General features: G+C 36.3%; 4 protein-coding genes across 6 annotated transcripts; 2 read left to right on the forward strand and 2 right to left on the reverse strand.

Annotated features, from left to right (window-relative positions):
- The first annotated feature begins 26,667 nt into the window (after window positions 1-26,667).
- On the forward strand, window positions 26,668-33,201 carry LOC140962822 (phosphatidylinositol 4-phosphate 5-kinase 9-like). Of its 2 annotated transcripts, none has more exons than XM_073421844.1 (9): window positions 26,668-26,913; window positions 27,667-28,986; window positions 29,486-29,653; window positions 30,310-30,475; window positions 30,743-30,853; window positions 31,147-31,334; window positions 31,446-31,603; window positions 32,039-32,201; window positions 32,756-33,201. In XM_073421844.1, exons 2-9 carry the CDS (start codon window positions 27,716-27,718, stop codon window positions 33,030-33,032), a joined length of 2,502 nt encoding a protein of 833 aa, XP_073277945.1. In that variant the 5' UTR covers window positions 26,668-26,913; window positions 27,667-27,715; the 3' UTR covers window positions 33,033-33,201. The 2 variants fall into 2 exon arrangements, with proteins under 2 accessions (XP_073277945.1, XP_073277946.1); XM_073421845.1 differs by lacking the exon at window positions 26,668-26,913 and adding an exon at window positions 26,968-27,210.
- A 728-nt stretch (window positions 33,202-33,929) lies between these two features.
- Window positions 33,930-38,132, reverse strand: LOC140962268 (uncharacterized). 2 transcript variants are annotated; one of them, XM_073421117.1, is made up of 7 exons: window positions 37,931-38,132; window positions 37,686-37,855; window positions 37,030-37,106; window positions 36,318-36,383; window positions 36,116-36,190; window positions 35,966-36,040; window positions 33,930-34,544 (listed from the first exon to the last, which is right to left on the reverse strand). In XM_073421117.1, exons 1-7 carry the CDS (start codon window positions 38,080-38,082, stop codon window positions 34,131-34,133), a joined length of 1,029 nt encoding a protein of 342 aa, XP_073277218.1. In that variant the 5' UTR covers window positions 38,083-38,132; the 3' UTR covers window positions 33,930-34,130. The 2 variants fall into 2 exon arrangements, with proteins under 2 accessions (XP_073277218.1, XP_073277219.1); XM_073421118.1 differs by having other exon boundaries at window positions 33,935-34,529.
- A 4,623-nt stretch (window positions 38,133-42,755) lies between these two features.
- On the forward strand, window positions 42,756-45,925 carry LOC140963017 (uncharacterized). The gene is made up of 13 exons (XM_073422217.1): window positions 42,756-43,192; window positions 43,335-43,472; window positions 43,619-43,700; window positions 43,875-43,951; window positions 44,071-44,186; window positions 44,266-44,374; window positions 44,451-44,567; window positions 44,683-44,774; window positions 44,865-44,931; window positions 45,034-45,115; window positions 45,205-45,296; window positions 45,424-45,567; window positions 45,669-45,925. Exons 1-13 carry the CDS (start codon window positions 42,926-42,928, stop codon window positions 45,813-45,815), a joined length of 1,530 nt encoding a protein of 509 aa, XP_073278318.1. The 5' UTR covers window positions 42,756-42,925; the 3' UTR covers window positions 45,816-45,925.
- A 9,902-nt stretch (window positions 45,926-55,827) lies between these two features.
- Window positions 55,828-60,489, reverse strand: LOC140962648 (uncharacterized). Its single transcript, XM_073421597.1, has 4 exons — window positions 58,395-60,489; window positions 56,576-57,450; window positions 56,208-56,479; window positions 55,828-55,894 (listed from the first exon to the last, which is right to left on the reverse strand). The coding sequence occupies exons 1-4, from the start codon at window positions 60,487-60,489 to the stop codon at window positions 55,828-55,830; spliced, it is 3,309 nt and encodes a 1,102-aa protein (XP_073277698.1).
- Between the last annotated feature and the right edge of the window lie 11,533 nt (window positions 60,490-72,022).

A 72,022-nucleotide genomic window follows, 5' to 3' on the forward strand; every position in this document is an offset into this window, starting at 1 on the left:
AAAGAGTGAACAGCAGATGATCGTCTATCAGGCTGAGCCACTGATCCAGATGATTCAGCTCCCAGGGATCGTTGAGAAATTCGCTGGGGACAGACTCTGGAAAAATGTCACTGCTGTCTGCAGATGTTGCAACTACCAAACACGCCTTGGCATTGCTCTGTGGGATGTCTTCCTCCACAAGTTCTGCAATAGACCCATGTATAACTCTGGCCAGAACCGGTTTGTCGTGAGCCGCTGGAACTAGATGAACTACTTCCAGATTTCTCTTCAACAGTGTTTTCATCGGGGTCGCTGTAACATCCATCTGATTACCTGAGGTAATACCCTGTTCTAGGGCTCTTCGAGGAGGCATATCTGATTATCAAATGGGGTTAGTAATCAAATCTGACAAATCTGTCTCAGTCCTCCTCTGATCATCATATCTCTAATCAAGAATCGGTTCTGATTCATTCTCAACAATACATGGTTCCAATCAAATCAGATAAACAGGAACACATGTATTTTCTAAAGCAATAAAACATGCTTTCATATCAAAGAAGCAAGAAAGGAAACTTAATCTACCCCACTCACTAACTTCTATGTCAATCTACAGTTCTGGTTTTATCTCAGTCTCAAGAAGCTACTGCTCTGATACCACCTGTTGTGGGGACCCGGACGCTAATTCATTTTTTAATCATTCTTTGGGATTAAATGGATCGATCAAATAAGTTGGGTCATAAAAATTTTTTTTAATTGCGCAGCATATAAACCAGTGTACGAATCTATAAAAGAAGTCATGCTCCATTTTATTGAAATACAAGTTCAGGTGCAAAGTCTACAACCTAATCAAAGGTACAAAACCTACTCATGATACAATCATATCCAACTAAGGTTCAACAACTACATATCAAGTATTGAAGGCCAAATCTACATCGAAGTCCAGAATCACCACTCTATCTCGATCTCTCATCCTTTTATCGACCCTTATCATGTCTCACCTGTTGTCATGCACACATACAAACACAACAACAGCCGAATAACTCCGGTGAGAATATAATTCCCAGTATAAACAATGTATACATGAATTTCATATAAAAGCATATACAAAAGCATAGAATAGTTATCCATAACATGTATCAAATCTGACAACATGAAACGATATAAAACTTTAAATCAAACTCTTAGCCTCTTAATATCTGACTCGACTCTTATCTATTCTAGGGATCTTGGTTCTCGGACGTTGGCACATTATATCGAATCTCTGCAATAAGAGTCGATCTACTCGTAAGCACATCGATATAACCAAACATCCAGTGTCTTGGCACCTTTGCCAAAGACTTGGCACCTCTGCAAAAGACTCATTCTCGATGTCTATCTTCTATTCTCTGCTTTTCTATAAATCAATAGAAATAGCATTCATATTCAAGTAATACAAAGGTATAAAAATAATAACAAGCAAGTATGTGGTTTTGGGAAACTTAAATCGAATCTAACTCGAGTCGTATCTCCCGATTTAACATTAATTTATACCTTTCTTTTCTCGGTCTGACGAAGTCGAAGTCTTGAATTCGAAGCTGTCAATATCAAATCTAGAATTGACATTTGAGAAGTACCATATCAATATTCAACTTCAATCACATCTTGATTAATACTCAATCTAGTTAACTTTCAACGGCATAACGACACAATATCGATATCCCCGTCAACTCAAACAACAAGAGATATCAATTACAATTCATAGCCAATAGCCAATACAATCCAACATCTCAATAATATGAATTTTCCAAATCAACATAATCTGAAATTAATAACAATTTCATATGGTGTCTGTTCTTCGATCCGGTTTCAATTCTACGATGTCTAATATCTCGAGAACACATAATAAAATCAAATCACAATTTCTCCAACACCATATTTTCGAATCATGGTAAAACATAATAAAACTTACATCCTTGTGTAGCTCTTGACGAGAGGATTACAGAAATGTGTTCGGATCGAAATTCTGATAACCGAATCTTGAACAGTCAACAATCTAAGCAACGGAGAAAACTTGAAAATTTTGAGGGGACTTCTCAGTTCTTGCTGAAGGAAATGGTGGAAAGATGAACATTATATATCCCAATGCATGGTGAAGACATGTGGCTCAATTCTTCAATCTGCACGTCGCGTGCATATGCGCGCCCAAGGCCCGTGCATATGCGCCTGACTTTCTGTCATGCGTTTCTGAATTCACCAACTCGCGCATATGCGCGCCCTCTCTTCGCGCATAGGCGCGAGACCTACTGTCTCGGCATATAACAAGATCAACTGCTCGTGCATATGCGCGCCCCTCTTCCGCGCACGTGCGCGACATTCTCTGGACTCGACACTTCTGGCATTCACCCTCTCGCGCATATGCGCGAGATGTTCTGTCCACCACAAGTTCTGTCCACCACATGAATTTCCACTCGATTTCATTTCTTGCACTTTAGCTCATGAAATCTTCATTAATCGCAATTCTGTTAATTAATTCATGTTTAATTACAGTGATAAAATCTCAAGCCTTACATTGATGGTCCCTCGAGCAATGCCAGAATAATGAGTGTTGATCACTGGTCGGAAGTGATCTCTGATAGGTATAGCCTCTGGCATGTTATGTCTGTCATTCTCTCTGTGTTCAGCCATTTCTTGGATCTCTTCTCTTCTTGTTTTTCTTAATTTTCTCGCAGTTCTTTCGATCTTTGGATAAAAAATAAGCAAGTCAGGGCTTTGCGATCTTTGCATGTACTGTCAAGCAGAAAAAAATGAACTACTGAATAAATATAAAATAAAATAAAATAAAAATCTCTAAATTAAAATCTAGACTAATTGATAACAATAATGATATAAATTAAAATTTTGACACTTCCCGGCAACGGCGCCAAAAACTTGTTGCTTGTTTTCTTGATTGCTCGCAAGCGCACGACGTCAAGTTTTAGTAAAATGTATTTTTGAGTACAAGTGTCGATCCTACGAGGAATGTGTATATAAACGTATATCAATGCTTGTAATTAGAATAGTCTCGACTTTATCTAAAAAATTCTTTAAAATTTTTCGTTTGCTTAAACGAATTAATTGAAAACAAAGAATTAATCTAATCACCGAGTTGAGAAATAACAATGAGAAAAAATATCTAGATAAATGATTTCACTAAGTTTCCACGATAATTATTCTCAGTTAAATTTTTATTCATGAATTTCAATTATTTAATGGCCAAGAACACTTCATTATTTTATTCATCTTTTCCCAAGTGACGAATAAACTGTATCATTCAAACCTCGATTCAAACATTCCTAATAAGAATCTAAATTTAAATGATAAATACAAACGGTGTTCTTGCCTAAGCCTCGCTAAAGTTATACGTCTTCCGAACGATATAAACATTCAACGATGTGCCTCTAATGATCTATAATCCTAGTCTCTCTCCCGAGTTGTAGAATTAATCAGACAACACACAATTTATGCCCAGTAAATTGCAGTAAAATAAACATAGAGAACACAATTAAACAAAAGCGGAATTCAATCAAATAAACCACTGCGTCAAATCATCGTATTCACAAAGCTATGTCATTCTCTAGACTAGAAAATTTGTTTATGACAAATTCTAAATAAAAACAACACATGTTTAAAATTTTAGACATCGCAACACAATAAAAGATAGAAGTGGAAGAATAGATGACAAATTTGTTTATGACAAATTCTAAATAAAAACATCGCAACACAATAAAAGATAGAAGTGGAAGAATAGATGACAAATTTGTTTATGAAAATTTGTTTATGACAAATTCTAAATAAAAACAACACATGTTTAAAATTTTAGACATCTGTCTTTTTCTCAAAAACGGCGTCTTCCCTATTCTGAACCCTTGGTTTCCTTTTATTTCCACGTCCGGGCCGTAAATTGAAAGCCCAAATTGTTTGTGGCGCCTAGACGCCCCGTGCTTCGCTGGTGTAGGCGCCGTGGTGCTGAGAGTCAGTGCCGTGGTGCTTGTTCTTAGGCAATGAGGCGTCGCGGCGCTACTTGGGCAGTGCCTAGGCGCTTGGCGTTCGCATTATCTAGCGTGGCCGCCACGGCGCTGGGAGTCAGCGCCTAGGCGCTTGTTCCTCGGTGCTTTTGCTCCAGTTCATCAATGGTTCGACATCAAAAATTACTCCTAATCGCCATCATTCGTCCAATAGTTGTTCATCTCCTGCACATCGCAAAAACAACAAATAACAAGCGTAATTCTATTCGAAACCAACATAGATCAAATGGATTAACATATAAATTATGTGCAATTCTTGCACTTATCAATATACAATTACATGCATTAAAATTCATACTTTTATTTAAAATTATTTTAAACATAAATAAATCATAAATCGTAAAATCATATAATCGTAAAACTTTGCATCCTTTATCATTTTGGGTGAAGTTTGATCCTTGAAAGTGACTTGCTTTTATCCTCGATTCGACAGATCAGTCTTCTGCTCCACATGGCCCATGGGGATGGGCAATAGGCACCGCCATGGAAATATGATCGTCAGGCTCCCTCTGGGGCCTTCTCCCTCCCTTATATAGGCTCTCTCTAGGGCCTTCTCACATAAATGGACTCCCTCTAGGGCTTTTTCCCTCACGACATCTCCACAAAATTTTAAATTCACCGTTCTTTCTTAAAACGGATCCCCCACATATCATATATAATTTGTCACAGTCAATTCACATCTCTCAAAATATTTCTTCTTTTCTTTTAAAAGCAAAAAATATCATAACTTTCCAAAAATAGCATTTTAACAGTAAAAATTGCACAGGTTTACCATAAATCATAAAATATCATATTTTCATCAAAATCTTCATTTTAAATCATTTAACATGCATTATGATCCTCCGGGACGCTGCCAAGCTTTTACGTGTAACCTAAGTGTAAAATGACTGTTTTGCTCCTAGACGTAAAATTTCTCAATTTTATCTTTTTCTTACTTTTAATGACATGGGCTTATACCAAATAATTATTTAAGTTTAATTCTATTTTTTCATAATTTTATTCAGCTTAATTCGAGACTTTTCATTTAAATCCCTAATATTTTCTTCCCAAACTTTAAACATAGATTTTTTATTACCTAAACTACCTTTGTGAGCCATGAACCACCTCGTGGACCCATGGTTCCAATTATGTTCATTAATTTTCAATTTTGACCCTTAATCAAGACCACCAAGCCATCTCCTGATTTAGTCGAGCCACGGTCAAGCCACCTCGAGCCAGACCCTAGCCAACCCACCTAAGGACCCTCCTGACCAACCCTGACCCTTAGAACCAGACCCTACACGTTGCACGAGCCTTGCACCGAAGAAACAAGGGCTGCACACGTTTGCTACCTCACGCCTAGGACTCCTACCCAACTAGGACTCTCCTACTCGAGCCACCACTGAGCCCACCTGACCCTCACCGACCCTGGACCATGCCCAGACCCAACCAAACCCAACCCAAGCCCTAAATCAACGCCGCTATCCACATGCACAAGAAACAGCAGCCGCGCACATCTTGTTGCTCCCTCACGCTGTGCTCGAGTCACAAGCAAACCACCCTGCACCAACCCATGACCCGACCCCTGATCATCCTCCCTAGACCCTATTGGACCAACCCTGAGCCGCCCAGCCCCAGCCGTGAGTTCGAGGAAGTGTCCTAGCCTTACGGGACTCTTCCTTGGTTGCTGCCCAAGAGTCCTAGCCCTGCTATGACTCTTCTTAACCCTGAACCACGTCCAGCACAGGACCCAACCCAAGCCCTGGCCAAGCCGCCAGCCACCATGCACAAAGCCGAGCCACTTTCCCAAGTAAAATTCTAGGAAAACCCTAGGTGTTCATCCCTTACCATGATCGATTCCAGACTTTGTTTATCACTTAAATTATTCATGTTTAATCCATAAATCATCCCTAGTTGGCAGCCTATCCCTTGGAATCATAACGTTTTCAAAACAAGCGTAAAAAGCATCCAAACTTGTAAAAATATTTGATCTAACGATGAACCAATCGTACAAACATATTTTTCATGAAAATATAATCATAACATGCATAATATTGTTTGAATTATGCATCAAAGGGTTTAGAAAACGTGCATTTGCGTTTAAAACGCTCGAATATTCAATAGTTGGCGAGAGTGCGAAGTTGGACGACCGGACGACGAAGAACCGTAGCTATTCCTTCCTTGATGATTCTAATTTGTGTGTGTTATAGGTGCAAAAAATCGGCTGGTATGAGATGTTTTGAAAGGCTAGGATTGCATTTTATAGATTTAATTTTGCATGGAATGGGCTTTGGTTTTGGGCCTCCAAGTGTAGGAGCAATTGGGCCTACTCAATTTAGTTAAATTGGATCCAATAACTCTTATTTAATTAAAAAATAAATGTTTATAAAATTTAGTTTCCAAAAATAATATTTTTGATCTTTTAAAAACTCCTTGTTTGTCAAAAATCGACTTCCCAGGAAAAATCGAGCTCGACTCGTAAAATAATTCGAACTCTACTATTTTTTAAAAAAATAAATCATTTTTTAATCATATTAGGAAGCCTTGAAAATATTTAATGAAAAATAAATATTCTTGTCGTGGTCGTCCCCGGTCTCCTTTCCCCTAGCTATTATCGAATATTCGGGTAAAATACTTCAATTTAATGAAAACATGTCATATAAACATTTAATCATGCAATCATACTTTTAATCATTTACTAAATATCATGCAAGCATTTAAAATCAATTAAATAAAACAATTAAGCAATTCAAGTAATTTGCATGCATGCGGTTTACGTAGGTTGGTTTTTCGGACGTTACATCTAGGGCATGTGGCTATGGGTTGGGACATGTCTTAGGGTCCTAGGAGGAGTCTTGTTATGATGGTTCATGGTCTGGAGTGGCAAATAGGTGGTTGTAACTAGAAAAATACAGCTGCACAAAATTGGTTCTCATGTGAGGATCTTTCATGGTCTTGCTGGCGCGGTTCAGTGCATGGGCTATTTAGGGGCTTGTGGCTATGGTTTGGGACGTGTCTTAGGGTCCTAGGATGAGTCTTGTGGTGATGGTTCATGGGCTGGATGGTCGGGTAGAAGGCTGGAACAAAAAATGTTCAGTTGTTCACAGATTGAGTCATGCGAGGGAACTGTCATGGTTTTGGCTTCTTTGAAGCTTGGGATACGGGTATGGGCTGAACCAGGGTCTCATGGGATGTCTAATGGTTGAGTCTAGGTTCTGGTTTGGGTCCGATTCGCTTTAGTTTAGGCGTGGAGTCGTGAGAAGCGTATATGTGTCATAGTATACCTAAAGGGGTTGTTTCTTGGATAAGCTGTTGTTCACGTTTATTTTCTGTCTTGGTCATAGTTCGAGACTGTTTAAGGGGCTTGGACAGTAGGTTATGATGTTGGCTAAGTATGGTTCGAGTTCCTAGTCGTTTGGTAGGTCGTAAACTATTTTATTTAATTCGGGAATATTACATGTTTGAGTGCATCTTCGGAAAAGTTGAAATTCGGGGTTATATGTAACAGCACTAAGTCATTATGGGTCTTTTTAAGTTGCAATTCACAAATAAGGATTTAGAAGGTAAAATCAATTGGGATCAAGGAGACGTAAGGACATTCTAGAAATTAAGTTTTATCAGAGTAACGCAGCGGAAGCGTGGATTTTGAGGATACTAGAACTGAGACTAAACTTTGGGTTATCAAGGATAAGAGAATTTCGAGGACGAAATTCAATTTAAGGGGGGAAGATTGTAGCGCCACGAAAATTTAAAAAGTCCACGCGAACCACATGCACGAGTTATTAAATTCTTTTGTATTTTAATTAAATGTTTTATTTGCAAGAATTAATTATATGGTGCATATTGACATGTTTAAAAATATATTTTTATACTTGGTTGCATTAAAATGTATTTTTAAGGATTATTCGAGTTGCGATTGAGAAACGGAGACCAAGGGCTGAAAATTGTAAAATGTTTTTATTAAAATAATTGTTTTGATTATTTAAAGTAAAGGTAATGCTTTTTATTATTTTTGAAAATAAAGAGTTTTGAGGTGATTTTATACGCCGGTACGTAATTTTTATCGGTGTTGGATTTTTAACAAAAATATAAATGTTTTGGCAACCCGACTAATAAATTCACAAACTTATTCTAGCAAAATTATTTTAAATATTTTAATTAAACACTAATGGGCCTAATTAACCTCCTAATGGGCCTAAACTTGATTGTAATTAACTATATATTATTCAAAAAACCCACCCTAAACCCCATTCAACCCCACGCCTCAATCCTCTACAACAATCAAACTCTTCTCCCCAATTTTATACACGACACACACACTCAATAATTTGAAAGAAAAAGTTTGAAGGCTTCAAGGAACTTCTAGCCAAGGTTGTCGTCCCCGTTCTTCTCAATCGTCAACGGTTTTTCGTGCGTAAAATACGCAAAGGCATGCCTTAATCTCTTTTTTCTCATCTTTCACACCATATTATATGTTTGATACATGATTGCATGAAAAACATGATGAAAATTTTATATTTTCGTTTTTATGGCTATACATGCACAAAACTAGTGTTTTCATCTTTTAAAACTCCTCATAATGATGCACAAAGGGGCTTCCATGGTAGGGATACTTGAAGGGATGTTTTTCCACATGTTTAAGGGTCTCTAGTGTATGTTTAAAGGCTGAAAAAAATAGGGAAGGAATACAAACAACAATAGACTCCTTAAGGGAAAGGACTCTTCGACTAGGAGTCTTTGAGGGTCATGGCTGCTAGCTGCGGTTAGGGAGGGTCCACTAGACTTAAGTGGGCTGCATAGGAGGGATGGGTAGAGGCTGAACATGGTGGTTAAGGGCCGGAGGCGAAGCTAGCCTAAGTTCGAATCATATTAGGACTAGAACTCTTGTGCAGAAAAATTCAGTAGCTTCCTAGGCATGTTCAAGGGACTTAATGGGCTAGAATTGGGTTGTATATGGGTTAATTAGGTGTTATTAAGCTTTGGTTCAAGTTTTGGTTAAGTTTCGAGTCCATACAAGTCAAAATCGGGGTGTACGTCGAAGTTTAAAAACGAATTAATTGAAACGCCTAGATTTACAATTAATAAAATTATGAAAAATTATATTTAAGCTCAAATAATTATTAGAAGTCTAAGTTTTTTAATTTGGGAATTTTATATTAAGGTTTGGTTTAATTCGGGATTAAAACGCATTAATACGTCACATTTAAATATTAATTTAAAAGTCCTCGATTTAAGCTAAATATAAATATGAGAAAATTCATGTAGGCTTAAATAATTATTTGGGACATGTTAGAGTCAATGGAACTAAGAAAATGTCAAAAACGTGAAATTTTACGTCTAGTGGTAAAACGGTCTTTTCACATCTAGAAATTAGTAAACGTTATGGCAGTGTCCTGAATGCTGTTTTATATGCTAATATGAATATTTTAAATGTTTATGGATGTTTTCATGATTTAATATGCCAAAACGCTTATTTTAAATGTGTATGATTTAAATGTTTACTTTAAAGGTTTATGATGTTAAAATGTTTATTTTAAAACGTTTATGGCTTGTTATGGATTTTTATATGTTAAAATATTTATTTTAAAATGTTTATGGATTTTTATATGTAAAAATGTTGGTTTTAAATGTTTATGAATTTTTATATGTTAAATTATGATGTTTAAATGATTATGGATTTTTATGATTTAATATGGAAATTAAAAGACGTGTTGCATGCTTGGTTTCGAAAAATCAAAATGATACGTATATGCATGATTTTTATTAAGTGATGATAACATGTTGAAGGACGCGAATGGATTGTGACTAATACGATGATATGTTGGAGATACCGTGAGGGTTATGGTCCCAGTGGGAGCCCGATGATCGTATTTCCTTGGTTACGGATATGTATATGTATATGATGGCATGCTTTGGGATAACGTGAGGGGAAAAAGGCCCCAAAGGGAACCCATTTTCAGGAAAAGGCCCCAGAGGGAACCCATTTTCAGGAGAAGGCCCTAGAGGGAGCCCGTCTATGGGAGAAGGCCTCCGAGGGAGCCTCGACGATTGTATTTCCATATTATGAGGATAGACCAAGGCCCAGTTGACCAGTGAGAGTGTCGCTGGTGTCCCTGCCGCCCAGTACTGTGGTTACATGTAGATGGATCCATCGCCCAACACGTATATGAACAGAAAGTCACAATCAACAATCTGAATTCAACAAAACACGTATATGAACATGATTATGAATATGTATATGTTGATGATGATATGGAATGTTTATGATAATATGAAAAGGTTTATGATTCTACATGTTTATAAAAATTTTTATGTTTAAAGTTTATGCATCCTTATGAAAATGTTTTATTTAAAGTCTATGCATCTTCAAGAAAATGATATTTTAAATAAAAGTATTTTTCACTGTTGTATGTGATATGTATACGTATTATGTTGTTATCAAGATTATGGTGTGTTGAGTCTTTAGACTCACTATGTGTGATGGATGCATGTGATTATGATAATATGTTAATGGAGGTCTTGATGGTTGACTTTGCTGGACTGAAGGTGAACATAATCCGAGGACCGACGCTAGTTTTCCGCACTAGTTATGAATTATGATTTTAAGTTGTATTAAAGATATTTTTACGACTTTTTATTTATGTTTATAAGTGGTTTTTGAGAGATTATAGTATGGGCTATACTTTTCAAATAATATTTTTAGGTTGGTAAAACGTTTGACGATTTTATGATTCAAACTATTTTCCTTTGATTTTTAAATGGTAGTTAGTTATTTTATTTTAAAAATGGTGTTAAGGTATTTTAAAGTATATATATGTATATTTTGAATTATATAGATTAAGGAGGGAAAAAGAAAAAAATTTCTAGCACGATTTAAGAAAACGAATAACAGACGTATCATTATCTATGTTGATCACATGAGTATACAGATAAAAAAATAACAAACCATGAAATAATATATTATATTAAATTAAAGATTGTTTATTACAACCGAATCAATAAATTTCCTAGCCAACAGTTGGCTTAAAAGGCATTTACTCTAACAACCCTGTCACAAAATCCATCGTGATGTTCTCTCATTTTCAATCGGGAATAGGGTCTAAGTTTTCCTGAAGATCTCTGATGCTCTTCCTTAACCTGTTGACATGGCAAGCACTCAGACACAAAATGCAAAATATCTCGTTTCATGTCCGGCCATCAATACAAGGGCTGTAAATCCTTATACATCTTCATACTCCCTGAATGAATGGAATACGGGGTACTGTGAGCTTCCTTCATAATGTCATCACTCAGAGTGTCTCCACTAGAAACCCACAGTCGGTCACGATATCGGACTACGCCATCCTCGACAAAATACAATCTCAGACCCTTGGACTCATATCTCAGTCTCCACTTCTGCAACTGGTCATCAGAATACTGACCTGCTCAGCTCCTATATCTCAGTGTCGACTGAACTGTCAAAGTAGAAAGATTAGGAGCATCGCCCCTAACATACATTGCAAGCTTGAATATCTGAATCTCTGCCTGCAATGGCCTTTGGACTGACAGCTGAGCAATCACTGCATTCTTCCTACTCAAAACATCGGCGACAACATTATCTTTTCTCGGTTAGTAGCTTATATCGCAGTCATAATCCTTCACCAGCTCTAACCATCTCCGCTGCCTCATATTTAGCTCTTTCTGGGTGAAGAAGTACTCCAAACTCTTGTGATCTGTGAAAATCTTGCACTTCTCCTCATACAGATAATGTCTCCAAATCTTCAGAGAGAATACTACTGCTGCTAGCTCGAGGCCATGAGTTGGATAATTATTCTCATGAACCTTCTGTTGTCTGGACGCATAGGCTATAACTCTGTCGTGCTATATCAGAACTGCGCCCAAACCAAGCTACGAAGCATCGGTGTATAGCACATACTCTCCTTGCACTGATGACATCGCTAGAACTGACGCTGAAGTCAAAGCTTGCTTCAGCTTTTCAAAGCTCTCCTAGCACTCTGATCCCCACAAAAACTTCGCATTTTTCTTCGTCAAGGCGGTCATGGGTACCGCAATAGTAGAAAAGCCCTGAATAAACTTCCGGTAGTATCCAACTAGACTCAAGAAACTGTAGATGTCTTTCACACTCTTAGGCACTAGCCAATCTCTGACTGCCTCGACCTTGCTGGGATCAATCTCAACTCCATCTATTTAAATAATGTGGCCTAAGAACCATACTTTGTCTAGCCAGAACTCGCACTTGCTGAACATTGCATATAATTTTCTGTCTGTCAATGTCTGCAGTGTTGTTCTCAAGTGTTGACTGTGATCCTCCCTGCTCTTCGAGTAGATCATTATATCATCTATAAAGACTATGATAAACTGATCCAAGTACAGCTGAAATACGTGATTCATGATATCCATGAAAGATCGTTGGCGCATTAGTCAACCCGAAAAAAATTACCATAAACTCGTAGTGCACGTATCGAGTCTTAAAAGCCGTCTTTTGAACATCTTCCTCTCTTACTTTCAGCTGGTGATATCCTGAACGAAGATCTATCTTCGAAAACACTAATGTCCCCTGCAACTGATCAAATAAGTCTTCGATTCTAGGCATGGGATACTTGTTCTTGACGATGACCCTGTTTAGCTCTCTGTAATCAATTCAGAGTCGCATACTGTCGTCTTTCTTCTTCACAAACAATAATGGTGCGCCCCATGGAGAAAAACTCGGGCGAATACTTGTCCAGAAAATCTTAAATTTGATCTTTCAGCTCTTTCATCTACGCGGGTGCTAAATGATAAGGTGCCTTCGAAATCGGCATTGTACCAGACATCAACTCAATAGAGAAATCCACCTCTAGTCTGGTGGAATGCAAGAAACGTCCTCAGGAAAGACGCTAGGAAAGTATCTGACAACCTAGACATCCTATAGTCTCTAACCGACTGCTTCTGATACAGACACAATGCTTGGCATCCTCTCTTCAGAAGTTTCTTTGAACAGATACATGAGATAATGTGCAGCATCTGCTTGTTCCTTGCTGCCAAAAAAACAAAAGACTCTCGCTTGGTGGTCGAACAGTCACTGACCTCTGCCGAAAATCTATCGAAGCTCCATTCGAAGCTAGCCAATCCATACCAAGAATGATGTCAAACTCAGGCATCGGTAGTACAATCAGATCTGCCTGAACAACATTCTTTTGTAAACTTAGCTCCAAACTCTTTACTATCTTTAAAGTAAACATCTAATCACCAGAATGAATCAATACTCTAAAGCCCAAATTCATGCCCTCAGGTATAATTCTCAGTCGCTTTACAAACATCTCGGATATAAATGAATGTGTAGCTCTTGAATCTAGCAGTGTATAGGTAGCTACACATGAAACAAATATCATTCATGTGACAAAAATACCATCAAAACCGTTCAAGCCTAATCAATTCAAGAAATTCTAACAATAATAACCCATAATTCTCGAAAATTATTCCAATAAATCCTTAAAAGTATCGAATTACACAATTTGACCCCATAATTTTGAAAAATTTCAATTCGGTCCCTGAATTTCTCGAATTTATCCAATTCTCACCCCAAAATTTTGAATTATTACATAAAGGCCCTTAATAATTTCGGCTTTCCTCAACTCAGACCCTCAATTTCGAAATTAACAGATTTGACCCTAAAATCACATAAATTCGTGAGACTGTCCCTGCGTTTCTCGAATGGGACAATCTCACGAATTCGCAATTTAGTCCCTGAATTTTTGTAAATTCCAGATTTTACCCTAGAGATTTTGGCCACCTCAGATTCAGCCCCTGGACTAACTAAAATTACAGTTCGACCCCTAACTCTCTCGGCTATATGCAATTCCACCCTAAATAATTCTTAAATTAATTCAATATCATTCCTTAAATCCATCTAATTAGAGCATACAATCTAATTCTGTTCTAAGTTCTTGATTCCCAAAACAACTCTATTAACCAACTTAGAATTTTATGCAAATCAATCAATGTAAAAATGTTAAGTAAATAGGTTACCAATTATCAATGTCGTGTCAGGCTCCGCTGTTGCTTCCTCGGCATGCATAACGTAAGCCTTGTCGGTAGTGGATACTTTGTTCCTCGGACAATCAGCAATCTCGTCACCCTCTTCTTTGCAGATGAAGCATTTAAACGTCCCCCACATGCGTTTATCGTAATGAAAACGGTTGCATTGCTTGCATGGTTGTCTCTCCTCTTGCTTTGGGGCACCTGGGTTCTGAGGAGGATTCTGTTGCCCTTTCTTCTTATACTGACCTTGCGGCTTTTGCTGCCCGGATTTCCAGGAGGCCCTGTGAACTGTTTCTTGTGGGGATGTGAACTCTGTTGTGTGAGAACCTGAAATTTTCGAAGCGAATCATGTAAGAAATAAAACTTTAAACTAAGCTCAAAACTTTAATCTTAACTATAAAACTCAAATATAAAGTTAAATTTTCAGCTAACATGGCTCGAGGAAGGAGCTCAAAAGCTCGGGGATTAGCTCAACGAGAAGCTATGCCATAAGAAACCGCATCAATCGAAGAGTCGTCATCGGAGAGGTAAACCCCCAGCTCAAGGACTCAATATTTTAGCTCAATGAAGCTCAACCATGCTTGTCCTAAAAGGACCAAAAAGAGAGCTAAAGGAAGAGATAAGGGAATGGACAAATTAATTATGCAAGAAATGTCCCTTTAGAAAATCTAGGTGACTCTTAGTGCTTGGAATAGCTTTGACTACATTTACTTCCTTACTTGGGCAACAAGGGGATCGGCCATGGCAAGGGAAAGGCCACATTTTTGTCCTATAAATACCACTTCCATGTGTTGAAGAAACCACACCCAAAAAGCTATAGAAAAATCGGCTCCTTCCACTCCAAATTCAACCTCTCGGCCGACGCAAACAAGAAGAAAGAAGGAAAAGTGTTCCGGCTTTTCAGTATTGTGATTTGCTGTCCACACTGTTGTGAAGATCCTGTCCAGGTTCGGTCATCACTTGGCCGAAATTCAGCAAGTTTCGTTCTACCAAGTTCTGCACATTTCGAACCGTAACTTCGAAAATAGTAAGTGGGTTTTTGGTTACGTATTCATTTGTAATTTTAAACTTAGATATATATATTGTGACATCCATGTGTATGTGTCCACTTCTTTTGAAAAATACAGTCTTTTCTTTTAAAATTTCGATCGATGATATGCTCTTTCTGGTTTTCGATATGTTTTGATTCCGCTGTATTCGTTCGAAATTCTGATAAGTTCTGTTCGATAAATCTGAATTATGTGATACACTGTTACAAATCGATTTGAAATTGAACGATAATTGTAATTATGTCTGGCCCCTATCGGTGGGTATAAAACCGTGTTCTGGCCCCCATCAGTGGGTATAAAACTGTGTTCTGGCCTCACTCCTTAGAGGACTAACTTATTGAGGACAATTTGATAATAGAAATGAGATGAGTAACAATGTTGTGTTTATTGCTTTTGATTTGCTCTGAATTGTCTGATAATCTTTATCTCATAATTCGAATTTGATTGTGTTCCGATAAGTCAAAAGTAATAATTTTTAAAAGTTTTTTAAAGAGATGCTTTAAAGATTAAGTTCTATATGTATCTTTGGAAATCGATCGACCCCCACTTGCTGAGTATTTCCCAAACACTCACCCCTTACAACTTTCAGATAAGAATGAAGAGCAAATGAATAAGGAGGAACAAGAAGCTTTCTGGGGATGGTGATCGAATGATAAGATCAAGAATCAAGATTTTTACCTTTTCTTTTGTTTAGCTTCCGCAAAACTCTAATGTAATTTTTATTCCGCCATCATTGTAAAGACAATATTTTATTTATGAAAAAGACTGGTTTATTTAACTTTTCGATATGAGGCTTAATGTTTTCTAGTAATTGTTAAATAATGCCGGATGTCACCTACGCCTCGGTCTCGGGGCGTGACATGCTGAGCCTGGTGCCTCTTCCTCTACATCTATACGTCAATGTCCCTCAATGTTTGCTCCACATGATAGGTGCAAGCAGTGGCTGCCTCGTAATCCCAGGGCCTCATCAGCATAACATCTCTGCGAATAGTGGGCTTGAGGCCATCCATGAAGTGCCTCAGCTTCTCCGCAGCGTCTCTCGCAATTAGGGGCACAAAGTGACAGTCCTTATTAAACTTTCGGATGAACTCTGCAATAGACGAGTCCTCCTGTCGGAGGCGGATGAACTCTCTAGTCAGACGCCCATGACGTCTGTAGTTAAATACTTTCTATAGAACATGTCCTTGAACTGATTCCAGGTGATGATAGCTAGATTAAACCAATGCTCTGCTCCTTCCCACAATATAGCCGCATCGTCTCGCAACATATAGGTGGCACATCGGACCCTGTCAGCGTCCCTCATGTTCAGATATCGAAAGTGCAGCTATAGGGACCTGATCCAACCCTCAGCCACAAATGGGTCGGTTGTGTCACTGAACTCCTTCGGATTCAGTCTCCTGAACTGCTCATATATGTCCTGCTGAGGCCTAGGAGCCTGTTGGGCTTGCTCCATCAGTCGGGCTATACCCTCCAGAACTCAGGTAGCAAGATCTCATGGTGGTGGTGGTAGAAAGCCTCTGTCATNCAAGCCAATAAATCGACTCTACCCCAAACCAGCTCAGACCAGGCCCAAACCAGAACTTCCTAGCCCACCGCTGGACCTTCTTGGACTGACCTAGCCATGGTCCCCAGCCCCATGCATGCGGATGTGCATGGTTCGCCCGAACAAACCAAAATGAACATTCCCAACCCTAGCTCCTTCGATCTGCCCATAGACCATGACCAGCTGTGCACGAGCCATCCTGGGCCATGTCTCAGGCCCACCAGGGTCCGATCCAAGGCTTGGAACGACCCTTGCACTACTGCACCCCTCCTATCACCCGATCGAACAAAAACCGAGCCAAATCATGAAGATCCAATCGGCCACCTACAATGGCTTGTTCCAGATCTGATATCTCCACCTATACCTTCTCTTAACCTCCTATAGATCATCCCCTAGCCATCAAAATCTTGCAGCCCCTTCATCTATATCAAAAACGTGAGATGCAAAGAAGAAAAATGAAATTTTTTCCATGTAATTTTTGTTCCATACGTATATATGACAGTAGATCGGTCATAATTCATGCACAAACACACAAATGAACATATATTGATGTGAATTATGCGAAAACTAAGGTATAGGACGTGTCTTTGAGTCTAAATGCCCGAAAAATCTAACCAACAAAGCGAGAGACAAACACCGGAGGGACGGGACCATACACTTACCGAATTCTCCTCGAAAACGAGACAGAAACCTGTTGTTGTGTGTGAGGTGCGACCGAGAGGTTGGGAGAGGGAAGCTAGAGTTTAGGGGTGAGTTTTGATAAGAAAAATGAGTGAATATTGGGACTAAGTTTTAAAATAATAAGGTGTAGTGGGCTTGGCCCAAAAATCTACTTAAACAAGACCATTAGTCCCAATAACACGCACGTAAAATATTTCATTTTGGTACGTTTTCAAAAATATTACCCGAACCCTCAAAAAGTCCTCCGATTTGCTAAAAGTTGACTAACGGTTTAAAATATGACCTGACGTGTTAAAATATCCTAAAACTACTTATCTTCGAAAATCACTTAATAAATACATCATATATTAAATAACTAAAAATAATTATTTAATAAAAACATTTTTACTTAAACTTTCTCTGGTCTCCGTTCCTCGTTCGAGCATTGAATACTGCAAAAAGCCCTAATGCATGCACTCAAGTAAATCATGCAGTAGAACATGCGATCATGTCATAAACATGAACTAAATACATTTAAAACATTTAATTAGGCATTTTTAATAATATCCTAGGAGAAGGTGCTTCAAACACAATATTTTCCATGATCTTCAATAGCTCGTGTTCCAAGAATGTAAACACCGATGAATTAGATCGAGTTTGGTTTTAAATCAAGAGAAAAATACTCGAAATAATCCTTCGTTAAAAAAGCTAATTAATTTGAAAGCCTTTTACTTTGTGTGAACTGAATAACTGAAATGAGGGGGATCGGTTCTTGCATGTATCAGTTCAGTTATGGTGAGAACTGAACTGATAAGTGCTCAAACTGATCCCCCTCATTTCAGTTATTCAGTTCACACAAAGTAAAAGGCTTTCAAATTAATTAGCTTTTTTAACGAAGGATTATTTCGAGTATTTTCCGCTTGATTTAAAACCAAACTCGATCTAATTCATCGATGTGAACTGAATAACTGAAATGAGGGAGATCGGTTCTTGCATGTATCAGTTCAGTTATGTTGAGAACTGAACTTATAGGTGCTCAAACTGATCAAATTAGTTTGAAAACAAACATTAAAGAATTAAGTACACAATATATGTTTATGGATGTTTGGAGACTTCAATTGCTCTTACGTCACCCTTTTTGCCACCTCAAGTAAGATCCACTAGAATACTTTGATTTATACAATACCTTGTACAAACCCACTCAGCTTAGGACTTACCCTACTGCCTAACTGAACTCATAGTCTAGACTGAAGGCAACACCTTCCAGCCAACACTTGTTTTACGTCTATGTGTTAAAGACTACATACACAAGTTTATTGTTTTTGTGCAAGACTCACTCAACTAATCAATACGCTCTATTTTTTGTATATGTGAGTGGTGGTGTGTGTGCGTGTGTAGAACCCGAAAATTCGATTACGTATAAGCCATGCATAATTTCTATTATTTAAATTAAAAATGAATTTTTAAGAAAATATGAAGTGTTTTATTTATTTTAAAAGAAGATGTTTAGTTTTATCTTTTCAGGGTAAATACGCGAGGCCGGACCGGAGTTTGGAAATTTGAGATAAGATTAATAATAAGAAAAAATTCCTAAAATTAATTTAAGTCAAGGAATAATTTAATTTAAAGAAATAGAATGTTCTAGAATTTATTTAATTAATTAGAACAAAGTTGTTAAATAAATTATTTTAGGTTCAATATTTAATTAAAGCTTAAATTAAAATGTGTAAACAATTGAGGATGGATTAATCTAGGTATAATATATTCAAGAAATTAAACATAACATTTAAATACTTAAATTGAGGTCAAGCATGCTATACAAAATTCTAAGCAAGATTTTAAACTAAATTAATTTATTAATGCATTAAAATATACATAATGAAGGTTTAAAATCTTAAAAAAGTAAAATGCAAGGTTAAATAAAAATATACCATGCAAAAGAGTAACAATTTCGATCAAAACATTTCTTAGGTGTAGTAAATTTCATTCAAATCACCTCATTAGTCTTTAAAGAAAATATGATTCTCCACCTTTAATTCACTAGTTATTAGTACATTCAAATACTATAATTCACATAATTTTTCCTCAACTAATTAACCAAGCAAACTAACGGGAAGCTACAGCAAAGAATGGAGAATAAACCAAAGGCAGTTAGGAAAAGGAGAAACAATTCAAATGCTATTCAACTCCTTCAATTGTAACCTCCCACCTTAATGTATATTATTACACCTTTATCACCCCTTATAACACTCACCTTTATTGTCCATCAAACCCACGTTTTCACCTTTGAAAATATCAGAAATAGGCTGCTGAAATCGTGAATTAGCAGCAAGAATGGAAGAATAAAAATCAAATACAACAAGGTGGAAGAAACAATTAAAATTCTAACTCTAACTTGTAACTCCTAACTAAATGCATAATATCACCCCTTAACACCTCCTATATCATTCACCTTCATCCTTTACACTTCCTACACTCATATACTCGAAAACACCAGAAAGATAGCAGCTTACAATCAAGAACAGTAGCTAAAAATCGTGAACTGCAGTAGAAGAACAAGAAAGAAATTTCACTCTGATTTCGCCGCTCGTCTTCGTTGTATTGATTTGTTTTTCTCAAAACAAATTTCAGGCATGTATATATGGTTTCTTGACTCTTCAATCAAGTCCTATAGATATTTTTAAACCATTATATAACCATGATTCAAGCTAAATCATGAAATTGACAGCAAGTTTCCCAAGCAAAATCTATGCAGATTTTTCCTAAACTCTTTTGTTTTCAACTTAACGGGTTTGCTAAGTTGTGTTGATTTCAGGATGTTGCTCGGTTCCAGGATTCCATGGCTGCTTCTAGGCATAATTTAGAATGTGTTAGGGTGTTTTTAGTTCAATGGTTCAAGTCCATACACGCATAAACCAAGAGATGACAGCAAAATCCCCACGGGTACAGATGTTGAGTCACGTTTCTGTCATTGGATGGTTTAAAGGGTGTGTTCGAATCTTGGCTGTCCTAGGGACTATAGCCATGATTGGAACCCTTCCTTATCATGTCTAGGACATGACCAACTCAGTTTTTCCAAGCTTGATTCACAGATCCATTTGAATTTCACAACAACAAAACAAGTTCATTTCGTTTCCTTCAAATTCTGTGTGTATGCACTTTTGGTTTTGAGATGTTGGATGGATTTTGGTTGGCTCCTAGCCCGTAGCCATGGTTCATACAACACTCCATCATGCCTAGATCGAGCCATGGTTGATCAAATGACCATTGGAACGACCCAAGACAGTAAAACAAGTCAATACACCACACTACACAACAAGGAGTGCTCTCGGGTGGGAGCTGTGATTGTCTCAGGAAATGGCTTGGTTTGTGGTTGGCTTTTAGCCCTTAGCCATGGTCCAAGCCATGCCTTAGGATGTTTGTAAGAGTCTTTGGTTGGTGGTTCAAGCCCCAATGGACATTAGTTTCATAAATTGATCAAAACAAACACAATAGCCGCGGCTGTAATTTCTGTTCTTGACAGCAACTTTGAGTTCGGTTTTGGTGGTGGGTTGAGTTCTTGGTTGGCTTTTAGCCCGTGGCCTTGGACTGGACACTACCTTAATGAGTTAGGAAAGTCGTGTTTTTGGTCCGTTTGTGATTTGGTCGAGTTTAGAGGTCGTACAAGAATTTACGGTGAAAGGTGTAAAAATGAATCTCGAAAGAGTGTTTTATGTTTTTGGAATTCTTTCACCCATTTTCGTGTTTTACAGTTATTATGCGTATTTTTCAGTATGTTTGGTGTATTTTAATCATGGTTAAACGTCGGTTTAATGTTGGTTCGGTTTGTTACTAAGCCATGATTGAAAAATTAGGTTGTTGGTCCTAATCTTCTCGTTTTTTTTATTCGGTTGTCAAGTTTAAACAAAGATAATATTATTTGCATGTGTCACATATTAGAAGTAAGTCGCAGCAAGCCTGGGAGCGATCCAACTCATCCGGTAAAAAATAAGGTTATAATTATATTACGTGCATAAAAATATAAAATGTTTATTTTTGAGATATATGCGATATGTCTTGTGGCCACCTTATGCTTATGGGTTTGGAAGTCGATAGGCGCAATCGAGGACCTCTCCACCCAGTGACTTACGACCGGTTTATGATTATGTATGGGTACGGACATCCAGTCCAAGGGCTGTGATTGATCTCTACCGCCCAGTATACTGTGGTTTAGTCTGATCAGGCGCTCACGTTATGTTATGGGCCACTTGCTTAGAAACATTATCTCTATCAGAAAATTTTGATATGACATGACAGAGCTCTATTGAGCAAAGTTTTTACGTATGATTTTCAGATATGCACGTAGTTATAATTATTCATGATACGATTTTCACCATACGCTTTAAGATACTTTATTTTTACGTTGCATGCGATTTTATGATATATTTACTTGTTATTCACGATATATACATGTTGAGTCTTTAGACTCACTAGACTTGATTGTTGTAGGTACTGATGAGGTCGAGACGGAGGGCGTAGACCAGTGAGCTATCTTGTGGCAGCAGTAGTAAACCCGAGGACCTCACAATTTAGTTTATGCACCTTTTATCGTTCAAACTAAATTTTATTATGTTGGATTATTTTAAATTGTTGTTGGAAAAAAAATGTTGACTTCCGCTGTTATTTTAAAATTAAAATTATTTACATGTTTATTTTATAAATGAAGAAAGATAATTATTTATTTAGAAAAATTTTAATATTTCCGCTAAAATATAAATACGAAATACGGGCCTTTACAGCGTGTGTGTGAGAACTGATATATGAATACAACACGAAAGTGTTCTCAGACACTGAGGAAAAAATGCTTCTAAACTAAGCTGATAACACTTTAAAGTGTTCCCTCTAATATGGGCCGTTTGCTTCTTACAAGCTGATGTGCATTATGCGTGTCCTTCTTCTCTTCTGATATTCACACACACATTTGTATCTCTCTATTTTGTTGATGGTCTTGATCTTGTATTTATAGAGGCAAAGCGACCTTACACCAAGACTCATCAAATATGTTCGTTGCAATTTGAATTTGTTCCTCGAAATATATTTGTACCTCCCGACAGCCATTCTGGAACGTTTTGGCTTTAAGCTCTGCTGCAACGTCCATTATTGTCCTTTGACTGGACAAAAGCTTTTCCTTAATGCGCAGAGCTGGATTCCATTATAATAAGCTTGTCGAGTTCTACGAACTGATTGACTCCTAACTAATGTTCTGAACTGATCAGTTGAAATGATCTTGAACTGGTTTGGTGAAATCAGTTGTCTCGTCAGCTGAACTGATTTCACTGCTTCAGTTGAACTAGTCAGCTGGGCTCTTCATCAGTTGAGCTCTACATGAGCTGGCCGGGCTTCTGAAGGTCTTCTGTTGAACTACCTATCAGCTTGTCAATCAGTTGAACTGTTCTTTGATATATCAGTTGGGCTGGTTCAGTTTGGGCAGTCAATTGGCGCTTTCAGTTTTCGTCTCGATAGCTTCAGTTTTGGCTCGGTAACCGATCAGTTCGAATTCTGATCAGTTTCAGCTTCTGCGCACTTAGATAAATTTATTAGAAACAAAATAACAATTTTTGTTAACATCAAAATCAAGATTGAGAACATGAAGTATTCCAACATCCTAGATTCGCATGCAGTCAGGTTAAATCGTTTGAATTTCTAGAACTTACAGTAATAAATCTGACAAATAATTAATTTCGAACCTATGTGTAAAGGCCCGTATGTCATATTTGTAAATTTGCGGAATTATTTAAAAATTTTCTCTTTAAATAAATAACATATATCATTCATAAAATATNAATAACATGTATCATTCATAAAATAGACTGATAAAAAGATTTAATTTTTAAGTAACAGTGAAAGTAAACATTGTGTCCAAAATCACATCTTAAAAATAATTCAACATAAAAAGAAAACTGAGTTTGAACATGAAAAGTAAATGATTAAAAGTGAGGTCCTCGGGTTCCTACTACTGTTGACCCAAGCTAGCTCACTGGTCCCCGCCCTCGGTCTCGACCTCATCAGTACCTACAACAATCAAGTCTAGTGAGTCTAAAGACTAAGCATGCATATATCGTGAATAGCAAGTAAATATATCATAAAGTCGCATGCATCGTAAAAATATTGTATCGTAAAGTGTAAGGTAAAAATCATGTCGTGAGTAATTATAAATACGTGCATATCTGAAAAATCGTACGTAGAAGAGTTGCTCGATAGAGCCATGTCATAAATTATCATATCGTAATTTTTTTCTGTAGAGATAATGTTTCTACGCAAGTGACCCGTAACATAACATGAACGTAAGCGCATGATCAGACTAACCACAGTATACTGGGCGGTAGAGATCATCACAGCCCTTGGACTGGATATCCGTACCCATACATAATCATAAACCGGTCGTAAGTCACCGGGTGAAGCAATCCCATAAGCGTAAGATGGCCACAAGACATATCGAATATATCTCAAAAATAAACATTTTATATTTTTTTTGCACGTAATATAATTATAACCATGTTTTTACCGAATGTGTTGGATCGTTCCCAGGCTCGCTGCGACCTAATTCTAACATGAGGCATATGCAAATATTTTTATCTTGAGAACAACTTCGTAACCGAACCAAAAACGAGACAACCGCGACCAACAAACAATTTTCCAACCATGACTCCGTACCAACCTGAACCAACATCGAACCATCGTTTAGTCATGATCAAAATGCACCTAACATACTGAAATAATAGTCATAATAACTGAAATGCACGAAAATGGTGAATGGAGGCAAAAATCGTAGAACGCTCTTTCGAGAGTCACTTTGTCACATTGCACCGTAAATTCTCGTACGACTTCTAAACTTAACCGAATCACAAACAGCCAAAAACATGGCCTTCCTAACTCATTGAGGTACTATTTATTCCAAGGCCATAGGCTTAAAGCCAACCAAGAACTCGCACGATACCTCTGAACTGCAGCAAAGCTGCTGTCCAAAGCCGTGACAGCAGCCGTGCTTCCCTTTGTGTGGTTTGTGAAACCAAGGACATTGGGGCTCAAACATCCGGCCAGAGTCTCTTCCAAATGTCTTAAGGTGTGGCTTGAACCATGGCTAAGGGCCCTAGTCCAACCACAATCCAAGCAAACACCTAAGACAACCGAACGCTCCCACCCGAGAACCATGCTGCGCGCGTGGGGTGTATCGCATTTACTTGCTGTCTTGGTCATTCCAATGGCCATGTGATCGACCATGGCTTGATCTAGACATCATGAGGTATTGAGTGAACCATGGCTAAGGGCTAAAAAGCCAACCAAGATCCACCCAAACACCCAAAATTCGAAACTCACTCACACAAAATCAGAAAAGAGAAACCGAGGGACACTTGCACGTTTTGTTTTAAAAACCAATGGGACCATGACCCAAGCCTTGAAAGGCCATCTTGGTCACATCCTAGACATGCTAAGGAAATGTTCTAACCATGGCTACAGTCCCTAGAACAGCCATGGTTCGAACACACACCTTAGACAACTCAAAACACAGAAATCGAGCCTCGACTTTTAACTATGGGAAAGTTGCTGTCAAGTCTTGATTCCTGAGTGCATGGCCTTGAACCAATGGACTATCACCTTCCTAACACACTCTATAACATGTCTAGATGCAGCCTTGAGCGCCTGGAACCGAGCCAATCCCTGAAATCACAGACATAACACAAAACCGTGAAGCATGAAGGAAGTGGCCGAGACTTTCGAAAATTCTGTGCAGGTTTTTGTAAAAATTGCTATCATGTTTCGGTTTTTGCTCCATGAATCATGAACAAATATGGTTTAAAAGTGTACATATGACTTGATTGAAGAGAAAAAAAATGTATAAACATGCCTGGAATTCGGTTTTTGAAAGAAACAAATCAATACGACGAACACGGCGCGGCGGAGACGGAGTTCCTTTCTTATTTTCTTGTTGCAAGTTCTCGATTTCTTGTTGCTGTTAATACACGGTTTTTCTGCTGATTGTCTACTGATATTTTCGAATGAGGGGGTGGAGGAAAGGCTAGACAATGAAGGGGAAGGTTACGAAGATGAATAATGAATCAAGTCATATAAGGGGTTGCATGACAATAGGAAATGATTCTTTTCCTTCTAGCTGTACGAATTTCATGGGGGAAATGGTGGATGTGATGACCGAAATTGTTGTCTAAATGCAAGGTAAAGATAATGCCTAATCTTGTATTTTAAATTATTAAAGCTTTAAACACTCAATATGTGTTTTAGTAAGTTAATAAACTAAATTAGGATAATAATCTTCTACCATTCTATGTTGCTCGAAATTAATGGATTGGCTAGGCTAATTTTAGTGGTTGATTAGGTGCAAAAGTGCTTAATTATTAATGCTTGATGATTTAGATTGAAGGAATTAATCATACCAAGAAAAGATTAAGGAATGATATCAAAATGGAGAGTGGCTAAACATGATTAAATTGATTCTAAGGAGGCCGAAAATTTGCTTAATAAATGGAGGTAAAATATTGCTTAATTATTGAATTTTAACTCCTTAAAGTTTTAAACATTTATTATGTATTTTAGTGCATTAATAAATTAATTTAAGATAACTATTTTCTTGCATGGCATGGCTTGATCTTAAAATTAATTACTAACATGCTAGGTTATAATTTCTTGAATATATTAGGCCTAGATTAATTTATCCCAATTGGTTACACATTTTAATTTATGTTTTTAATTAATTATTGGATATAAAAGAACTTATTTACTAACTTACTCTCATTAATTAAATAAGTCCTAAAAACATCATTTAACATCAAAATGAATTATTCATTGGCTTAAATTAAATTTAGGAATATTTCTTATTATAAATTTTATCTCAATACTCCAACTCCAATCCGGCCTCGCTTATTTAACCGAAAAGATAAAACTAAACTTCTGCGTAAAATAAGTGATCATGGCTTAACAAAAATTAAAAAAATGAATTTAAACCCTCATGCATAAAAATCGTTTTAATTTAAATAATAGTAATTATGCATGGCTTATACGTAGTCTGATTTATCGGGTTCTACACTATGTTCGGATCCATATTATTTAAAATTCTACTTCTCAAATATTGAATTACTTAGTAATGATAATTTTGTGTGTTTAAAATAATTTTACTTATGTTCTGATATTATTTTTGGCCTAGTTATAAAATCAAAGATATTTTTGATTATTTTGTCAAAATTTAAAAGTTCAAATTAAGATTTTAGATCTTACAAGTTAAAGGGATGTTGAAATTTGAATAGGAGGTTTCCTAATTTACCCGATGATAATCTTACATCGCATTAACTAAAATCCCATGACGGTCAGTAATTTGCACGTAAATTCAAAGTTTGAACATGTTTCCTCGCTCGTCGGACCCCATCTGCCAAGATATTTACGTTACATTAATGGACATCGAGGAATTTGAAGCTCAAAAGTTGCTACCTACCCACAGTTTCTTGGGATTCGATCGTTTTCGTTCCTCCTCCTAGCACTAAGTCCATAAAAAAAGACGTCTTAGAGATCGAGAAAAAAGTTGTTGTCACCTTCTTCCTTCTTCGTCTTCCATCGTTCTGCTGTCTCTTTCCACTTTTACTCTGAATACAAGGTACTCTTTTCTTTAATCATTTGGGACTAAGAATTATTCGTATGAACAGTAGTTTTTGTCCTAATACCTTTTCTCCATTGACATACCTTTGAGGCTTGAATTAAGAATACTGTTAATGGGTTTTTGTTTTCATGTCATGTTTGATAACGTTTGAAATCTTACTGCTTAGTTTCATTTCGAGATAAAATTTGAGGGTTTTTTTTTTAATCTGTGTTGTTTGACAAATGGCGGTCTGACAACCAACTCCAGAATATGATTTCATATTGTTGTGGTTGCTCAAGTTTTGCAGGAAAAAGTGTCAGAATTTTGTGTTTTCTTTCTCTGTTTATTTCATTTACTTGTTCAAATTGTGTGTTCTTCCTTATTATATTTGGTAACTTGATGTGAGAATGTAAATATGATGCGGTTTTTATATGATGAAATTTCTTTGGTATATGTTGGAATCTGTTCATTTGATTGAAAAATATGTTAAATTGAATTATTGCGGCATCCAACAGACGTTGGAAGATTAACATAAAGTAAAATGAAACGGCTTGAGTGTTTGATACTGTTTAGTTTCAATGAAGGTTCGCTTAGTATATCAAGGAGGGCAATAGTAACCATTTTTGAAGAGTCATCCAAAAAACTTGAATTAGTTTTATGGTGTTTGTTTAAGATCTATCTTCCATGTTACCCTTTTTCGGCTACTGATATATATTGATGTCTGTCCTGTGTGATTAGTTAATTTGATGATCGATATATTTCTTTTTTAAGGTGCTTCCCACCAGTCTAATTTGGAGCTGAAAAGTCTTTAGCATTATGCATGTCTGACCCTGTGGCCTTTGTTAATGATGTTGAAAGTGCACTCAGTTTGTCTGATAAGACAAAATCTCTTGATTTGAGAGTTTCGGGTGATAAAAGCTGTGTCGTTGAATTAAATGGAGAGGTTTCACATTCTTCAGAAATCAATGGCTTCCAATGCGGAGAGATCATATTGCCCAATAGGGACTCATATTCCGGATCCCTGCATGGAAATATACCCGAGGGTTCTGGGAACTATGCGTGGTCTGATGGTTGCAAATATGAGGGCGAGTGGAGATGTGGGATGAGGCATGGATATGGAAAGCTTCAGTGGTCATCTGGAGCCATTTACGAGGGCGAGTTTTCAGGTGGTTATATGCACGGTACTGGTACGTATATTAAATCTGACAATACGACCTATAAGGGTCGGTGGCGTTTGAATCTGAAACATGGTTTGGGGCATCAAAGTTTTCCCAATGGAGATATCTTTGAAGGATCATGGATACGAGGAGCCCCCGAAGGAGAGGGAAAGTATGCATGGGCCAACGGCAATATGTATTTGGGAAATATGAAGGGTGGAAAAATGTCGGGGAAGGGGACTCTTACTTGGACCAACGGGGATTCATTTGAAGGAAGCTGGCTAAATGGTATGATGCATGGATTTGGTGTATACAAGTGGAGCAATGGTAGTTGCTATGTTGGAACTTGGACTCAGGGGTTGAAGGATGGTAAAGGTACGTTCTACCCAAAAGTTAACAGGCTTCCAGCCAGTCATCGATTGTACCTTAACACTCTGAGAAAGCAAGGGTTGCTACCTGATTTGAGAAAACAGAACCAAGTTTCGATTATTCATCATGAAACATCATTAGATATGGGAAATTTAAAGTTCGGGGGGAACCAAAGTTCTGGTCAGAATTCATCCAACAAACTATCCAGTGAGAGCTTAATGAATTTGGAACAATCCAACTCAACAAATGTTACGCTGGAACGGCGTTGGAGTCTTGAAGTATCCATTGAGAGACTTTTAGGACACCGTAGGTCATCGAGCATGTCTGATTGTAATATTTTAGAAGCCGGAGATGAGGAGGATGTGAAAGCTCCAATCTTGGAAAGAGAGTACATGCAAGGGGTTCTGATCAGTGAGCTTGTATTGAGCAATCACTTTTCATTATCATCTAAAAGAGAAAAAAGACGACAAAAGAGACTCGCAAGGGATATAAAGAGACCTGGAGAACAAATTATCAAAGGCCATAGGAGCTATGATTTGATGCTAAGCCTTCAGCTTGGAATCAGGTGTGTTTGACATTTTGCCTGCTTCTTTTCCGAGATACATATTCATGTTTATGCACACACCCATTTACACATAAAAGCATTAGAGTCAGGATCATGAAAAATAATGGTTGAGAAGAAATATCTGCTGAAGTAAACGAAGTCAAGTCGAAAAGGAACAGAGCTGAGAAAATTAGTTGGAAAAAGATACCTAGTAAAGCAATTTTGTAAAGTATGCAAGATTTAGGGTGAACGTTTCATCGATACTTTAAGTTTAACATGAATGTGGCACCAACACACGTTTGAGCTTGTGTAAAGTGTCTCTAGCTCTGTGAGTGGCAACTTTTTAAATTTCTGTGTGTATAGATTTCTGAAATTTTGGTAGTTGGGTTGATTGACTTCTACTTTTCTGCTCAATCTAGTTGTTGTATATGTGTTCTAAGTATGAATAATTTTGGCTATTCCTATTTAATCTTGTTTTTGCCTTTTTCATAACTAGAACTAAAAATTAGAATATGACCAGATACACTGTGGGGAAAATCACCCCCATACAAAGGCGAGAAGTTCGGGCAACTGACTTTGGTCCACGTGCCAGTTTTTGGATGACTTTTCCAAAAGAAGGTTCACAACTGACACCACCACATCAATCTGAGGATTTTAAGTGGAAAGATTATTGCCCAATGGTTTTCAGGTAAGTTGTGAAAAAATCATTTTCTCTAGCAAAGGTCTAGTACAGTTTTGTCTGTCATTGTTTGCAAATGGTTTTTTATTACAGAAATTTTGATTTTTGAGAAATGTTTCAATTTTTTTTTCGAGTATAAAATTTTCATGCACAAGCTGTTACCAGTCATCGAGTATCTTATCATGCCTCCGTTTCTTTGAGAAAGCCTCTGTAGGTGGCATTGAATCAGATAGATGCCTTGCTTGAGCTACATGTGAGAGAGGGAGATCGAACCTTCACCCCTCCTTCATTATATGTGGTGTGGCCTGCCACTTCAACCTGATTGGTAGTGGCCTTGAACAATTAATTTTAACCTATCATGGTCGTATCTTTTTATTTAAATGTGTCAAGACATGCCACGCAGGGGTGAGCAGTGATAATTGTGGAGTATAATTTCAAAGTTCATATATAACATTTCTGAGTATATCATCCCAAAATAGTCTAGCTAATGTCCCTCAACCAAATTTTTAATTCTCCACAGTATGCACGATTCCTCCGGGAAGCTAATGCTTCATGATTAGAATGAAGTTTAAGCACTTGAAAAATGCCCTGATACACTGTTGAATTTTAGGTGTGTAAATTGATTATGTTTCCTTCTTAACCTCAAACATTTGTTTTACTTAAAGGAACCTGCGAGAGATGTTTAAAATTGATGCTGCTGACTACATGGTGTCCATATGTGGAAATGATGCCTTGAGAGAACTTTCATCTCCTGGAAAGAGTGGCAGTGTCTTTCTACTGTCTCAAGATGATCGTTTCATGATCAAGACATTACGAAAATCTGAAGTGAAGGTTCATCATCTTTATGTGGACCTTTATTGTCTTGCTTTGAATTTTTGATACTTCATGCTTTAAAGTGTTACGCGAAGTGCCTTGAGTTAAAGTGAAAATCTGAAGTGAAGGTTCATAATCTTCACGTTTACCTTTTTTATTGTGTTGCAGTTGCTTTGAATTCTTCATACTTGATGCTTTTAACCGATTCTTGAAGAAGTTTGCATTAAAGATTTTTTTTGTATTTGACGTACTTATGTTAAAGCGCGTCTCATGTTTAACCTGTAGGTTCTGCTGCAAATGCTCCCAAACTATCATAGTCACGTGCGCAGATATGATAACACTCTTATTGCTAAATTTTTTGGTCTTCACCGAATTATACCTTCTGGTGGTCAAAAGGTAACATAAATGGAAACTATCAATTCATGTAGTTCCAAGAATGCATGAGAAAATCTGCTTGTTAGTCGTTCATGGTTTTAAAAACCATTGGATAGTCATTGGTTGACTGGAATTTTATGGAAAAACTTGTGTTATCAGAAACTAACCTATAAAATTTGAAAAAAAAATTCCATTTTACTTGCTTCTCAATTGTCTACCTCTAACTCAGCCTTGTCTTTAGGAAAATATGCCTTGGATTTTATTTTTGATATCTGAAACCGTATATGTACTAACCTTAGCGCTCTACTTTGCAGTTTCGATTTGTGGTGATGGGGAATATGTTCTGTACAGAGTTAAGAATCCATCGAAGATTTGATCTCAAAGGGTCTACGTTGGGACGCTCTGCTGATAAGGTCGAAATTGATGAGAATACCATACTCAAAGATCTTGATTTAAATTACTGCTTTTACCTGGAACCTTCTTGGCGTGATGACCTCTTACAGTAAGCAGGGATCAAGTTGCAATGTTTTAAGATATTTTGGATGCTCTTTCCGTGTAATATTTTTTTTTTTGTGGCCACACTTATGTAGTGTAATGGTTCCTGCATTTGCAGACAGATTGAAACAGATAGTAAATTCTTGGAATCAGAGCACATAATGGATTACAGCCTCTTGGTAGGCGTTCATTACCGAGCACCTCAACACCTACGTTCTCTTATTTCTCATAGTAAGCATGCTTCGATTGATGGATTGGGGATTGTTGCAGAAGATGGTAAGTTTTTAAGGTTACTAGTTTTCCTATACTAGTCTAAAAAATTAAATTCATGATGCATCAGGCATCAGTAGAAGATGACCTATAGTTTTGGGAGATTCTTATATTTGAAAAAATATATACGCATACACAAACACAGTTTGTACTCAGATCTTTTGGGGGGAAAGAGGGGGGGATCTACGCAACTGAGTAACAACAGAAAAAACTTCACACTTTTCAATCTCCATGTTGCGAAATAGCCTCTGGTTTGTCGATGGTTTTGGACTTAAATGTTAGTTGGCTGTAAACTATATCTGTTTGAAATTAACGGGAAAGTTGATCCTTTTTTCTCTTTTTAATTTCTGATTGTAATATCACTATATCTTGGTGGACTATTGCTGAAATTATGTTGATATTCTTTGGTTTCTTACTTTTAATTGCTGCTTTACCACTCAGAGTCTATGGACGATGACTTATCTCCTCAAGGCCTCGTCTTGGTCCCTCGTGGTTCTGATGATGATAGCATCGTTGTGGGACCTCATATTAGAGGCAACCGGTTGCGAGCATCCTCTTCAACCGGGGATGAGGAAGTTGATCTTCTGCTTCCTGGTACAGCAAGGTATTATCATTTTTTATGCTACTTTGTGGTGTGTTGTTTATCAGCAATCTCATCACCAGAATCCGTCTCCCTCGTATTTGATTCTTATTTTAAAAGAACACTTGAACAATATTGCAAAAGTCTTGAAATCTGCAGACTGAATAAATACCAAGATTACAGCAACAATATTTTAGTCAAAGATATTAAGCTTCTTCGTAAGATCAAGAGCTCAATTTCTGTATTTTGTCAACAATTGACCCCACTATCCTATGACTTTATGTGGCAGGAACTATTGAAATATGATTATTTGATTATTGTATTGTTTTAAAAATGAAAGTTGTATTATGACAACTATAAATTTTGATATGATATCCAGCACTAGGTTCTACATACTTAAAAGTACATACAAATGAAATATCAATCGAGATGGTCAGTCAAGCGAATACCTACACCTTGTTAAGATCCAAAATTTTAATCAAGAAAATGGGTTGTCGTCTGTTTGTCCTTGCTCGCCTTTACATGAGTATTTGACCCTTCATTTCCTGACAGTTGTATACTTTGGTTTTTGTTTACAGACTCCAAATCCAACTTGGAGTAAATATGCCTGCAAGAGCAGAGCTCATACCTGGGAATGGCAACACACAGATGTTTCACGAGGTGTATGATGTCGTCTTGTATCTAGGCATTATCGATATCCTGCAAGCATACAACATGAGTAAGAAGATCGAACATGCATACAAATCTATTCAGTTCGATTCAGATTTGATATCCGCAGTCGACCCTACATTCTACTCCGAGCGCTTTTTAGCCTTCATTCAGAAGGTTTTTCCACCAAATGCGCTGGGAAGTTAGTGAGAGCCTTAATGATTTCTTGTTTTGCCATGTTCTTTTTTTGTCCATGTCAGCCAATTATAGAAACACCCAGTGCAATTATTTGTCTTCATTGATTTTTAAATGGTTATGAAGCATGTGCTACGTTCCATGTATTGAGGTATAGTGGTGATGGATTTATCTGATTCTATTTTCTTGGAGATTTCTTTAGTAAATGAAGTCAAGGCAAATATATGCGGAAAAAGGAAAAGAAAAAAGTCAAGGGTGTATTTGGTTGTGTGTTTTATAAAATATTCTCGCTCAATTAAAGCATATGATTCTTTGATATCTCATTTAAACTGTCCCCCTTTGAAACTTCGTCAACCGTTTAAACTTTAGTTTTTTATGCATCATAGCGCGCTTAAACTCATGTATTTTAGTGTACGAGGTCATGAATAAAAATATATATGCATATATAACGGTTATTAATTAATATATATATAAAGCAAATTACAGTAACTTAATTTGGCGATACTAACATATTTGATAGTTACAGTAAATTATACTTTTCAATATTAATCAAAACAAATGACTGCATCGTTATCTTTGACGTATTTACATTTTCTCAAATAATCTCTGAAAAATTGGAAACAAAACCAAAGCAACCCTGAACCATATTGATTTCATTAGCAACTAAGTTTTGTGATGGTGGATAGTAGGCTGCACTTTAGTGATTGGATGGGTTCAAAATCTGTATGCTTGTAACGTACTCATACATAGCTTGTACTTAGACATGCTTCACACTAAGATCATTGGTAGTCGGGTAGGACAAATTGTATATCGCTTAGACATGGTTCGTTCTAGGGCCATCGATAGTCAGTCATTACAAGTTGTATAACGTCCAGGAGCAAGTATTTTCAACAAGCTAAACTTGAACAAACGAAGTCAATCTGTTTTTACTAATTCAAAATAACCTCTTTATATATAAATATTGCTATTTTTACAGTCCTCCACCAAAACATCCAATGACCTCCATGTCAACAGCATTTTTAAACATTAGGCCATTTGTAATTGAATTTGTATTGTCCAAACACAATACGGATAACAAAAACATATCTCATCATTAAGATACATCGATATTCAACCCATGTTTGGAGGTGGAGGGGGTGGATGTCCTCCCTGGCCTTGCATTTGTTGTCCTGGGAACCCTTGAGAAGGAGGCGGCATGGGAGGCCGTCCCATAGTAAAATCTGACATTGGACCGTTGCCAACTGAAGGAGGTGGTGGTGCAGGAAAGTTTCCGCCTGGAGGCATTGGCCAGGGTCCATTGGTCAGAGGAGGAGGAGGTAATGATCCAGGTACAGCAGATGGAGGCCTTGGGAGGTTTCCACTCAATGCCATTGGTGGGGGAGGAGGTGGAGCTTGGGGTGGAGGAGGCAAAGGCCTAGGTGGGGCACCAGGAGCGGCATTCCCATTAGGTACAGGAGCAGGTTGTGGTTTATTTGCCTCCGGTGGCTTTGTCTTGAAGTATAACTGCAACTGGATATTGAAGCACTTTCACAAAACAGAATCATAAAGGATCTTGAAGGTATTCAGCTCTAGCTAAAGAGAATTGACAAAAAGGATATACCATTATGTGTAGTTTGCTTCAGTGTTTCATAACCGGACCGATGATCGAACCGGTTTATATTGTAAAAACGGTTCAACCGGTCGGACCATTAAACCGGACGATCTGGCCGGAAACTATTATATTATATAAAATAATAATTAATAATATAATATAGTAAATAATATATTTTAAATTCTAAAAATCTTAAACATGTATATAAATAGTAAAAAATAATTATCGAAGTTTAGAATCAAAAATATATATATATATATAATCAAATATAATTATATATGGGTTTCCCTTCCTAGTCGAAAGAGTGAAAACTCATTGTACAGGCATTTTCAATATCTAAAGTAGCTGCGTGGGAACGATCAAGGAAAATTTTGATCCCCGAGGACCAGCCCGCCTTATTGGTTGGAAGGAGAAGATGTAAGAGAAATTACCATTTACCAACTAGACCCTTAGCATCTCCTTGGTCCTACCGCTCAACGCTCACCTGACATTTAATTACCCTGGGGGCCCAAACCTGAGCGATCTATCCATGACTAGGATGAAGCTTGGGTGAAACTAAGTGGAGATACGAACCGACTGGTGTTGAAGAATAAGCGGACAGAGCTAGCTGCTTCTCCCCGAAATGCGTTGAGGCACAACAGTTCTCTAATACTACTAAAATAATGTTTTTAACAATGTTCAAAATCCAAATAGTTATATATATAACTAAAATTAAAATTTAATATATGAGAAATAATTTTTTAAAAAAAGAAATATAAGAAAATAATTAAATTCTAAAACAAATTAAATTTTTTAAAAAAAATTTTAAAATGTGGTGAACCAGTCGAACTGGTTTTTAACTGATTCACGACCGGTCCAACAGGTTCTTGACCGAACCGACCATTAAAATGGTTTATAGAGTAGGCCCGGCCCGGACCGGACCAGTGGGAACCGGCCAGTCTGGTCAGATATTAGAAACAGTAGTTCTGATTATATGTGGAAGTGCAGAGTGAAGATTTATCGGTTAGACCAAATGATTCCTAAGTCAATGCGTAAAAATATAATATTACGATTTCCATCAAATACCAGTTAAATTGCACCTAATTCCACGTTTGATATTTAGACATAATTCAGTGACATGAATAAACCTTTGTTTCCCAGCTATCAAAGTTGAAGAATAATAAAAAGTAGAAGTCACTGTATATATTACTAAAGTCAAAATGAACATAGAAATACTTGCAACTGCTATTTATGGAATACACCATTTAACCAAACCCATACCAAGCCGGAATCATGATACAGGACCACAGTCACGGTTAATATTCAATAAATTATTCCACACAATGAAAAATAAGTGGGGGGCACGGAAACCTACCGTAAACATCTTTGAATCTGGATCCCAGTGCGAGAAGAACTTGGGAGTTGATTTATCAATCTCTGTACTTGGAACCTTAAAGGTAAATGTCGAAGCAGAATTCAATAACCGAATAGAGAAAATGCGATTTGCAAGAGGTTCAAATAATACCTTAAAAGATATAATTTCATACGGGTCAGCAGCAAACAAAAGATACTGGTACCGCTTATCAAATGGTTGAATTTTCTGCAGTAAAAATTGAAATTAACTGTCAGTCAACACTGTTTAACTATACAGTCAAAAAAATAATCAACAGGCCATCCAAACAAAAATTATTCCACATGCAAAAATCCATCTATAATGACTAGAGAACCTGCTCAAAGGATGACATAAATCGATGGCGTGGCTTTGTGTTGTCTTCAATCTCAGGATATTCTATCCGAAAATTTACCGAAGCACAAAAACATAAACAATGAGACAATAAAAGTTCTTCAGCAAGTAATTCAGATATAAATTTGCCAGAGAATTCCTACATTTGGACTAATGTGAAAGAGATTGCTATGAATGATGCAAGGAAATTGGAATATTTATACCAACATTTAAGATACACAAACAGAGCAAGAACATATTTTATTCATACCAAACTTTGCACTATAAAACTAAATAATAATTCTTTATGTGTGTTTCATCAAAAGTATGTTAAAATAAGTAGTCGCACGACTCGCACCTATATTTCACACGGACAATAAAATCAAAGTAATGATACGCGTCAGCTTCATGCAAAGCAACAACTAAAAGACTGAAGGCCTGCTTCACGCAAAGCAAAGTCACATGTCGTCTAACACAAATTCTTCCTCCAACTAGTTGATTCTTGCTATTTTATAGGTTCTTTCTCTTGCTCTCTAAATTTAACTGGCATTATGGTTTTCGAGATTTAAAAAAAACATCCAAAAATAAAGAGTATCAAATAAAAAGAACGCAATCAACTTGGGAACAAATTATTTCAACAAGACAAGTCATAATCAAACTTTAGAATGTTTCAGCATGCATTAAATACAGAGTCACAAGAAAAACTGAACACATGCCTGGAAAAGTAATGATCTTTGCTTGGTCTCTCCATCAAATTGCTTAGTCACCCTGTATCCAGGTCTACCAATTTTAACTGGCACAACAAGCAAAGCGTTTCAAGTGACATTAGGAGGAAAAACTAAAAAATCTTCAAGGCCAGCTACAATATAAGTTCATATATTTAGCAACCCAACAAACTGTCTGTCCGCTTTTTCTTGGTTCCTCATTTCCGTAGCTTTTTTTTTCCGCTGCTGGTTGTGTGAGGATGGTTTGACTATCCACTACCATTTCAAAACACGTAACAAAAGAATTTCATCTCCAGCCTATTATAACAATTTAACAGAGGAATAACAAAAGGCAAAATAAAATTGCAGTTATACAGTCAATCTACAGCGTCATAGATGAATTGAAATATTAGAAAACAAAAATACAGCTCGAGAAATTGGGACAAGTTTTCTAGATACAAAAAACAGAAAAAGGTCCTCTTTAAAGCTACAGCAAGCACACAAAATGCAAATCATCTATTTCAGCTTTCCTATCCAGTAATTGTCCGTGAGGAAGAGACAGGAAAAAAATATTCAACAACCCCGGAGAAAAGAAAAATTCAACCATATCCGCAATGCTGACCGATTTCAACTGAGGGGAAAAAGACAAAGCTGTATTATTAACTTACCAGATTTCGTGAGATTAATTTTCCGCTTATGAGGCTGAGGCTGAGCTGGCGCCTCTTTCGCTTCCCGAGCGGCTCTCTTGGCCAAGTTCGTCTGATGGCGCTTCCCCTGAGTGTGCGCCAAGTAATTCCCCTCATTGTTGTGCAATGTCAGGCAAAGCTTGCACTCATAGCTGCGACGCAGTTCTTATTAGCTCAAATCACGGAGATGAGGCAATCAATTAAGTTTCTCAATACTAGGGTTTTACCTTCCGAGGTGATTGCGCATGAAATATGGATCTTTGGCCAAATCAATTGTTTCGAGAGCAAGCCTGCGGAGGCGCTCACGGCGGTCGATGGCTTCGTTCTGGGCGGAAGCGGCGCCTCCGCTTCCAGGCTTCGAACCCCATTCTCGGTCCATCTCCTGCTGCAGGTTCTCACTCTCGAAATGGCCGCTCGGAAAGCACAAAATCGTTGAGCTAAACAGAATATTTCTATAAATGGGCCACTCTATACTTGGGCCTCAGATGAAAATTATTAGGCCCAATTACATTAAAAGGCCCAATAAAAACATTAAAAAGTACAAAGATTAAAAAATTAATTAATTAACAAAGCCAAAATAATCCAAACATGAAAAGTTAAAAAATTTCAGATTTTTTTCTTTTTGAAACATTAAAATGTTCGATTTGATTTTCCAAATAACGCGTTCAATTTAGGATTAAGTCGAAATCAAAAAGATATTTGTATCATCCAAAAGTCAACCTACGTAAACCACATACATACAAATGAATTAAAATACATAATTGTTTTATTTGATTGATTTTAAATACTAACATAATGCATATTATATGATTACAGGTATGATTGTATGATTAAATGATTGTATAGCATGATTTCTTAAGAAATGTATATTTTACCCGAATATTTGATAATAGGCTGGGGAAATGAGATCGGGGACGACCAAGACAGAATAAATATTTTCAAGGCTTATTAATACGATTAAAAATGATTAAATTTTTCTAAAAATGATAGTTTCATATTATTTTATGAGACGAGCTCGATTTTATCTGGGAAGTCGGTTTTGGGATAAACTTTTATTTTTTAATTAAATAGGTGTTATTGAGCCTAAATTACCTAGGATGAGTAGGCTCAATTGCTCCTAAATTTGAAAGTTCAAAACCCAAGCTCATTATCATGCAAATTAAAATCAATAAAATAGTATCCTAGGCCTTTTTGGAGAGCCATCAGCCGAACATAATGCACACTGAAATTTTCGAAAATTCTAAGGAAAGAAACAATGTCCTCAAATCGGTATACCTGAATGAGATCTTGGTAATAAATTGCTTCTTTAATATCCGAGGTCGGATCGAAGCATTTAATACCTCTTTTTTCATTTTCTGGACAGTTGGTCGAGATATGATATCTTGCTCCACATGTCCAGCAATTACAATCCTTGAAACTTTCATTAGCTCGGGTATGAGCTCTTCTGAAAGTTTTCTTTGTAGGTGTTCTTTTTGTACTTCGAGATGTACTCGATGCTTGGGATGATATCCTACTTCTTGATGGTCCACTTCTTTGTCCAGATTTGTAAGATCTGGTCTTTTGTCTAGACCATAATGTTCTTGGTTTCCAAGAAACTCTTCCACTTCTTGCATAAGGATGAGTTCTAAAACTTCTTCTCTTATGCTTATGTGGTTTAGTTCTAATAATTGTTGGAAGATCATTTCTTTTCAACACAAAGGAGTACATTTATTAATACCCGTTAAACGTTTGTAATTCTTTTGTAATGCTGCCAAATGACACCATTCTGTCAATTTTTCTTTAAGGAAAGAGGCTTTTCGTGCCAATGTATTTGGATTTCCAGGTACATATTCCCTTATGAGCATTTCTCTCTAGGGACTTGGCGAAGAAGAGCTGCATTGCTATATCTTCTTCGACTCCTAAATTCTATCTATATTTAGTTAATAATATAATATATTAATCCACTAAACATATATCATGTAATTCAAGACTATACAGAGCTTGAGTATATTTCTTTCTCTTCTCTGTATCTTGATTGTTAAAATAGTTTACCCCTATAAATTGAGCTTTAAAGAGGATAGCCATTCTTCTGGCTATCTCACTAAGAGATTCTCCGGCTAGGACTGATTCTTTGGTTTCTACCGAAGTCATGTCCCAAGAAATTTTTACTGATCCCATAAGACTCATTTCCAGAAATTTTAATGAATCCTTCTCTATTGAGATTAAGTGTTCCTGCTGCAATTCTCATAGCAGATGTCCAATTATATATGAGATCTTCTCTGTTTTTGAAATCTAATACATCCAGGTTAAGCATAACCCCGTAAGGATGTATAGGTTCTAGAACAGATTTCTCATAAGGAGTTTGGTGCAAAGGAATTTGATTCCTTCTCGACCTTGTTCCTGCTGGGTGTGCTTCTCCACCAGTGTAAAAGTCTGGTTGGGGTTCTCTTACATTCTGAGATCCCACACTTTCTCTTGATGGTTCTTGCGAAGATGACGAGGTTATAGTAGGCTGTTCACCTCCAGCCGTGTTCATCTTTAGATCTACAACTTTGAGATTTGCAAAAGATTCTGCAAGCTCTTGTAGATCCTTAAACCAATTCTTTCTAACGTTGTCATCAGATTAATTTCTTTTCTAAGACAGTTTTGATTAGATTGATCATTTTTTCTTCTTCAGTTAAAGGTTTTGGCATCACCTTGGCCTTCCCTCTTTGATGTAATAAGGGTTCAGTACCAAAGGATTGTGGTAATCTTCCTTCTGAAGTTTTCTTACTAGAACTTGGTTGTTGTTCTAGTTTCTGAATTCTTGTTCGAATATCCTTTAATATTCCAAGAATTTCTTCATGGTTTTCAAGGATTTTCTCCACATTCTGTGGTACATAAAACAACATATTGTCGTAATTTTGTACCGTCTTTTGAATTTCTCTAAGATCTCCCGAGAGTTTAGAGGAATACAGTACTATCTCCATAAACTTATGAGATTGTATCATAAATTTACTTAAGGGTGCTGTGTTGATCTTTGCTGCTCCTGATATCTAACCAAGGTTAGATGCTCTTGTGTATATTCCAAAATATTGGAATAGTTCTTGTAAATAGTTAATCTCGAACTTAGGTTCGAATTCATAATTTTCGAAAAAATTCTCATCATCAAACATTTAATTACATTGTAATAATAAAATTTGTGTTTGAAATAAATTTACCTAAGGCTCTGATACCATTTTGTGAAAAGCGAGGATCAATTAAAATAAAATAGAGAATACGTGTAATTTTGGCATTTATTAAAATTTTTTTCTCTCTCCAGATATTTAAACACACATTCATTCCTTTTATGTATTGATTTCAAATTTACTCTTATTTGTTTAACTGATCCTGTCGAATAAACTATTGATTCTGACACAAAGATTCCTCCATGAAAAAAACAGGCAGAATCAACCATATAGGAAGGACTAAATGCATTCAGTCGTCCGATGTAGACCTTTTGGACATTGATTGATGTTCATATTTGAATACTTTACATCTTATTTCAACATAAGAAAGAAAAACCATTTACCCACTAAGACATGCACATATATGTCAATTAAAATAAATTTGTCTTCATTTAATTTTGACTGCAGAAATTAAGGATCGAAAATAACCTTACAAAACAGCAATCATTTTCACTGCAAGGAGAAAAAGAGTCAAAATTTGGTACTTAAGTCGATTTAAATATTAAAAATACATGAGAAAAATCATGCATAAGTAAGATGAAATTATATCTTTATTGTTACGAGTTCTTTTGGGTAAAATACGAAAACAAATTCATGAGAGTTTAAATTCAAAGTGAACAATATCATACAATTATGAAAATATAAACGTTGCATTGTGTAAGAGTTGTTGATCATCATTATCATGATTTTCTTAATCAAAATGAGTATAGCTAATTTAATGATGGAGAACACAGAAATTCAAAAAATAAAATATTGCAGTATTAGGAGAATCTACATGCACGATCTTCTGGACTTAGCCGGTTGTGCAAATTGAATAAAATGCGTACGTTTTTAATAAAAATATGCAATCGTTTTTATTCATCAAATCGAATAAAAAGTGTATGATTAATTGAATATTATTAATTTAGATTCAACATTGTTGACAACTATATATCTTCTTTAAAAAAAATCCTCGGATTCTAAGTTTCAAATAAACACTTCCAAAACACATTAAAAAAAAAAAATCAAGACAATTCTCCATAAATAATAATGGATTTTTGTAATTATAAGACACTTCCAAAACACTCTCACATAGACGTTCACATCACAATCCCTTTACACTTCACTCTTTATCGTTAACATCAATTAACTTTCCAAAAAATTCATATGACAAGGTTTCAAATGTCAATTTTATGAAATAGTTTTCCGACCTGATCGAACTCATGAAAAAATATTAATTTTTATATAAAAAAATGTTACTTTTGATTATGAAAATAAATTAGGTAGACCCGTCGAGACTGTATTACAAAAATCTACCCTTAACTTTCAGGAATCGATCAAGTGGTATACTCCAGCAAGCATAAAGGAACTTAAATAGTTCAATGTATTAATGAAAATTAATATTGGACAACGGCAAGGTCTTGTCTTAATTTAATAAAGAAAATGAAGGGTTTATTATTTTATTTTTCTTGATAATGAAAGAAAATTAATTAATTAAATTCCTTTGTGATCAAAGTTTACAGTCACAGCTCACCAGCAAATTGGACTTGCTATTTGTCCTATCTAAAGAATTTACCTTAAATTTGTCCGATCGGAAGTATTTCTTCTCTCTCTCCAATGCCTTGAAAGTTGAAACAAATGCAAAAATTCCGAGGGTGTCTGATTGAGATTATTTTTGCATTACTCATTTTTTTTTGATAGAATAGGTCTTTTGTCAGACGGTCTCACGAATTTTTATTTGTGAGACGAGTCAACCCTACCGATATTCACAATAAAAAGTAATACTCTTAACATAAAAAGTAATATTTTTCATGAACGACCCAAATAAGAGATCCGTCTCACAAAATACGACCCGTGAGACCTTCTCACACAAATTTTTGCGTTTTTGATAATGAGAAATATTTATTTTTCTATTATTATTTTGGAGGGAGGACCAATATTATCGTCCATGTGAGCTCCCAACAACGGCCGGCATCTAATCTTAATCTTGTTCTTTCCTTTTTCAATATAAATACATCCCATTGCAAGAACATAGACTGAGAATACAGAAAGTTCCCCATGGAGGAACCGAGGAAGTTGGAAGAAGGATTCGCTGCCAGAACGGATTTCAAAAATGAGAAGGATGATGATCATAAGCATGTATACGGGGAGAAGAATGATGCAAGAACTGGAGTTTATGATATCAGTAACGAAAATGAGCAGAGAAGCTTTGCAATTGCAACCTCTGACCTGAAAACCGAGGAACAGAAGGAAGAGCAGCCATTGATAAAACAGAAGACGAAAAGGATTGCAACTTTAGATGCATTTAGAGGTCTCACAATTGTGGTATGAGTAGCTTCCTAGTGCTACTACATTATCTCGCCCCTCGAACGTCTTCGGTTCTGACTCTTGAAATATATTAAGTAGTTCATCAAAATCTTATCTAAGTTTTTGAAACTTGAACAAGGAATTTATGGTGTTTTTGCAGCTGATGATACTGGTAGATGATGCCGGAGAGGCATATTCCCGTATCGACCATTCGCCTTGGAATGGATGCACATTAGCTGATTTTGTAATGCCCTTTTTCCTCTTCATTGTTGGTGTTGCCATAGCTCTTGCCCTTAAGGTACGATATGTATTTTACAATCCCTAGTGCAACGCAGGATTCAAGAATTTATAATTTTTTTTCCTGCTGTTGGGGGCGACTATCGTGCATATCCCCTTATTTAGACAGTATTGCTCTCAAATTGGATCAAACCTTAATTTTTGCAGAGAATTCCAGAGATCAGTTATGCAGTAAGAAAGATAACTTTGAGGACGTTAAAGCTTTTGTTCTGGGGACTTCTGCTACAAGGTATTGATTGAGTTTTATACTTGTCTTTCTTTGAGAATATTCCCTCTAGCGAGCACAAAACATGCCTCACATTCGGTAACAAACGTTTAATATATATGAGGTTGAATACAGTTCGGGACATAATTCAAGAAATCGAAAAAAGGGCATGTATAATTGTCATTTTGTGACCTGCAGGAGGATACTCTCATGCACCAAATGATCTTGTTTATGGTGTCGACATGAAACACATTCGATGGTGTGGCATTCTTCAGGTTCGAGCTTTCAGTCGTTTTTCATAAACTCGAGTATTAATTATACAAAACAGCTATGGAAATCTAAAGGAAATAAAAAAAACTCAAGCCTTATGTGTTGTGTGTACAAATGGGAACAGAGAATAGCTTTGGTCTACTTCATTGTGGCTTTAATAGAGACCTTCACCACCAAGGTCAGACCAACGAGCCAAAGCCTCGACCATTTCTCCATTTTCACTGCATACAAATGGCAATGGTAAGCTACGTTTAGAATGCATCATATCTTGTTCTGTACCACAAATGAAACAACAGATTGAGATTTCTTTCGCTTTTAGGATTGGAGGGTTCACTGCATTTGTTATCTACATGGTGACGTTATTCTCTCTGTATGTTCCTGACTGGAGTTTCTCAGCGCAAAACGGTGACAAAATCGAGAGATACACTGTAAAAAACCCACACCTTTTTGTTCACTACATATTTATATATCAGTAAGAATCATAGAACTTTCGACATTTTTTAGGTAAAATGCGGGATGAGAGGACATTTGGGACCGGCGTGCAATGCAGTTGGATATGTTGATAGACAAGTTTGGGGTGTTAATCATCTGTACTCTCAACCTGTTTGGGCACGTTTAAGGGTTAGTTTTTAAAACTAGAAAACAAATTTTGGTTCATTATTTTCCAAGAATGTCAATGATTATGTTGTATTTCATGAGTTCGGTTTTCATGGATATATAATGAGAAAATATGCAGGCTTGTACACTAAGTTCTCCTAGTTCTGGTCCGTTCCGCGAAGATGCTCCCACTTGGTGCCTCGCTCCATTCGAGCCTGAAGGCCTTTTAAGGTTGCGATCCATCATGATCATGATGCTGGTTCATCTTATTAAGTACTCGATTTTGAGATTTTTTTAAATTTGTTTTACGTTTTCTTGCAGCTCGATTTCAGCAATCATGTCCGGTACTATTGGCATTCACTATGGACACGTCTTGATTCATTTCAAGGTAAATTTCTTTGGTAATTCTACCATTAATGAATACTACACATCGAAAATGATTTGAAGATCAATCTCGTAGTATGTAAAAATAGATGGATTCACAATGCAGGGGCATGCTGAGAGACTGAAGCAATGGATTTCAATGGGGGTTGTTTTACTAGCATTAGCCTGTATTCTTCATTTCACAGATGGTAAAAATGTAGCATATTCCGAAATTCTCTGCCAACTCATTGATCAAATTCAAGAATTGACGAAAAGTTTTTCCCTTTTTTGCTTGCAGCTATTCCTATCAACAAACAGCTCTATAGTTTCAGCTACGTTTGTTTCACTGCTGGTGCAGCTGGAATTGTATTCTCTGCCTTCTACATACTGGTAAATTGACTTTTCTCCCAAAAATATCATTAGTCCTTTACTTCTTTCGTTTTTTTGATGATATGGGCATCGTAATCCGGTCATTTCGAATGGAATGAATCCAAACCCTTGTTGAAAATTTAAACAGATTGACGTTTGGGGATTTAGAACGCCGTTCTTGTTCTTGGAATGGATCGGTATGAACGCAATGCTGGTTTACGTGATGGCGGCTCAAGGAATTTTTGCAGCATTTATAAATGGATGGTATTTCAAGAATCCAGATAACAATTTGGTAAGTTTGTCTGTATAATATATGATTATACAACAGCAAATTTTGATATTTTATATTGTTACAAGCTATAAAATAGCAAATTTTATGTTGGCTTTTGTCAGGTGAATTGGATTCAGAAGCATGTTTTCATTGATGTGTGGAAAAGTGAGAGACTGGGGAGACTTTTGTATGTAATATTTGCTGAGATTACCTTTTGGGCTGTGGTGTCTGGGATACTGCATAAATTGGGCATATACTGGAAATTGTAAGACATATTAATTGTTTTTAGACCTCTTGAAAACTTATGTATATTGAAAATTCCTACCAATCTCGAAAATTTAGTTCGTTCATCCCAAAAAATCAATAAGAAACTGTTGGATCTCGGTTTTCTCGTGCCCAAAACGGAGCGGAAGTTTAAAATTTTTAGATCTTGACATTCAAGATATGTTTGAGCACTCGTATTGTTTTAATTAAACATTTATAGGGTGTTAGAATAATACATATAGTGAATTAAATCACTTGGCTCCAACTAATCCAGTATAGGCGGATATAGCTCTTGTTGTAAATCCCTACGAACGTTCTTCGATCTTCTAATCCGGTCCACGACTACAATATTTATTCCTCTTCTAATTTGCACTAGAAAATTAGAAGATGTTTTTGTGTAGAGATAGAACGCGAAGAAATCGACTCAATGCATTGCCGAAAACTTCTTGCAAAAGAAAAAGTTTTGAGAGAAGCACACTGAAACTTTTGAAGAAGCCGAGAATAATGAATTTCTTGCCTCTTGATTTTCGGATGCATCTTACGTCAAATAAGAATAATAATCGTCATTATTATTTCTAATTATTTCTTAACTTAATTAATCAAATTAATTAAATATTCCAAAAAATTGCATCCTATTTATGGTGAATCTCGATTAATGCATCTATATATATTTTGAAAATGTCATGTATTAATATTATATTGTTTTGTGTGCAAGTTTTAAAATTATGGTATCATGAATATCTCCATATTGCATAAATCAATATCATATTTAATAAAAAACTTAATGGACTATATTTTAATTTATTAAAATATAATTTAATTATTAAAGCTCATTTGAACTTTAATAACTTAGCATGATGGGCTTATACTCTTACAAGCCCATGATCCACGCTTCCATTACATTAATATCATCATAATCCCGATCGACGATCCAACATCATCGATGTGACAATTTCAACTTATTTGTTATTATGATGCACACTTTAATTTCGAGATCACCAGTGTCTAAATAAGGCAGGTGTACTCCTTAAGACTGTTTTAGCAGTCATGCTCTCAAAATTTCTATAAGCTATTACAAACTTTATTTATAAGTTTATCGATTGATCATATCAAACTTATTTCTTATAAATTCAACTCATTGAATTTATTATCTCAACGGGAACAAGTAAACTAGTGCTTGTGTGATCCTCAATGGTTCAGGGATACAGCTAGCCGTGAGTTCACAACTCCTTGTGATTCAGGACATAATCCTTTATTCGGGCTTACCCTTATTTGCCCCATTCTATGTATCAACAATTGATCATGAGAATGCCAGAAATCATATTTATGATTAAACCCATCGAATCATGGTAAGAGCGTCTAGTAGCATCGTCCCATGATTCCCTAGATATCACTGATACTGCCTGCAAGAACCAGTCGATTATGATTAGTGTACAGTACAGTCCTTTCATCTCATATATCACGATCGAATCTGCAACCATTTGTTCATCGAGGGTTGCATGATAATTCGATAACTATGTGATAAATATAAATAGTGCCATCGCATGTACTGTTCGAGAATTCCTTCTCTAATGTACATCTCATACTCTGGCTAAAGATTCCACGCACTATAATTTCATCAGATCATATAGGATATCCACACCCGCATGTGAGCTGTGAATCCCCGACTACAATGCACTGACTCCTATATGTATCCCAACTGTACCCAACCTCGCCGCCTGATGACTCTCCTGGAGTCGGTAAACGAGTCAAAGTACAGCCATAGCATATAGAGCCTCAGTGTTGTCCCGGGTCGTAAGGACTAATTGTGTACAATCATAACCACAGACTTATCCTCTCGATGAATGATAACCACTTGGAAAGTTCGAGGGAGGGTTGTTCGGTATAATCGTCATATGGCTATCAATCTGCATGTTTGGACATCTCTATGCCCTTACCAAGAAACGCAGTACACAACATCACAGATGCTAGTCTCGAGCTCAAGCGACCTTTATCTTTGTTTTAGGCAGCTGAATCGACTAGAAACGAATTTAGAATATACAATGTTTACAAATGAGTTTCAACATCGAATTACGATTAATCATTTGTATTAAAGCATAATCAAGGACTTTATCTATGCTGATCGCATGGGTATACAGATAAAGTGAAACGAAATCATTAAAAGTTAAATTATATTAAAATAAAGATTGTTTATTACAACTGAGTCAATAAAATACATAGCCAACAATTGGCTTGCAGGACATCTACTCTAACAAAAACTACCTAACTTGGGTGTTTCGAGCTCGATTTTTAAAATCATCTTGGTTAATAGGGAGTCTTCGGTATGTTTAGGTTTTTATAGGGGTAAAAACGTAGTTATAGAAATTTCACTTTTCTTTTAAGTAGTTTGATTTGATTTGTGAGGTGTAATAGCAGGAATTTGAGGTTCATTGTTAGCATTACGTTTGTTGTTGTATCCTTTGTTGTATATGTACCAAAGTTGTGTGGGAATCCTATTTTTGTCTACTACTTGTAAAAGTTTTATACCATACGAGTGCAACATTAAGATGCTTCTGTGTTGATAATGATAAAATTTGTACAGTTACATACAAAGTAGTCCTACGAAATAGTTTTACGTATATATATATATATGTGAGACGACTCGAATTTGTTCATACTTAAAATGAAAAGTAATGCATTTAACATAAAAAAATAATATTTTTTCATAGATTGGATCGGGTCGAAAATTCGTTTCATAAAATTGATTCATGAGATGGTTTCATAAAAGTTTTTGAGCTACATAAATAATTTAGGTCGTCTTTAATATCGAATAATTTGAATATAAAAAAAAATTGAAAGATGATTTTGATCGGTACTCTGAATAAAAACATATTCAAGTTGCCCTGAAAATGTGTCATAGTTGGTGGAGTAGGTGAGCGGATCATTAATGGTCATTAATTCGATTCTCTTACCAACACTTTCTCGGGTGAGCCTGTCATATATGATTTGTTCAGTATGATTTACCTAATTAACGTGGTTCGCAAACTATTGAGTTAGTTCAAAGATTTACTTATTGCACAACAAAGAATAATAATGGTAAGTTCCATGTTATTATTTTTGTTGTAACAAATAATTGGACATGAGTTTCTATTCTTATTATTAAAAATAAAATATTATTTAGATACTAGTTACACATTATCATATAAGGTCGATGTTTCATTCCAAAATAATGTCCTATCACTTGGACAAATTTCAAGCCCACCTGACCAGGTCCATCAAGAAGGTTTTGAAAAATCCATTAACATGTGTTGTGTAATTTCTTATCGCAAGTGAAAGGTGTCAGGTTTTAGTATTTGAATAAGTACGGATATCGTCTCACAAAGAATTAAAAATTCAATATTATACTAAGTATTTTAATTAATATAATCTCAACTTTATTTTGAAAATCAAATATTAGATTGGTAACTTAAACCAAAGATTGCAAAAATTAATCAATGATTGACAAGATTTATCAGGAGAAAAATCATTGAGAGAAAATTCTAGAGGTTTGATTTCGCGTGACTATCTACTATATTTAATTTTTGTCAATATCTATATCACAAATTCTTTTAGTTTATTAGCCAAGAATTATCAATATTTTCAACTTCCCTTTCCCAAGCGACTAGTAGAAATTTATGATCTAATATCTATTTCAATATTTCTATTAAAAATAAAATACCAAATAACATAAACAACAAAATAATTCATGTAATGATTTCAATGGAGTTATATGCTTTCCGAATTCTATTAAAACCAATTATTTATTGTCCTACGGTCATATTCAAAATCTTCTCTAACGAGTGCTTAATTTCAAACGAATATAATGATTCAATTAATAATCAGTTAATTGAACGTAATCAATTCAGAAAAACATAAATAAACTGAACGAAAAACTCAAATATAATAATCAAAAGATAAAAAAACATAGTTTTAAGTCAAGCCAGAGGCCGCTTCGTCCATCTTCATCTCCAGATGCCGTTTCTCAGTATTTTTCCCTATGTTATTCTCCCTCTGAAAAGATGCAAAATTCCTCACTGTCTCTTCATTCCATTCTTGATCAATTCCACCTCTTTTTGTACCTAAAATGTCATATCACCTAGTTTTCCGCATGACACAACAATAAATACGAAACACATGATTATGATAAAAAAAATTAGTGTACATCTAACTTAAAAATACTAAAAATCTAAGTGTAAAATTACAATTATCAAATCTTTCTAAACTTAAAACTTTTGCTACTACGAGCAAAACAAAAGAAAGAAAATAACAAAAAAATAACATAGAAACAATGGAGAGAATATGAATAAACAAACTCAATTAATGAAATAGTTTAATAAATATTGGCCTGAAAGATAAAATATTCAAGTTTATCAAATCAAGTGTATGTCACAATAAACTAAAACGATCGCGTGTGTGTGATTTTTCAAGAAAAGTGTCCCAAAGTGTATTTCGATGTTATGAGATGTGTATGTGTAAAAGATCAGAATCCATAGTTATTTATAGTGGCTCTCGAATGTCCATAGGCGTAACTGTCTCAAACATTCTCCACTAGTATATCGGATAAATGTGACTTGATCGGTAGGTCTTTTAAACTTGTAACGTTATGCTTTGGCTATTAACTACAAATACAAGATAGAAATGCAAGACAAGAGAGTACGTCGAAGATCTTGTTTTTGNGAATTGTATTGTCCCTTGCCTTCATCCCTTGGTTGAAACTGTTGCTTCGCAGGGAGCTTTTGTGACCTTTCAGGTGCAGGAAGACTTGGAAATTTTGAGGATTGTCCAGCTTTCTTATATCTGATTCTTTTCAAATAATCCCCAAATTTCTTTGTGATATAAGCGATGGAATCCTCACAAAGGTCGGATTCGTTAACTTCTTTGGATATTTGAAGAAGGTCATCATAGGAGTCATTAGAGACTTGAAATGCTATAGTCTTTCCCTTGTCTTTCTTCTGCATGTACATGTTTATTTCAAAGGTGCGGAGTGAACTCATCAATTCTTCCAGTGCCATTGAAGTTGTGTCTTTAGCTTCATCAATTGCACATATTTTTATGTTAAACCTCTCGGGCAGGGATCGGAGAACTTTGCTGACCAACCTTTCATTCGATATGGGATCACCTAGACTGAAAGCTTCATTCGCAATCTCTCTGAGACGTCGATCATAATCTGTTATAGTTTCGGTTTCTTCCATTCTCAGGTTCTCGAACCTTGAGGTGAGCATTCTCAACTTTGTCCTCCTCACACTTTCCGAGCCTTCACAATGCTTTTGAAGAGTTTCCCATGCATCCTTCGCAGAAGTGCAGTTCGTAATCAAGGTGAACATGTTCATGTCCACAGAAAAGAAGATCGCATTCAGTGCTTTTGAGTTGTGATTCGAACTTTGTACTTCATCAGCAGTCCAGTCACTTTCTGGTTTTATCAGGCTGTCTCCGTCTTCGTCTTGCTTCTTGGGTGGAGTCCATCCATTGATGACACGTTGTCATGCTCTTTCATCTATGGATTTTATGTAGTACCTTATTTTTACCTTCCATAAGCCGTAGTTAGTTCCATCGAGGACCGAAGGTCGAAGTACTGCATTGGCAAGTGATGTGTCCATTTGAATATGTCTGTCAAACAAAGCAAAAACCAGAATCAGCACTTAGTATATCAAGAGTAGGCTCTGATACCAGTTGTTAGGAATTATGTTGTTTGACAGTTATGAATAAATACGTAAGCAGCAATTAAAATAGAAACTCTGTGTTTTATCAGAATTAGGTGTTGTGCCAGATGTTACAACATCTCGGACAACATGCAGCGGAATATTAATTTTTATAGCACAAATCGACTTTAAATAAATAAATGGACAAGATTAAATATGCACAAGTATAAATACTTGTGCGGTGCCTTATGACAAAAATTAATTACTAGAAACCGAATCGTTTACACAAAAATCTATCACTAGTGATTAAGACTAAAATCAATTTCCTCAACACTTTGAGAAAATAAAGCTTTCAAAAAAACAAATAACCAGAATAAAAACTAAAACAAGAAGGCAAAAACGTGATGCCAAAAGGGAATCCACGAAAACGATCTTCAGCCAACTTCTTCACGGATGTTGTCTGCAGATGTTCCCAACATTCAAGGCAACACGCGATCACCACTCTTCGAAACCAACACGATCCTTGACAAATTATTTCTTTTATATTCTCGGCATGCACAAGTGTGTGTATGACTGTTCTCAATGAAGAAGCCGAGAGAAGAAAGAGCCCACCAATGATGTCCTTGATCTCTTATTTATAGATGTAGACTTTTATCTCCACAAGGAAACCTATAACATAAGGAAAGTAAGAGTTTTATTAAAAATAAACTCTATTTAACCATTGATATCATATCTCATTAAATCATTCTAATAAATAACACATCTTGACTACTTTTGAATGATTATCTCCTTATCTAAGAAAGGCAAAATCACATAAAATAATCTACTCAATCAAATCAACAAGGAAAAATATTTTTAGAGAAATAATTAAAAATCTCGGAAATTATAACAATTAGAGTCGAGAATATTGTTTCCCTTCAATCTCCTCCTTTTTGCCTTTCTTGGACAAAATTGAGATCAAACCCTTTTATCCTTGATTTAGCTCAACTACACTCTCCCTGAGTTAGTGAACTTTTCTCCCCCTGAATAAAATATTGTTAGTAAGAGTGTTGTTAGTAATGTTGGCAACATTCGAGACAACACCTGCAACAGTTGCATTAACAGTTTATAAGACGACTACAAGATAGCAACCTAGACCGAGATGTTAGCAAAATAAGAACACAAACAGAACCAAAAAAAAAACTCTAAACATTAAAGAATCTATGCATCATCATCTTCATCACTACTGTCCTCTTCCTCTTCCTTTTCATCATCCTTGGTCCCTGACGGACCAGCACCCGTTTGAGCAGACACCTACGTCCAAGAGAAGCCCGAGGTCAGCAGCCAAATCCTCATAATACGCCAAGTCTGCCTTAAGCTGGGATATCTTTTTGAGAGCATGGTCGAGATGAGCTTGAACTCCAGCTACAGTAATCTTCACAAAACCAGCAGTTGGTGTATGAGAGGTGGAGCCTTGAGAAGGTCCAGAAGCAGGAGGTGCTCTGGTAGGGTCTATCCAGGGAAGGTCAATCTTGCGGTTTCCTTTGAAGAAGGCAGGTGCGATTTTGATTGTTTCACTGGATTCAGACAGTCCCTCACTCACATCTCTAACAAATTCCTGAGATACAAGTATCCCATAGATCAAACTGGGAAACGGGAGCTTGGATGACTTCAATCCTCCATTTTCATACTGTATGACAGTATAAAAGATGAGACGTCCAAGATTCAAAGTGCAATTTCCAATGGCAAACAGAGTCAGTGCCTGGGACTTAGTGACCACCGTAGTGTTGGTGGTTGGTGTCCAGTTTCGAATGGAAATCTTGTGCAGCACCGAGTATAGGGACGTGAGATTTGAAGCGGAGACCTTATGTAGATGAGCAGGAAATTTTCTAAGCACGCCACCAGTTAGGACAGAGATTACCTCATCAAGATCCGGTTGAGGACCTATAGCAATTTCGGGTGAGCTGAAATAAGTATTGATGACATGAGGGTCGAAATTATACAACTTGTTGCGTACAAACACTTGACCAAATTTCACCGAGCTCGCATTACCAACACCCGACGAGAGGTTGCCATAAAATTTAAGCACAACTTTGGGGCAATAGGACTGTATAGAGGAGATGGTTGAGAACAATCCACGAGACTTGAGAAAATCTATCAGATTGTTTCGAGAGAATGCTTCCATATCAGCATTGAGTTCTTCAATAAATCTCCGGTTGGTGTAAAGATCTCAGTTGGAGAATGATGTCTCAGTATAGAACTTGGTATTGAAGCTGCTGTCTAGATCATACTCACTGAGGTCAGTGTTATCTGAGGTGTCCTCACCATCCAACACAACATTTGTAGCAGCAGCCGCATCTTCATCTCTTGTATCATCAGAGGCAATGTCCTCATCAGGGGCTCCCGCTGAGTGATTAGAGTGTGTACCTGAGTCTTCACTGTCAGATAGGGTGGTGGTAGCTTCAGTCTTCTTATCAGACACATGCTGGATTGGAGAGACATGTGCAGGAGAGACAGGGGCAGTCTTTTTGGATTTTTTCAAATCAGCTAACACCTGGGCCAAAGATACTTCATCATCATCAGACGAGGAGTGTTCCTTAGGTGCATCCTGTCTGGCATGAACAGGGGGTGCGAGTCTTTCGTGGATGACGAGGAAGACTTGGCATCAACCCGTGGTGCGGGCTTTTTGCGGGCAACTAACTCGTAGTCTCCGTCATTGGAATCATCTCCCGACGTCTCTGCCGGATCAATGAGTGAAGGGCGAGTGGAGGGTTGTCCCTTATAACGAAATCTCTTTCCTGGTGTGAGATCAGGGTTATATCCGACCTGCCTTTTTGAGCGTCTTTTTGGAGGAGAGGGTGGATCGAAAACCTTGATGATAGGTGGGTTATCAATGTCCAGTGCATTTTCAGGCTCACCAGGTGCAATAATCTCCAGGGGTTCTGGCGTAAGAGAAGCAGGGATGATCTGTAAGTTGGAACCCGTGGGTGTTTCATCGGATGTTGCCGGAGATGGGGCAACATCCTTTGTGTGACCCATTTCACTGCGGATATCTTGAGGATCAAAACCCTTTCCTGCCATTGTTTAGATTGTGAGAAACAAAAATTTGCCCAAAACGAAGAGTAGAAGAGAAATTTGCGAGCAAGAAGATTCGAGAAACAATTAGGTAAGTAATGATAATTTAGGCTATGTAAATCAAGAGGATAAACATGAAACTACAGTGCAACGGTAACATGCTATATCAGTAATTGACTCAGTCCAACGGTAAAAAAAACGGCATACAAAATTTAACTGTTGCTATCTTCAAAAATTATCTCGACAATTATGTGCAATTACTTTTCAAAATAAGTTCAGAAATAAAACCCACATCGAATTTTAGCTCCACTTAACATTAAAGAGCACATGATTTCGATTTCCTGCAAAAATTGGTTTTGGATAGAATTTTTCTTTGTTTTCATACGAATATCCTTATGACATGACAAAATTCACCATGTTATGTTTATGCATGACTTATGGATGTCTAATAACATAATGCAACATAAATAGAAACATGAGAGCAAATATGAGATATGTGTACAGATGAGGTGTTGTCCCAAATGTTGGCAACAGCTTTGACAACACCTACAATCCCAGAGACAATTTTCAGTTTTTCTTCACATTAACTTGTAAACTTTCTGAACATAGAAGTGGCAGCTCTCACACTAGAAGAACAGTCTTCAATGGACTCTTCAAGGTAACTTTTTCCATTTTCTTCTATTTCTGTGTTAACATTTAGAAGGGGTAGCTCCCGCACTAAAAGTCCAGCCTTCATTGGGCTACTTTAGGCAGCTTTTTCCATCTTTCCTTCTAATCGCAGATCCAAAGTTTTAATCACAATTTTTCAAATTCTTCTTGGATTACTTGTCACATGGGTTAAGGTCAAGTGACTATTATTCAATTCTTTTGTGACCAAATTCGCATGTAAATGTGTGAAGTTTTAAGAGGCAACTAGGAATTGTAAGTGCATCAGAAAGTTATGCTACACAGTTTCAACACAACATATCACAATATGTAATGCATTATGTCTAAGTCCTAAAGATGCAAATGCATGGTAGGTGTTGTTCGAGATGTTGTAACATCTGAGACAACATCCAAGAACGATTAGACAGAACACATGCTGAGAGATTTCCTAAGGTTGGAGAACCTCTCAAAATCTAATGCTTTGGTGAATATGTCGGCCAGTTGGTTATTTGTATCAACAAACTCCATTCGAATCAATCCTTTTTCTACAAGATCTCGAATAAAATGATGTCTTATGTCAATGTGCTTTGTTCGAGAGTGTTGTACTGGATTTTTTGAAATGTTAATCGCACTAGAGTTGTCACAGTACATAACCAAAGGTTCACTCTTTAATCCATAATCTTCTATCATTTGATTCATCCACAAAAGTTGAGTGCAACCACTTCCAGCTGCCACATATTCAAATTCAGCGGTTGAAAGTGACACACAGTTCTGTTTTCTACTATGCCATGAGATCAAATTATTCCCAAAGTAGAAACAACCACCAGAAGTTCTCTTTATATCGTCTAAATACCCAGCCCAATCAGCATCTGAAAACCCAACTAGATTTGAGTTGGTTTCGTGTGTATACCATAATCCTAAGTCAATGGTTCCGGCTATGTATCGTAAGATACGTTTTACGGCGAAATCTTAGGATTAGATTGGTATCTAGCACATAAACAAACACTAAAAATTAAGTCAGGACGGCTAGCCGTCAAGTACAAGAGACTTCCTATGATGCTGCGATATAGGGTGTTGTCAGCATTTTCGGCAGCATCGTCTTTGGATAATTTTTCATTTGAGCCCATAGGTGTCTTCATGTGCTGGGTGTTCTCATTAGCAAATTTCTTTATCAGATTTTTGGCGTACTTACTTTGGAACAAAAAGATGCCATCATGCATTTGTTTGATTTGTAAGCCAAGAAAGAAATGTAATTCACCAACCATACTCATTTCAAATGTAGTAGACATGCATTCAACAAAATCATTAGCATGCTTTTGAGATCAAGAACCGAAAATGATATCATCCACATAGATTTGGCAAATAAGGATCTCACCTTTGGATTTTTGAATAAACAAAGTCTTATCTACCTCACCTCTTTTGAATCCAATTTCGAGTAAGTATTCAGTCAGTCTGCCATACCAAGCACGAGGTGCTTGCTTCAAGCCATAGAGAGCCTTTTTTAACTTGTACACGTGATCAATATTATGTGGATCTTCGAATCCTTTAGGCTGTCTAACATATATTTCTTCACACAAGATACCATTCAAAAATGCACTTTTAACATCCATTTGAAACAATTTGATTTTCATAAAGCATGCAATGGCTAGCAGAAGTCGGATTGACTCAATGCGGGCAACAGGTTCAAAGGTCTCATCAAAATCAACCCCTTCAACATGTGTGTACCCTTGAGAAACCAACCTTGCTTTGTTTCGAATGATGTTCCCTGACTCATCAGTTTTATTTTTAAAAATCCATTTTGTTCCAATTATATTGCCATGATCAGGGCATGGAACCAAAGTCCAAACATCATTTCGAATAAACTCTTCAAGCTCATCATGCATAGCATTGATCCAGAACTCATCTTTTAGTGCTTCATCTACATTTTTGGGTTCAAGTTGAGATACAAAGCATGAAAATCTGACCTGTGAGTACATGGTACTCATGCACACTAGTCCAACCATTTTTCGATAGTCAATTTTGTCTTTCTTTCGGGTTTGAACTTCTTCACGCATCCCTCCAATGATTTGAGATGATGGATGGTTCTTTTGGATTTTGATTGGAATACTTGGTCCATCATCTACTGTCTCATCATCGCTGTTAGCATTTTCTTGTAATTCGGTGACTTCAGTGTCACATGTTGTACCAGATATTGCAGCATCTGGGGCAACATCTGTATTTTTCAGTGGTATTTGATTTTCCAGAAGGTCTTCAACATCATCTTCAACAGTTTTATTCTTGAGATCTGCACAATCATCAAAAACAACATTAATAGATTCCACAATAGTCCTAGTTCGTAAATTAAACATGCGATAAGCTCGACTATTAGTGGCATATCCCAAAAACAAACACTTATCACTCTTTAAATCGAACTTAGCAAGTTGATCCCTGTCATTCAAAGTGTAACACACACAACCAAAAATATGAAAATATTTAAGGTTAGGCTTTCTTACCATGATTATTTCATAAGAAGTCATGGTTAATCCACTTCTTAAATAGACCCTATTTGAAATATGACATGCTGTATTAAGGGCTTCTGCCCAAAAACGCTTTGAGATATTCTTTGAAGCTAGCATCACCCTTGCCATTTCTTGCAACGTTCTGTTCTTATGTTCGGCAATGTCATTTTGTTGTGGCGTTTTTGGTGATGAAAATTTGTGTGAAATACCTTTCCTGCTACAGAAGGATGAAAATGAAGTGTTTTCAAATTCTTTACTGTGATCAATTCTGATCTTTCTTACCTTCAAATTGTGGAAGTTGGTGATTCTTTTGATCAGATTTTTGAATGTATCGAAAGTATCTGATTTCTCTCTAATAAATCTAACCCGTGAAAAACGTGAGAAATCATCAACACACACAAAGGAATATTTCTTACCTCAGAGGCTTTCAACTTCCATAGGGCCCATAAGGTCCATGTGTAGTAACTCCAGACAGCGTGTTGTCCCAGATGTTGGCAACATTGGATGCGACACGCGAATCTGTTTACTTTTTTGGCAATCTCCGCACACATATGGTATACCAGAAGAGAGATTAGGCATACCTCTAACAGCATCATACTTACTCAAGTTCTTTAAGGTTTTAAAGTTACATGGCCGAGTTTTTGATGCCAAAGATCGAGTTCAGTAATTTGTGCATGTTTGCATGAAAGTTCTTCACCTATTTGATAACAATTATCTGAAGACCTTGTACCTGTCATAATGCATATATTAGCTTCATCAAAAACTTCACAGGTATGTTTATCAAACTTCACATGCAAATTATCATCACACAATTGGCTTATGCTTATCAAATTTGAATTTAATCCTTCAACATGAAGCACATTGTGGAGCTTTGGTAGTCCTTCAACATTCAAGGTTCCCTTTCCAACAATCTTTCCTTTAGCTCCTCCTCCATAGGTTACTCTACCACATTTTTGATCAACATAATCGATGAGATATTCTCGTGATCCCGTCATGTTGCGTGAGCTTCCACTATCAAAGTACCAATGACCTGCAGTGTTAGTTTTCAATGAAGTATAGACAACATTACAGTGAGTTTTTACCTTTTGTACCCAAATTTGTGTTACTGTAGGTCGGTGGTAGGAGGTGTTGCGGGAAATGTTGGATAACATTCGGGGCAACATCTGACTTGACTTTCGATACATGCAGTCATCCAAGAGCTTAAAACAATAGGGCCTGATATGACCAGGCTTAAAGCAGTAATGACATACATACCTGCGTTTTCTCTTTTTTGGAATAGGTGCAGCAGGTTGTCTTTTGAAGCCTAAGCTTTTCTTGTCATCTCTTCCCATCAAAAGTATGGATTCAAGTTTTGATGTGCTCTTATTGAACTTGGACAAGGTTTCAGTTGCCTTTTGAAGCTCATCCTTAGTCTTGCATAGTTCCAAATCCTTTTTGCTCAGAATTACTTCAAGTTTGGCAACCACAGCTTTTAGATCAGTGTTTTCCTTCATAAGAGTAGAATTCAGCTTGTTTCTTTTGGTCCAATCTTCAAACAGCTCTTCATATAGCTTTTGTACACTCTCAAGAGTGATTTCTTCATCATCAGCTTCCAAATCATCATCCGCACTTGAGTTTCCAGAAGTTTTGAATTTTAAACAGATTGATTTTTCGCAGATGTTGCGGCCAGGTGTGGCAACACCTAGGGCAACACCTAAAGGATTCACCTGCAGCCAGCGTCTTTCTGTCAATAATGCAGTCAGGGAGGTATGATTTTCTTCCTCGGTAGGTTTTTCCTCTGCATCAGATTCTTTATCGCTTAGGGAAACATTGTAGCATTTATTTTTTCTCAATCTGTTGGCACATTTATTGGCATAGTGACCGAAGCCTTTACATCCCCTACACTGCACTGAATCATACCTGTTGGAATTGTATTGTCCCTTGCCTTCATCCCTTGGTTGAAACTGTTGCTTCGCAGGGAGCTTTTGTGACCTTTCAGGTGCAGGAAGACTTGGAAATTTTGAGGATTGTCCAGCTTTCTTATATCTGATTCTTTTCAAATAATCCCCGAATTTCTTTGTGATATAAGCGATGGAATCCTCACAAAGGTCGGATTCGTTAACTTCTTTGGATATTTGAAGAAGGTCATCATAGGAGTCATTAGAGACTTGAAATGCTATAGTCTTTCCCTTGTCTTTCTTCTGCATGTACATGTTTATTTCAAAGGTGCGGAGTGAACTCATCAATTCTTCCAGTGCCATTGAAGTTGTGTCTTTAGCTTCATCAATTGCACATATTTTTATGTTAAACCTCTCGGGCAGGGATCGGAGAACTTTGCTGACCAACCTTTCATTCAATATGGGATCACCTAGACTGAAAGCTTCATTCGCAATCTCCCTGAGACGTCGATCATAATCTGTTATAGTTTCGGTTTCTTCCATTCTCAGGTTCTCGAACCTTGAGGTGAGCATTCTCAACTTTGTCCTCCTCACACTTTCCGAGCCTTCACAATGCTTTTGAAGAGTTTCCCATGCATCCTTGGCAGAAGTGCAGTTCGTAATCAAGGTGAACATGTTCATGTCCACAGAAAAGAAGATCGCATTCAGTGCTTTTGAGTTGTGATTCGAACTTTGTACTTCATCAGCAGTCCAGTCATTTTCTAGTTTTATCAGGCTGTCTCCGTCTTCGTCTTGCTTCTTGGGTGGAGTCCATCCATTGATGACACGTTGCCATGCTCTTTCATCTATGGATTTTATGTAGTACCTTATTTTTACATTCCATAAGCCGTAGTTAGTTCCATCGAGGACCGAAGGTCGAAGTACTGCATTGGCAAGTGATGTGTCCATTTGAATATGTCTGTCAAACAAAACAAAAACCAGAATCAGCACTTAGTATATCAAGAGTAGGCTCTGATACCAGTTGTTAGGAATTATGTTGTTTGACAGTTATGAATAAATACGTAAACAGCAATTAAAATAGCAACTCTGTGTTTTATCAGAATTAGGTGTTGTGCCAGATGTTACAACATCTCGGACAACATGCAGCGGAATATTAATTTTTATAGCACAAATCGACTTTAAATAAATAAATGGACAAGATTAAATATGCACAAGTATAAATACTTGTGCGGTGCCTTATGGCAAAAATTAATCACTAGAAAACCAAATCGTTTACACAAAAACTATCACTAGTGATTAAGACTAAAATCAATTTCCTCAACACTTTGAGAAAATAAAGCTTTCTAAAAAAAACAAATAACCAGAATAAAAAGTAAAACAAGAAAGCGAAAACGTGATGCCAAAAGAGAATCCACGAAAACGATCTTCAGCCAACTTCTTCACGGATGTTGTCTGCAGATGTTCCCAATATTCAAGGCAACACGCGATCACCACTCTTCGAAACCAACATGATCCTTGACAAATTATTTCTTTTATATTCTCGGCATGCACAAGTGTGTGTACGACTGTTCTCAATGAAGAAGCCGAAAGAAGAGAGAGCCCACCAATGATGTCCTTGATCTCTTTTTTATAGATGTAGACTTTTATCTCCACAAGAAAACCTATAACATAAGGAAAGTAAGAGTTTTGTTAAAAATAAACTCTATTTAACCATTGATATCATATCTCATTAAATCATTCCAATAAATAACATATTTTGACTACTTTTGAATGATTATCTCCTTATCTAAGAAAGGCAAAATCACATAAAATAATCTACTCAATCAAATCAACAAGGAAAAATATTTTTAAAGAAATAATTAAAAATCTCGAGAATTATAACAATTAAAGTCGAGAATATTGTTTCTCTTCATACACCATTAGTCCTTTGACCCGAGACAATGTAGAGGCTATACGTACTAGCATGCACTTTGATCCGTTTACCGACTCCATTGAGGGTCATCAGGTGGCGAGGTTGGATGTAGTTTCGAAATACATAGGAGAAAATGCATTGTAGTCGGAGATTCACCGTTCGCCTACGGGTGAAGATATCCTATGTGATCTGATGAGTTAATAGTGCAAGGAGTCTCTGGCCAGAGCAAGAAATGTGCTTTAGGGAAAGATGTTTTCCTAGTTGCACATACCATGCCACTATTAGTACTCAAAGATAGATCGCATCGTTATCGAATTCATATGCAACTCTCGATATACCAATGGTTGCAGATTCGATTGAGATATATTTGTTGATAGGACCGTACTGTACGCTAACCATGACTAAAATTTCTTGCAGGCACTATCAGTGGTACCTAGGGGATCATGGGGCGATGCTACTAGACGCTCTTACCATGATCCGATGGGTGCAATCAGAAATGAGTTCTGACATTCTTGATCAAATAGTTGATGAAAAGAATGGGGCTAACTAAGGTAAACCCGAATAAGAAAAAATGTTATTCTGAATCACATGGAGATGTGAACCCATGGCTAGCTGTATCCTTGAACCATCGAGGGTCACACAGGTATTGGATTCTATGTTCCTGTTGAGATAGTCAAATTTAAAGGAGTTGGAATTTGGAGACTATAGTTTGACNTTTTAATAAAGGAGTTTACAAAACTGACAGTTTCCAAATATGATAACTGCCATATATGGTATGTTCCAAATTTGGTAAATGAAAATTTGATATTCGAAATTTTCGATTTTTATTATATGAACAAGATTTGTATCCTTGGTACATCGGCGCTCTCGGATCATCGATCGGGGTTATAATGAATTCAGAATCATTTTTTTAAATTTGAAATTTACAAATTGAATGATTATGCTAGTAGTGGTGACTACTAACATGCATAAATTCCCATATATGTTATAGAGGAGTCTANTCAGAATCATTTTTTTAAATTTGAAATTTACAAATTGAATGATTATTCTATTTTATTTAATTAATGTACATATATATTGTATATGGTGATATAAAATATGTGTATATGTTATTATTATATCATGTATTATTAAAAGTTAATAAATATATTATATATTAATTATGCGAGAGTTTTCATATAATGAAATTATTAGAGTTCTTGTGGGAGAGGGACTCCTAATAAGATTAAGAGTCAACCTCTATACACACACCACTAGGACTCATAATTAACAACCATTATTTTTACACAAAAAACCACCACAAATTCTCTCCTCCATTGGTTGAAAAGTCTCGGCCACTTCATTAAAATGGTTGGAAGAAATTTTGGCCAAAAGCAAATTGGATTTACTAAATTATTGATTAAGAATCCATAATTATTGATTAATGATTGGTTAAGAATCAATTAGAAAAAATTCATGATCATGTATCATGGAACCTTCGGCCACCTTGAAGAAAATTGAGAAAAATTTTCGTCCAAGTGCTACCTTTCACCGCCGTGCCGCCGCCGCTGCACCGCCACCTGATTTTGGAAATTCGAAAACTACAATCTCAACGCATAAATCTTTTGGATTTTCTAGTGCAAACTAAGCGAGGAAAATATTTTTCGATCGTGGACCTAATTAGGCGATCAAAAGAGAAGAATCTTTCATAGGGATATACAAGAAGGACTATATCCGCCTAAACACAGGAATAGTTAGGAGTCCAGCGTTGAAAATGCAAAGGTATAATTCTAAACGTCCTATGAATGGTTTTAAACACACGAATTTTTAAACTTCCGCTGCGTCTTGGGTGCAAGAATACGATATCCCAACAGGTGCTGGGGAAATGTTGGGATAGTACTGTGGGATGACTCGGAATTTACAAGTATGAAATACACAAGCAATAAACTTAAAATTTTTAGTGATGAGCTTGAATTTTCATTTTAAAAAATTCAAAAATTCAGCTTGAGGAGCTCGAAACGTCGCAAAATAAGAATGATCAAAATGTATCAGCTCATGGATGCTAACCCCCAACTCAAGAACGCACAAATTTAACTCAAAGAAGCTCATTTCATGTTGTCTAAAAAGACTAAAATTTCAGCTAAAGGAGAAGCTAAAAGATGGAAACAATTATGATACTAGTAGCTAACCAAGGTGACCCATAGTTAGCTCAACCTTGACTACCATGAATGAAGAAGTCTTGGGGGTCAAGAAAACGTGTGAAATCGTAACCATTCGGTCAATTTTGGTCTATAAATATTCCGCGCCACAAGTCTTAAAAATAAAGCACACAAAAATCCTCCAAAAATCTTCTCAAATTAGAGCATTCAACAGCAAATAGGGCAACTTTCCAGAATATATGTTTGTTGATGCAGAGGTCTGAATTCGATCTCCATTGTTCAAAATGTATCCAAAAATGTGTTTAATATTCTTTTCAAATTTCAGCTCAATCCAACGTAGATATTTAGACACAACCTTCTCAAGCAGACAACAACAACAACTTCTGTTTGGTGACTTCCTAAATACCCAATCTCCACCGTTAACAATTTGGTTCCCTTCCAGATAAATGTGCCAACCAAATTTCATTTTGATGCGAAGGTTAGATATGTCGTAGCAATTTCTGAATATTGACTAATTTACAGACATGGAATTCCGAAAATTCCTTTCACTCACATCTTTTTGAGTATTCTTCTGCTTGTGGTGTATCAAAATAGAGCAAATTATTGTTCAAGATCGGTCCAAGGAAATCGAGCCACGATCGAACCACGTTCAAGCCACTAGGTTCCACTCATGTACGACCATTTACAACCAACTCTCTTCTCACTCTTTTGACTGTAGAAATTTTAAGTGGGCTTATGTATTGTTTTAAAGGCTTAAGTATGATTTGAAATTTGATCGATATACTATATGTTTGTTATGCCTTCACTTCCTTTGCCTCTGTTTGTTCCGTTCTAATACTGTTTCGTCCTGTCTATCAAGTTTTGAATCCAAAAATCATTGTTATTATTCGAATTGGAAGTGGGAAGAAAATTGATAAATTTTGTTCTGGCCCCCACACAGTGAATATAAGACCGTGTCCGGCTCCCACACAGTGGGTATAAAACTGTGGATCTCGCCTCACCATATAGAGAAGTAACTTATAGGGAATAGTTCGACCATGGTTAACAAGAAGAATTGCAGTGCTATGCTCTGCTCTGTTTTGTTCTAATATGTTCCGTTCTGTTATGTTTCGATTTCTGATTTTGATTCTGTTTCTGTTCTGATATAAAAAGTTAAGTTTTGAAATATGTCAGAGATATGTATAGAACTTTTAAAATTATGTTTATATGTATAAATTTTGTTATTATGATAATTGATCAATGTTTGGAATCAGAATTTTGGAGTTTGAAAAATTAAGCGATTGAAGATTGTAGAAATGATCGGCTCAAAACTGAATTCACCCGAACTGAAGTTGCCCGAACTGATAATTAATGTGCTAGATAATTGAAAGCAATCGAACTGATCAAAGCTAACTGAATCTATGAAGATAACTGAACTATCAGTTAAAAGAGTTCAGTTATAAAGTCAACATAACTAATCAGCTATTTACTCAACTGATAATCAGTTGAATACGTCATCAGCTGAAGCGTAGCCAACAAACTGACAATTTGTACAAAGCATACTGTAACTTGTAGTGGGAGCACCGCATATCAGAACGCTACAGTGTACTATTGTTAGAAGAATGTTGACACGTTCAGAAAGGACAAATCAACAGATATAAATCATTCAAACACATTCAATATTGCCGTTGGAAGAAAAGCCTATAAATAGCCGAAGAGTTCAGCTGAGAAGAAGACTTTTTGGCGAACATTTATTCTGCATGAATTTTTGAATTCAAGCTTTCAAAATCAGTTATGAAAAAGCTCACGCTTATCAGATACATTCATATATTTTAGGCTATCTATCGAGCAAAAGCATTAACACATCTTTGTTGTATTCGATCTTTTAAGATCAGTTGTGCTAAGAAATCCGATCAGTTGTTTTCTGATAAATTTGTAAAGATACTAAGAATTTTAGTTTGACAATGTTTAAGACAAAACTGAAGTGAGTTATTACCGTTTCTGTAATTAATCAAAGTCTTCTATTGAAATCATATCCTTGTGATAGAAGGGGTGACGTATGAGCATTTGAAGTCTCCGAACATCCATAAAATCTTTGTGTTCATTGTTTAAATTATTTTTGAGTACTCAATATGTCAGTCAGTTTGTTTCCGCACTATATTAGATAACTGATTGATATCGACAACAAGATTTTTGAATTTAGTTTATCACTAAACTAATTCATCCCATCGAAAAATATTTGAAAATCTTAAAGTGTTTATTCGACCCCCTTCTAAACACTTTCACCAATATATTCGATCTTAACAAGTGGTATCAGAGCAGGTTTCAATCTTGTTTCTGAATACTTTCTACTTATACATTTGATCACCATGAAATCTTTCAATAAAATCCCCCTGGAAGATCAGAATGCATGCTCACTTAGCTGCACAAGATGATGATATTTGGTACGTTAGTTATGAAAATATTGAAAACAAATACAGCTATCGCCATAACTGAAGGAGCACCCCATCGCATTGAAAAACCAAGAGAAGAATGGACAGTTGAAGATAAGAGGAAAGCTAACAGCTTGGAAAATGTAGCAAAGGACATTCTGTAAAAGACATTGGACAAGATATCTTTAAGTAAGATCAAAATGTGCATAACAGCAAAAGAAATTTGGGAAAAATTGATTCAATTATGCGAAGGAAATGAGCAAATAGAATAGAAAAAACTCTCATTCGTCGTTTAAAAATTTGATAACATCAAGATGAAGACTGGAGAGTCAATGAATGAATATGATGAACGTGTCAGCAGTATTATCAACTAACTGAATGCACTTGGGAAAGTGTATTCAAATAAAAAAGTTGCGTTGAAAGTTGTTTGAGGTCTTCCCAAAGAATGAGATGTTAATACGACGGCTATGAGAGAATCGAAAGACTTGAAAAAAGTAGAATTACACGACTTGTTTGCAGATCTCAAAGCCTATGAATTCGAACTGCAGACGAGAGAAGGAGAACCTTCAACGCCAACAATTACAGCTGCTCTCAGTGCTATGAAATTGGAACCAACTGGTTCAGCTGAAAAGACCGTGGAACAGCTTAGTAATGACGCCATATCATTATTAGTCAAAAATTTTGGAAGATTAATGAGAAAAAATCAAGGTTCCTTCCAAAGACAGTATAAAAAAACACATCTAATAGTGAGAACCGAAGAAGAGATAAGAATGATAAAACATCATTCAAAAATAAACATGAAGTTTTGTTGGCAGAAAAAAATAAGTCAAAGTGGGCAGAGACTAATAGTGAAGAATCAGACTCTAAGAGCTCAAGTAGCTCAAGCGATGAAGGTGAAGTAAAGTGCTTAATGGCTAATAATGCAAAACTGGAATCAAGCAGTGAACATGTATTTGATTTCAGTTCAACTGATTTTTCATGAGAAAAACTCATTTCTACACTGTATGACATGGTTAATGAGTATCATAAGCTGGATCTTTCATTTGAAAAAGACAAAGCTAAGCAAACTGATCACAAAGACAACAAAAGTGAAACTGATGAATCAGTTGATTTGTTGAGTTTAAGAAGGAAGATTGCTAAGCAGAAAGCTGAAATGATTGAGAATCAGTCCTTAGTTCAGCAGTTAAAACATGAAAATTCGAGACAAACTGATCTGATTAAAGCTTGGAACAAGTCATCAGTCACGTTCACTGAGATGCAAGATTTACAAAAATCAGTTACTGATAGAGCATATCATTATGGTACATCAATATTACCATTTGGAAGATCATTCAAAATAGAATGTATTGTATATTGAACCACATCCATCTTTCTTGATTTAGTCATTGCCACAAATCATCGTAGAATAGAAAAATGCCTCTCAAAATACTAGTGACATTGACATTATACATCAATCTTTGTCAAATATTCAGAATGAGATAGTTGATGAAAGGGGATCGATTAAGGTGCCCGGATACGTAACGTAAGTTTCAAAATTATTTTTCAATGCAAGAAAACCGAGCACCCTAAACACTAAGATGTGTAGCAAATACAATAAAACACACAAATGTCATGCATAGGGTGTTTTAGAAAATATACCTATCAATCTCTCAAGATTGATGATGGCTCCAACTAAGTTGTAAACAACTTAGCTCTTCAATGGCATGACAAATCTTCAAGCCTCCATTGAGCACTACTTGCTCAAAATCAAGCCCACCANACCACCAACAAAGAAGATCCCCTCTAATTTTGCACTAGAAAAATTAGAGATTTTTCTTTGAGAAGTGTATGCAATCTTCAACAATTGAAGAAGTAAAAATGAAGGAGAGAATGTTATGATATTTCGGCCATAGGGAGAGAATGAAGGGGTAGGAAGAATTTTCTTGGTGCTTAAAAAAGTAAAAGTGAGCATGTGCATGCCATGCCTTGGATATTGAAAAAGTAGTCTCCCAACATTTCACCTCCCATGCATGCAATTCTATTTGGGTTTGTAACAATTACAAAGCCTATGGACTTTTATTTAAATATCTCAAACACATTTGAGATCATTTAAACTTTACTTGAAATTACTCAAGCCCACTAGTTGAATAATTATTTCTTTTTGGGCTCTACAAGAACCAATATTATTTAATTAATTCAACACTAGAATTAATTTAATTATTTGGAGTGTACTAGGCCTAATAGTGTTTAATTAATTCAACACTTGAATTAATTTAATTTAGTTCATAATAATGTTTATGAAAATCACAATTTTCAAATAAATTATTTAATTGGCCAACTTTTAATTTAGGAACACTTCCACAAATTAAAAGTTACATTCCCCACATAGAAGTCGCACTTCTATTTTTCTTTACGCTTATAAACTCCTTTATAAGCCGTTCAACACATTGAACTATTTTCTCTCTCAACGAGATCTAGAAAGTTAGCACTTGTGTGGCCCTCAATGGTTCAATGATACAACTAGCCGTGGGTTCACATCTCCATGTGATTCGGGACTAAACATGTCCTTATATGAGCATACCCCAATTGCTCCATTCTTACTTATCAACTCCTTGATAATAAGAACGTCAGAACTCAAGTCTGATAGTACCCAATCAATTAGCAGCATCGCTTACATGATTCTCTAATTATCAAATGATAGTGCCTGCAAGAACCAATCTATTATGATTAGCGTACCGTACGATCCCTTCATCTCATATATGCCGACCGATTCGACAACTATTGGTATATCGAGAGCTGTCAAAGAATCGATACTATATGTCATGTTGTAGTTGCATCGATGGTGTAATCTATGAAACCCTTTTCATAATTACCACCAACACTCTGATCAGAGATTTCATACTACATACACATAGGATATCCACACCCGAAGGTAAGCGGTGAATCCCCGACTACAATGTATTGACTCCTATATGTTTCGACAGAACACCCAACCTTGCCACCTGATGACCCCATGAGAGTCGGTAAACAAGTCAAAGTGCAACGCTAGCATATAGAATCTCAATGTTGTCCCGGGTCATAAGGACTAATGGTGTACAACCATAAACTAGGACGTTTCCACTCGATAAGTGAGAACCACTTGGAAAGTCCTTTATGGAGGGTTGTTCAGTGCACTCTACCAGGAGCACCTATCTGCATGCTCGGACATCACAATGTCCCCTACCAATGAAACATGATACTCACATCGCAGATGCTAGTCTCAAACTCGAGCGGCCTATATCCTTCTTATCAGCGGCTGAGTCGACTAGGAACTGTTTAGNTCTACTATTTGTATATTCAAGGACTTTATCTATGCAACTAGCATGGGTATACAGATAAAGATGTGCCAAAACAATAATTTCAAATATAATTAAAATAAAGATTTTTTATACATAGAGTTTCATTGTGAACACTCGGCCAACACTTGGCTCGACGGACACTTACTCTAACAGTTGAACTACGGACGGATCAAATGACAATTTAACTAGATCTTGAACTATTCAAAACCAAGATAAATGCTCAGTTCAATGATTTTCTCCAAATTTTGAATCGAAATATTAGTATAATATCAAATTTCAAAGAAATATATCAGAGATGCGATGCTGATTTAGTCTGAAGAATAGAAAAACAAGAAGTTGTGCTGACAGGTTACATTGAAACAATTGGTAAAAAGATTTATGAAGTTGTTGACTACATATGATGTCGAAAAGTGGAAAAAGCCCAAAGAACCAAAAAAACCTAAGCCCTCTGCCTCATCGTATCAGCACAAGAAACCACATGATAGAAGTTCTGGTGGTGGTCATCATAGCAGCTCAAGTGGCGGATACAGACCTAGCTATTATTCTCATCAGTCTTTCAACAAGAGAGAAAATTTTATTTTTTTTGTCTTTGTTTGTCTTGTTATTAATCATTACTGTGTTTTATTATTTTAATTCAGTTTCTGCTAATGTTCAATTTTTTTATTAATTCAAACATCTTAGTTTTGACTCGCCAAAGAAGAAGAAATTGTTAAGATAAAAATTGAGTTCAAGTTTTGGTTATTACAAACTAAAATAATATGACTAGTTAAATTAATAAATGCAGATAATACAAAAAGCTTATTGAATGGAACTGACAAGATTCTCGTGAAAGACCATCAAGCTAAATAAAACATGTGCTGATCAACTACGCTAATACAAGACGAGATGGATAAAAAAACCATGATGTCTAATTAAAGTGATCTGATACGTCAATCTGAACTAAGATCAACATGCACTCACAAACTAATCTAACGACATTCTTTGAAGAAAATTAATAGTTATCTCTGTGAAAGATTTAGTTGTTATCAGCAAGAATAGAATAAAGGACCCCCGTTGTTTATCTATTTAAACTAGTGTCCAAGAAATTTAAATTGGTCGTTCCTATTTTCAGACAGACGACAAGGACAAGTGACATCCTATGTATAATTGTCGGGCATCCAGTAAATTTGTGAGTACCGACTATATTTATTACTTTAGAGACCAACATCTATAAAAAGAGATTCATCAAGATTAAAGAAATGTATTGTTACATTGATAATCACCAAGCATTCTCCAAATAATCATCATTTATCAATAGAGTTATTATAAGTCAAAGTTCATCGGATCGATTAAGGATCATCTTGATCCCATTTTGTTCTCAATTATCATTTGTATAAACAACTTAGCTGTTTAGCGAGAATTATTGTAACTGTCAGAAACACGTTTATGAACAGACTGAGTTAAGAGATATTTATTAGGAGTTTCAGCTCAATTAGATTGTTGAACATAATTGAAGTGGGTTTGTATTAGGAATGTAGCCTTCAAACTTCTATAAACAAACTCCCGCCCAAATTTTTTATATCAATCAACTTAAGTGCCTTATCTATTATTACTTATACTACTCTTCTCTTCGCTTGAACTAATATGTTGCACTTGTGTATATCTTATTTCACTTAGTACTTTGAGCTATTTCTGCACTTAGTATTTTAGTAGCTCATTTTACTCAGTTTGATTGGAATATTAACTTGAACTGTTACTACAATTTAAGTTCTGCATTATTTGTCATATTTGTATTTAAGTTTATTCATCCCTTCTAAACTGCTATGTTCGATCCTAACACATTATGTATCCAAATCCTTACTAACAACCAGCGCTTATGTGGGATCGTTAGAGCAATAGGCTTAATATTCTCAAACAATTTTTTGAACTGGTCCGCGCTGTGATATGAATTCAGAACAGTTATTTTCCTAATTTTAAGCATTCATTTTAGCAAAATCAAATGGTCGAGAAGATGAAAGGTTGTAAAAATTAGTTTGGCCTTTTCTCATGGAACTGTGGGCCACTCACAATATTCTATTGTCAGATATTGCATCAAACTTTCTATATTGCTTAGCCCGCACTAATTGAAAGCACTCAAAACAAGCTGCTGGAATCGGGTTTCATCAACAATACATCTTGTAACATGAAATACAGAATATTCTGAAAAATATAAATATGAAATATGTTAATTTCTAACTCAATTTTAATAAACCAAAACACAACGAAAAAACTTACGTTATTGCACAACCAACAATCAGGTGTCGCCAAGTCAAGGAACTAGTTCTTATTGTAAGATGAGATCAACCCACTTTTTTTTAATTATTTCTGTCATATGATCAATCTTACCCTCACATCGTGCCCACGATCTACTAATGGATTTGCTTATAATTTTCTCTAAGGTCAATGACAATATATCTCTCAAACTAGCTCATGCATTGTCTTTTTTGTCATAACCACCTCCTGTGCTCTCTTAGAATTCCCCTCTTTGATTCCAGTTCTGTCTGCAACTCTCTCTGTCAAAGTCGTATTCATCTCCTCCTCTAATCTCTTAGCCCTCTCAAACGACCTCTCCATCTCAAAAACGGCCACTCCCTCTCAAACGATCCTTCCATCTCAAACGTCTGCTCCTTCTCAAACGGTCCTTTCCTCTCAAACGGCCCCCTCTTCATGTACTCTAACTGATGA

Source organism: Primulina huaijiensis, chromosome 17 (assembly GCF_012295235.1).
Source record: "Primulina huaijiensis isolate GDHJ02 chromosome 17, ASM1229523v2, whole genome shotgun sequence".
NCBI classification, from domain to species: Eukaryota; Viridiplantae; Streptophyta; class Magnoliopsida; order Lamiales; family Gesneriaceae; genus Primulina; species Primulina huaijiensis.

What these genes read in the sequence shown, in the direction of transcription:
- LOC140962822 (XM_073421844.1), top strand. Translation starts at nt 27,716, where the DNA reads ATGTCTGACCCTGTGGCCTTTGTTAATGATGTTGAAAGTGCACTCAGT. An exon ending in TATTGCCCAATGGTTTTCAG is followed by an intron (nt 29,654 to 30,309) that starts GTAAGTTGTGAA and finishes TTTTACTTAAAG; the next exon opens with GAACCTGCGAGAGATGTTTA. An exon ending in CTGCTTCCTGGTACAGCAAG is followed by an intron (nt 32,202 to 32,755) that starts GTATTATCATTT and finishes TTTTGTTTACAG; the next exon opens with ACTCCAAATCCAACTTGGAG.
- LOC140962268 (XM_073421117.1), bottom strand. Translation starts at nt 38,082, where the DNA reads ATGGACCGAGAATGGGGTTCGAAGCCTGGAAGCGGAGGCGCCGCTTCC. An exon ending in AATTAATCTCACGAAATCTG is followed by an intron (nt 37,107 to 37,685) that starts GTAAGTTAATAA and finishes TTGTTGTGCCAG; the next exon opens with TTAAAATTGGTAGACCTGGA. An exon ending in TTATGTCATCCTTTGAGCAG is followed by an intron (nt 36,191 to 36,317) that starts GTTCTCTAGTCA and finishes TTTTTACTGCAG; the next exon opens with AAAATTCAACCATTTGATAA.
- LOC140963017 (XM_073422217.1), top strand. Translation starts at nt 42,926, where the DNA reads ATGGAGGAACCGAGGAAGTTGGAAGAAGGATTCGCTGCCAGAACGGAT. An exon ending in CTGGGGACTTCTGCTACAAG is followed by an intron (nt 43,701 to 43,874) that starts GTATTGATTGAG and finishes TGTGACCTGCAG; the next exon opens with GAGGATACTCTCATGCACCA. An exon ending in ACAAAATCGAGAGATACACT is followed by an intron (nt 44,375 to 44,450) that starts GTAAAAAACCCA and finishes GACATTTTTTAG; the next exon opens with GTAAAATGCGGGATGAGAGG.
- LOC140962648 (XM_073421597.1), bottom strand. Translation starts at nt 60,489, where the DNA reads ATGGACACATCACTTGCCAATGCAGTACTTCGACCTTCGGTCCTCGAT. An exon ending in TAATATATGCATTATGACAG is followed by an intron (nt 57,451 to 58,394) that starts GTACAAGGTCTT and finishes ATGATTGTGCAG; the next exon opens with ATCTCAAGAATAAAACTGTT. An exon ending in AGCATCATAGGAAGTCTCTT is followed by an intron (nt 55,895 to 56,207) that starts GTACTTGACGGC and finishes AATATGTGGCAG; the next exon opens with CTGGAAGTGGTTGCACTCAA.